Source organism: Pavona decussata, unplaced genomic scaffold, assembly GCF_977016875.1.
Source record: "Pavona decussata unplaced genomic scaffold, jaPavDecu1.1 SCAFFOLD_470, whole genome shotgun sequence".
NCBI classification, from domain to species: domain Eukaryota; kingdom Metazoa; phylum Cnidaria; class Anthozoa; order Scleractinia; family Agariciidae; genus Pavona; species Pavona decussata.
In genome coordinates, this window is record NW_028145808.1 from 217,914 (window position 1) to 287,496 (window position 69,583).

The window sequence follows — 69,583 nt, forward strand, 5'->3', positions numbered from 1 at the left end:
ACCCCCACGAGGCAAACTGACCGTGAGGATCGAGTGTAGCAGCAAAGCCAGAACCCTGATTATATTATCAAGCAAAAAGTTTGAACATTGCAGTTGAAAAGCAGTTAGTTAGACATACTTGACAAGGTGGCTTTATTTATCTATGAAAAGGGAACATGGGGTGCTTAAAACTGGTAAAGAGTTGTCCATAGATGACGTATTCTCTCATCCCAAGAGTTTTTTGGGCAAAATAAAACACAAAATGTGATAATCCAAATTATGTTAATAAAAACAACATCATAACATCAACTTGCATGTAGCATAAAATTCAACTTGTTGTAGCGCATATTTCATTTGCCATATGTTTCCAATTGCTAAAATTCTGCCTTTTAAGCTTTGGGTAACATTAATAAATTTCATGACCTTTCTTTTCGATTAGCAACCAGATTAGTATCCTTTTCTAACATGCCATCTTCTCCTGACAAGTATTAGTTTAATATTTTTTCCGTTATTTCTTGTTAATATTTTAAGGTAAGTTGTTGATTTCACTTTGATGAGCTCAAAATGCAGTTAAACAAATGTCATAGATCAAGAAATTCATTGACCATGGCACAAGTCAATGGAATATTTTGGAATTCCAATTCGATTTAGATAGTGTCCTCTGAATGTAGTGCTCTGCGCTAAATACATTGACACTTAAATAAAGTGATTAATTTTTTAATTAATTTAATTTAATACTTTAAATTTTAAAGGTTGTTGTTTAGGCTGTGTTCTTTCATGCTGTGTTAGAATCATCAAAACCAGAAGGGGTATAGAGTGGTAAAATCCAAGTCTTGTCAAGACGCCAAAACCCTCATTTAAAATCCAAGACCTAGACTGAATTTTTTTTCAAATTCAAGCCTGAGAAACCAGGATTTAAAGATCCAAGCGTGAGATGTCGTGTTCTGGAAATAAATACGAGTGCAAGACTTTTCAGCACTTTGTGTCTCAAACTAGAAATTATTTCTTGATCATTCGGAACCAGCTGGATTCGTATTAAAGTTAACATGCATCTTTTTATCAGAGCCAGGTTAGTTACTTTTGAAGTAACACCATGCCTGTTGTAGTTTTGAAGGTCACAAGCTCATTTAGCTTCACTTATAGCCACACTTATAGCTTAATTTATTGTGTTCTAGACAACCCAGCAGGCATAAAACGGCAATTTATCAGGAGAATTTATCCAAACCATGTTTTCTACAGTAGCGAAAGCAACGTTGAGCCATTTATTGTGGTCATTCGTTGTGACAGTCTTAGTGTTGTTGCTTTATGGTGGTTGACATTCAGAACAAAATAATATTTCACTTCGCTTAAGAGTGAGTTGCAAGAGTAGGCTCAAATTTCAAAATACAAGATTCCGAAACACACTTTATTTCTTACAGACTCAAGATTCTGAGGACAGACGTGGAAAATTTGCAGAGATCCATTATTTTTCAAGGACCATTCTACACCCCTACCTGAGAGGAAGTAGAAAAAAAAAGAAAGGAAAAAGGAAGCGTTTGAACCAAAAACCTCAAGAAAAACTTTGAATGCAAAGAATCGCTGCTTGCGCTAAGCACTTTTGCACCCAAAAAAAATTTGACCCAAAATCATCACTAGCCTTAAATAGAATATTAGATGAGAGACAAAAATTATCTGGCTGCACTTCTTCTGTATAAGCTAATTAAGATAAGTGTAGCAACACAACATTTTCAGACTAAATATAACTATAGCATTCTGTGTGGGGAGTCATAATTGCAATAAAAACTTGCAGATGCAAAACTTGAGCACAGATGTTAAGGTGGCCGAAATACAGTTTTTTAGTGTACAGGTGTTAGAAGACGTTATTTGGAAACTATGTATTTCTCGACGCCCAAAATTGGTATGGTGTAAGACCAACTAAGAAAAAATGTATTTTTGTACGTCTTGTTGAGCTAAGGACCGTTTCCATGGCAACGCAGCGAACTATTAAACCTCCGTAAATAGTAGATTTCCTTTATTTTTAGAAAATGTACTCATTAGATTTTTTCCATTTTTGTATCCAGAACAACTCACAAAACACTGACATAGTTGCACTATTTTCATGTAATTTTGACAGAGAGATCTCCTGCAAATATTGATTTTGCATTTTAATGTTTTGTGAAGATACCCTCTGTTAGATTTAGGTTTCTCTTTGTAGGCGAGTTACGCTTTTAGGGAACTATTTTCATGCCAAATTTCAGGGAATTCTAATGAGCGGTTCCTTAGAAAACAGTTCATTTCCACGAAAACAACCAGTCGCAATTTTTTGGTCAAATGCGCATGCGTGGCTTTATTTGGGTGTCATGGCAAAGATGAAAGGCATGTAAAAGGTCTTGGTGAATGTTTCTTTTGCTCGGAAAGAAAAGAAAAAGAGTCCAGAAACAAGAAACTTTGTTATTAAGGATCAAAACTTAACTTTATTATCCATTTCATGTGAAATTGAGGGATCACTTTATCGACCGCCGTATTTGCGTACCACAACCCTAGCGCGCGCTGAATAGCATCACTTACAGAATCTGTAAAGCGCGCGCAAACTGTGTTCAGCCACCTTAAATACTTTTTTGTTCTATCCTCGGTTTCAGTTAGTGCAGCATGACAAAAAGCAAGGAATTATATTTCTTATACCACTGATCAAGACATCAAGTTAAAGGTTCATTAAATGATGAGAAAAAAGTCAATTTACAGGTAGCTAAATTCCTAAAGCATCTGTGGTAGTAATCAGACAATATATAGGCTAGATGCAGAATACCCTGCCACTACTCTAAAACACCTACAAGGTACGGCTATGCAGCTACACAAGCTGCGTAGCCACTTCAATCAACCTAAAAAGATCACAGAGGGAAGGGGTGGTCCCGCTCACTGTTAAGCCGTGTAGCCGCTTAGCGACTTCAGCCAAACAAGATAGGGGTTAATATCTCGTTCACTGCGAAGCCGTGTAGCCAATCCTCAGCTGCCAAACCTTAACCCGGCCTTAAAAATGTCTATTCTTTTAAGTGCGGTCTACGAGTGACTGCACATCTGCGTATCCAGCTTTTTAGGGGTATAGCTTGATATGACAGGGTATTCTGCAGTAACTTCAATAAATTAAAGCTAAGTTTATTGGGTAAAACATTTGCTACATTGTATATGGAAGTCTTATAAGCTTAATTTATTATGTGGACAGAAGACAACACTGTATAGAGACTTCATACTGTATTTCCACATACGTTAAAATTAAACTATCAGTGCGTTGTCATCAAAAGTAGTCCTCTCAAACTTACCAGCTGTCACCTTCACGTAACGGCTTTTTCCTGAGTTCTGTTATCTCTCTCTTCTGTGTTTTAGTGTCAGGAAGTGGGTTCTTGTTTGACTTTCATATCGTGGGGGACTGGGTACGAGTCTGTGTATTTAACAATCCGCCACGCAGAATTCTGGGTCATGTCAACAAACATGGCCGCGGGTCACGAAAGTTCGTGCGTTGACCTGGACGAAAATGAAATTTACGGTGCGAAATTAACGAAAGACGTCGATTTTTTAAGTAAAGCAGAAGCGATAAGATGGTTAAAGTGCAGGGGATCCAGAAACTTGAGCGACCTCACTTTGAAAGAGTCAAAAGCCAAGTAAGTCTTTAAAGGGCTTCGCAACTTTGTTTCATTGTTTATACATCGACGATTATGCACGCAATGTTTACATTTCAATTTGACAAGGTTTTTTCGTATTTATCATCAAAAGAATTCAGATGTACATCAAATATGGTTGGGATAAGAGGCTGTTGGTGGACCCAGAGGGTAAAGTGTCTGAACAAAAAAGAAAACAAAGTCAAAGCGACGCTGAAATTCTGACGCAAACATTGCTCGATGGCGAGGGAATCCCCGTGGACAAGTGGACGACCTCGTTGAAAGGCATCCCTAGCCTAACTCATGCAGCTGTTGAAGATTTTTTCAAACAAACAAACGACAAAAGGCATGTAACGGAGGGCTATGCGTTTTCAAAGACTAAAAAATTCGAGACTTCTGGAAAACAAATGAGAATTAATTTGCTGCCAGGACATGACATGTTTTTGCTGGAGGGACACACCAGGCCGGCCATGAAGCAAGCGAAGGGGATTTCAAAGGGAAAAGGGATTTATTCTTGCTCGATTCTATTCAACAAGGAGACAGGCAGAATTGTCGCAGCTAAGGACAAGTCATGTGCTGCTGGCAAGCGCGGCTTCTGTAAACACATATAAACATAGCGGCTCTGGCGTATATAAAGCTGGTAGAAGCAAAAATGTCTGGAGCGAAAGACCTACCGAAGCCTGTTAGCTGCACCGATGTACGCCAGCAGTGGGGAGTACCGTCAATGAAAGCTCATCAAGACCCGGAAAAAGAAGTGATGAAGCGAAAGCCATTACAAGAGATTGTATTTGAGAAGCATGTCCTCAGTCGAGATAATGCAGGAGGCAGAAAACGCAAATTACCTGCCGAAGTAAATATCCTTTACAGCTTTTATTTTTTTATTTATTTATTTATAAACTTCGCCAGAGGAGAAAAAAAAACAAAATGAAAAACTTCTGACAGGAGAGAACTCACAGAACGATATGTTCCAATAACGAGGCTCCTTGTATAAATAAAATCACATCATAATAATTAATTAACAATTAACAATTAATAATAACTAATTAACTAATTAACAACACATTTTAACTAATAATACAGGTAACGGTCTGCTTTGATGACATTTTATGCAGACACTTTTGAACGTTTGAGGTACTGCGGGATCGTACACATTTAAAGTCAAATCTAGGTAGTATGCCCTCAAATTAGTTTTAAATACATCTATAGATTTTGTATTGTCCCTCAAGAAGTCTGGAAGTGTGTTAAATGCTCTTGAGGCTCTTGAGTAAAAACTGTTCTGGAACGTGACAGTCTTAGCTTTAGGTATATCTAGTAATATACTCTTAGTTGGAGCAGAACGCCTGGTAACTCTAATAGGTTGAAATATCTTAAAATTGGTGTCAGAACTATTAACAATAGATTTATAAGTGTAGACTAGATCCAAGTATTCATGCCAATAGCAGAGAGGGATAAGGCCTGTGAGTGTTAGTCTGTTTTTATACGAGATACCAGTCCTGTAGGGTAGTGAGAGTATATATTTAGTTGCACGTCGTTGTATTCTCTCGATAATTTCGATCAGTTTGACTGACTGCGGGGCCCATACTTGTGAACTGTACGAGAGGTTGCTCATCACTAAGGCTGTATACAGTGCTTTGCGAGCAGATTGATTTTTGACCTCAAGTGTCGACCTACGAATAAAACCCAGCATCCTATTAGCGTTAGAGGCAGCCGCTAGTACTTGACTGTTCCATTTCAAGTCCTTACATACTAATATCCCGAGATCCTTTTGAGCATCAGTACGTTTGACTGGTGTATTTTGAAGTAAGTAAGGTGTTTCCACTAGATTGACACTCACGGCCCAGAGGCGAACCGGAAGTAGACCAACAATGTGTTGACATGCTGCGCGAGGAACTAACCAGATCAAAATATCAGCGCTTTGTTTCCAAATCCCTCTTCCTCCGTTCTGAAGAGAAGTCCAGTCCTGGCCCATCATCTGATCCATCATCTGACATTCACAAAGAAAACAGCACATCCGAGCCGAGAATACAAGCGTTTCCACAGCAGCGATCAGAGAGCTGGTTCCGTGATCGAATCGGGAAAGTGACATCTTCAAAAGCACCGGCATTGATTGGACTGTATGGGAAAAAAAATTTGTGGAAACTTGGAGCTGTGTTATCAACAAAAAACAAGAGCCACCCAAAAACTTCCAAAATTTCCAAAGAGGAATTAAATTTGAATCCTCGGCTGTTAATTGTTTCAAGACCGATAGTGGTGCAAATGTGATGGAATGTGGGATGTTCCCACTTGAATCGGACAGCCGGTTTGGTGCATCACCAGATGGGACATTTCAGGGGGAGTCGTGCAAGAGATTGATCGATGTGAAGAATGGGAACAACATCAAACTATCTGGACTGTGTTTACTTGAAGTAAAGACCCGTGCTGAAGGATGTGAAGAGCCACTGGAGTCGATCAGCGGCACCCACGTGTGTCAAGTTCATCTACAGCAAGTGTGTGCCAAAGGAAATCATGGAATCCTCCAGTCATTTGTTCCCGAATTAAACAAATCTAGGTATTTCTTAATTAAAAATAATACCAGTTTTGTTAATGTTTTTATCCGAGTTTGCTGTGCAATTCTGGACAACAAGCCCTTATCAAGATCTGATGTTAAATGTGATGGCAATCAGTATGCAAAAATTGAAGAGCTGGCCGGACAAGTCCCAGACTTTGAAAACTTGTTAGTCCTCCGGCAATGGGCAAATGCTTTGGCCAAAGGCTGCCGTGAAGTCAAGTTTGTGTGAGAGTACATTAATATTCATAATATTAGTAAAAATAGAGCTGTAACCAAGATAAAACATATTGGATTAAAGAGCGTTCTCTGGTTAAAGAGATTAAAAACATGAGTTTTTGGCTATCAGTCTAAAGGCTATAGACTGATAGCCGAAAGCTCATGTTTTTAATCTTTTTAACCAGAGAACGCTTTTTAATCCAATATTCATAATATTAAAATACAAGGCTGAAGGGGCAGATCCATGAATTATGTGAATTTTGGGTGGTGCATGATGCTGACAAATCTTGACAACATGGCAATATTAGGAAACAGTTGCTGATTTTTATTTCTTTCTTATGTCATATTATGGTTCAGCTAACCAAATCAATGTTTCTATATTGTTATACACATAAATTTATAAATATATATCTTGATTAATGATTCAATTTAAGATATATCATTATAAATTTAAAAAGAAATTATTATTGGTCATGAAATACTTATAAATAAATTTATTTAAAATAAATAATTACATAATTTATCATTACCATTACAACCAGTACTTGCTTATATATTTATATGAAAAGTATTAAGAAAATGCCCATATCAAGGGCTGTAAGCTTTACATTTAGTGTGAGTGGGACAGGAAAAAGCTGTATAATGGCTGGCCCTGTAAGCTAGAGATTCATGTGGTTATGCGACGCTACAGATTCATGACTGTATGCGATGTTAGAGATTCATGTGACTGTATACGATGCTCTGAGAGATTCGTATAACTGTATGTGATGCTAGAGATTCAAATGACAATGCGCAATGTTAGAGATTCATTTTTTCACATGATTGTATGCAATGCTAGAGATTCTTGCAGCTGCAGGTGATGCTAGAGATTCATACATGTATGACTGTATGTGAATTACTAGGGATTCTTACAGCTGCATGCAATGAGATTGAAAGTTAACTCAGGTCAGGCCATGCAGACAGGAAAATATCTGGTTCTCAGTCACAGTCCACAGACCTTGCTGCACTTGATCCATACATACGCCATGACCATTATTAGCCAAATATTTTCTCAACCAGACCAAATCCACTCAATCAAAAAGTACATATATTATCTTAATTACACAGAAAAAAATATTGGTCTTATATAATATTTACAAATAATTTAATAAATTTGATTATGAAAATTACGGGTAGAATCATAGAGAGTCCTAAAGTGTGACGTCACAAATACTAGAATTTTTGAAATTATGGGATTTTTTCATATGATTGGAAAGAGCGTGATGAAAAATGCCTACTTGCCAAAAATCAGCATCTTATTGCGTTTTGGGGTCGATATATTTAGCTCTGTTATGCCCTGATGACTCCATACAAATCCTTCTAATTTTGCCTTAGATCCAAACGTTTGGAACTGAGGCAAAATTAGAAGAATTTTGTATGGAGTCATCGCGGCATAACAGAGCTAATATGTCGACCCCAAATTGCAATAAGATGCTGATTTTTGGCAAGTAGGCATTTTTCATCACGCTCTTTCCAACCATATGAAAAAAATCCCATAACTTCATAAATTTAGTTTTTATGACGTCATCACTTTAGGACTCCATTTACAATGTGTCGATGTCCTCATGACACCATCATCAGATCAAAATATAATGTTCAACAGATAACAAGAACATTAATGTTCAAGTTCAAGTTCAAGTCCCTTGGGGCTAGGTGAAGAGTTTTGCTTTTATGCTAATATTCAAAGTGACTCAATAAAAGCAAAACTCTTCACCCAGCCTCAAGGGACTTGAACTTGAACTTGAACATTAATATTTTTGTTATCTGTTGAACATTATATTTTGACCTGATGATGGTGTCATGAGGACACCGAAACATTGTAAATATGATTCTACATGTAATTTTCATAATCAAATCGAACACTTTATCATGCTTGATAATTTAATAAATGATGCAGATAATTATTATCTTGAAAATAAATATTTATTGCTCTTATATGCATATTTAAATATTTATAAATAATTTAATAAAATAATTATGGAGAATGCTCAATTTTAACATCAGTATTTTGGCTAATATCCTTCTCCCATTAAAACCTTTTTATAACAATCTCAAATTGAGAAAATAATGTAGGGTTTCTTTGGTACAAGATTGTGTGCAAATATGGGATTGGCACAGCATTAAGTACAATGTTTGAATTTGAGAATTTTGTTATAGTTTTGATGAAATTAAAAATACTTAAAAGAGACCCTGCCAGGGTAAAATATTCCAACAAGCAACATGGTCCAAATTAAGCGACAGCAAAGCCGGAAACGAAATTGTGACAATGAACAATTACTGTCTTCCAATTTCCATCGGCGACACAATGCATTGATAAAAGACCATGACAGGGACACAAGACATATTTTTAAATTTCAAACAAGTGACACATGACCCCCCTCCCCACCCCCCCTATAGGGTCTCCTTAAAACTAATTTGAAAATAATTCTTAATTACTCTTCTTTTGAATCAGCATCAACTAACTCCCCATCATCCCTAATAAGAGGTGGCAAGAACGCAGTCAGCCAGCAGCAGACCTTCCACAATTTGGATATCAGGTGGAGATATCGAAGTGGGATGTTCCCTTGCAAGATTTTGAAAACTTTGACCCTCCTAATCCCTCTCTCCACATGGACCCTTATGTTAACGTGGACAAAACGTAGTTAGCGAATTATGACATGTATGAAAAGAATTTATGACTAAGGAACTTGCGGTAGCTTCGCACACGCCCAAACGGAAGCGTAAACTAGTATGTTTAGCTCAACTTTAATTAAGTAATTTAGTTTTACCTGAGATCTGTATTGGACACGTTTACTGTATTTGACTGCTCACCCGTTACACAGTTTCATGGTTATCCCGATCAAGAAAGATTAAGAAAACTCGCCATAGAAGTAAGTTTGTGAACATTGTTTTTTACTGTCTTATCAATTATTTCAGTTTTGCTAGTTCAGAATCTGTAAGCCTTTGAACAATGAGAACATTGAGGAATCGACCGCATGGCCCGATAATTGTTACAGCCTTATTTCAGCTATTTTCGCTTCGCTTGTTTTGCTTGTTACGTTTTTCTTATCAATTGATTTAGTTAAGTAAATTATACTGTACAATTTGATTTCAGATCGAATAAAACACTGTTATAATTATACGGTTTGCGAGTATTCTTCGGAAACGGATCGTCTTGGTTTTCTTGCGAAACACCTTACTAGAGAGTTCTTCCTGTTGCGCACATCCTCGTCAATGGAAAATTGCTGTTTTCCCTCCAACTTAACCGGAGTTTCCACTCTGACACCAAAGTTGTCCAGAATATGCTGAACAAGAAACCCCTTGTCAGCAAGCCACCTATCTCCCTGGTGTGCATGGGACAAAATACCGCTATCAGACAGGATTTCTTCGTCAGATTTGCTGCCAGGATATATGTCTGAAACGAAGACTGGCAGCATTAGCGGTGAAATTGCAATCAGACCTTTTCCGGTGTTATGGCCTTTGTACTCCGACCAGGTAGCACTTTGCTGGGTTACTTGCGATGGTTTCTCAATGAAAAGTTCCGTACAGTCGATAATCAAATATACGTCCTCGTAATCAGGTTTAAAACACCTTGGTAGATTCTTTCTCATTGTTTCCCGATCCGTTGCGAAGCAAAGTTTCCCTAGAAAGTCAGACATTCGATCAATCCAGGTTGAGAAAATTTCGGAGACTTCCTGCTGTGAGATAAAGAAGCGATCAGCCAGGTAGCCTGTTCCAGGCTCCTAGAGAGATGCGCGAAGGAGAGTGCGAGGGGATGAAAACGAGGGAGGAATGGGGGAGAGAAAAAGAGGGAAAGAAGAGGAGCCTGTAATCATTTTCTTAAACACCTCATGCCGGTATACCAGCTCCTGGTATACCCTTTGATTGGTCAGTTTTGACAGTTCACACATCACACGAAAGATATCGCGAAAGAATCTGAAAGAGTCAAAATGGCGAGTGTATCACACGCGCGTGGTTTTGATGAGTTTAAAATGCAGTTTTAGAGAATTGTCTTCGAGATTTTCCGCAAGTTAAAGTACTCAGGAAGGAGCAAATAGCTCTCGAAAGCGAGAGACAACAATGATAAGCTTTGAAAGACGAGGATCTGTTACACCCATATCCGTGATAAACAAACATCCTGCGGCAATTTAAATCTTCCCGCAGCGATATACGATAGCATAAGCATGAATTCACGAGTAAAGAAATCCAAGGATCCTGTGTCTTCACAGATAAAATTTATTTAGCGCTACCTGGAATCTTGCAGTTAATCCGAGCCGATAAACTTTAACAAATGATCAAAAGGGAAGAATCTCTGATACAAAAGGAAAATCGCTTAAAGACATGCTTGTAAAAGGAAAACTAAAAAGGCTTTTATCAAAACAACGGACACACAGAGGGAATCGTGCAGGTCTGTTAACCCCATTTTAACTTTAAACGTGCCATAAATTCTGGCCAGGGTCCTCGCACAAGTGAGGCAAAAAAAAGCTGGAAAGCTCTTCGTTTCTTAAAAGCTTGCGAAGTCACAACCAAGCGAAGACACAATATCAGCCAACACTAGAGTCTCGTCGCTCGATAACGTCGCGTTAATGAGTTCCTTATTTCGAACGGCGTTGAACAAGGACACCCGGGGAACTTTCGTTCCAAGACACGTCAAATTTTTTGGCAAAATCTACAGGATTTCGATTTTGAGGGTTGAAATCCCAAACCCGGAGGACCTTTCGATGTCCGCGACATCGAAGCGATGTATGGACAACCGCGAGAAATCGAGAACTCGCGCGAGTAATCGAAACCCATGAAAATGAAAAGTTTGACATTTTGACATGTTGACACATTTTGGAAAAAGTGGGCGGCATGAGGTGTTTAAGAAAATGATTACAGGCTCCTCTTCTTTCCCTCTTTTTCTCTCCCCCATTCCCCCCCTCGTTTTCGTCCCCTCGCACTCTCCTTCGCGCATCTCTCTAGGAGCCCCCTCGTTTTCGTCCCCTCGCACTCTCCTTCGCGCATCTCTCTAGGAGCCTGGAACAGGCTATCAGCCAGGTCTTTCTCCAGCAATCCCAAGCGCAATCTTGTCATGGTCAAAAACAACTCGTCTATGGCACACAGCTGTCGAGGTCTTCCTCTCGAGACAACATAAGAAGGATCTTTTGAAACATTTGAATAGTCATTGTAGTAATTGAGGGAGAAGCCAGGTCTTGGTTTAAGGAAATTATACAAAGCAAGAAATGTCTGGTAATCAGGTAGTCCCGTATAGAATCGCATGTCCGAGTCGGAAGCCATAAACCGACGAACTCCGAACCTCTCCATTTCTCTTCGCTCTTCCAGCTGTCTTATTCGCTCCAACAAACCATCAATTTTTTTCTGACATCCACATTTCCTTTCTTCAGCTTCCATTACAGGCATTTGCACTTGAAGAGACTCGGATGCTTGCGTCTTGTCACTCTTTGCTTCGATCAGAGACTTCTGCGTAAGATTTTCGCTGGACTGGACTACCGGAATGTTGCCATTGCTCTGCCCAAGTTCCTTTTGCGCTGGCGCTTTCTTCAACAGAAGACACGATATATCTACTGACCAGACTATCTGGTCTGTTTTTAAGTCACGTCTTGGAAATATGGAAGGGATATTATTACAACCATACTTGTGACCGTCACGAAAGTGTGCGCTGCAAACACGATCACTCGCCCTCCACTTGTAGCATTTCGTTCTCAAATTTATAGCAGAAACCAGTTGGGAAACTATAAAAAGTAAGTGTCTTGTGAATCCAACTTTTGTGGGGGCAACCCCCAACAGCGCACTTGTAAGGCATTCAGTTTCGTGATAATACACCTTACATTTTGTCACAAATTTGAACGATCACGAAATCTTTGTTTTCATCGATTTGGTCGATCTACCCAGAATTCTGCGCGAGGCGCCATCTTTTTCCGTACGGCGGATTGTGACCCTCAACGCGAAAACAGGGCTTATGAAAATTTCACGGTAAGGCTATTTCACGGTCAATGCCCGTGAAATGGAGTAAAATCATCAGATTTATCGCGAATTTCCTTTAAAGCAGAGTGAACACGGCGTGAAAAATAGTGATGCCCCCCGTGAAATTAGTCACGCCGTTAAAAAATGGACCACGCTATAAAACTTATTCATGTCGTGAAATAAACTTCACGCCGTGAAAATATAATAGACTCCACGCCATGAAGTAAATTTCACGCTGTGAATGTTATTGATGTCTACGAAAATTGATAATAACCATGCTGCAAAATTAGATAACAATGACCTGAACCAGGTTGAGTCTGCGATGTTCGCATTGTCCTGCGGTATTCCCCATGGAAATGTACCAAAGCAAAGCAAATGGCGCGCTCGATGTCTCGTGCTTCGATCGCGTGAATTCTGCCGAAATAAAGCATCATAGCCTTAGAAATGTTCAAAAGAGGAACGGTAATGGAGTAGATTTTCAAGTGTCTGGGACAATTTGAAATAAAATCTCAGGTTTTCATTGTGTAAAGTGTAATTTACTTGTCTTTCCGCTCCCGTCATTGTTAACTAAGATATGCCTGGCTAATTTCTTAAACTAGTAATAGTTTTCACTAGAGCTGCCCCCGCTTTTGAAGATCTGTTTAACACCTGTATATGGTTTTTACTGGATATAAATACTGTGCATACGAATTTAAAAAAAGAAACGTTTGAATATTTATTGAAGTTAACATCCATGTAACTGGTTAGCATATTTATCTGTAAATTTGACATTGAAATCTATTACAGTCATACAGTTTTGTTTTGTGAAACAGCAACGCATTGTATGTATAATTACCTGCAATATATTATCCATAAATCAGTTGATATAAATGTATTTCAATTGTAAAGTTAATATTCTGTGTAACAGGAATGTATTGTACGTTAAAAATTTGAGTAATTGTTGGGAAAAATCACTATAATAACCATAACAACAACAATAACTAAACTTGCAACAATGTATAAATCTATCAAAATATAATCATCTGCAGTATATTTATGTATAAATCAGGCAATATAAATCTATTTCAATTGCTGCTCGAAGATGTGAACTCGTGGTTTGAAAGGCTGCTAAAGATGGCGAAAGGTGTGAAGTCGTGGTTGCAAGACCTTGACACACTGCAAGAAGATGGCAAAACGCGATGGTTGAAATGCGATTCTATTCAGTGCTGTTGAATGCTTTTAAATTCAAATAAATCACTGAACTGCAAAATACTCCCCCTAAAACGCTGCTCGAAGATTTGAACTCGTGGTTTGAAAGGCTGCTAAAGATGCAGAAGATGGCGAAACGTGACTTCGTGGTTGCAAGACCTTGACACGCTGTTAGAAGATGGCAAAATGCGAACTCGTGGTTGAAATACTACTAAATGATGGCGAAATGCGAACTCGTGGTTGCAAGACCTTGAAACACTGCTAGAAAGAACTCGAAATGCTGCTACAGGACGAGGATACGCAAACTCTTGCTCGCAAGATCGTCAAACCCTGCTCGAAGACCTCGCTCGTGGTTGCAAGATGACGCTACCCGACAGCACCTTGCGCGCTTGCTGAAATATTACCCGAGACGACACTGCGCGCCTAGTTTGATCAAATCGAGATTTTTTTCGCATACAAACAAATTTACTTACAGTACTTACTTTCTTACATTTTGGAATTCCTTATATGTATACACGCGGGGAATCCTAGGGTGCCTCCTCGGGTTTTGGCCTCTGGGCCAAAACCCTGCGGGGGCAATAACAATGACCGAGGCTGAATGGAGGTGGACAGCGATTCCTGTTGTCTGCGGATGCTGCCAAGAAATATATAGTCCAGATTCGAATAAAATGGCGGTAAACACAGAGAGTTGGAGTCATCTTTTTTCGAAGAGCTTTTCAGCGTATTCTGGGTACGTTGCGAGCCTGGAGGAGGCAGTCAAAGTTATAAAAGAGTACGAAGTCAGTACAACTGCCACATTTACTGCAAAGTACCAGACGAAAGGTTTTGGAAATACTCCACTGGTCCCACTGGGTAAGCTAAGAATATTAAACATCTCTTTCAGAAGTTGTGACCCTCCATACGAAAACATCAAACCCAAAGCCGGGCTTCCAAAGGGTTTCTGAGACATGAACACCCCCCCCCCCCCCCCCACCCCAAAAGCGCTTTTTTCGATAAGTTTGTTCGTATGGAGGGTCACATTTATTCGGTGCTCATTAATCTTTGGTCACAAAAGATGTGGGGTGTAGTATCAAGGGGTAGAGGGGGTGGGAGGGGGGGGACAGGGGCTATAGCTTTACACCTGAAAAGGCTAGGGGGATAAGCAGCGTGGGAGGAAGCAATATAATGTTAGCTAAAATGTTATAAATATTTTTTTTCTTAATGCAGGGAAGGGTTTCAAGTTGGAATGCACTCCTCTAGGAATCCTATTATTGCATTTCTTCAAATTAAATCAAATTGGCTGTTGAGAATTTCCAATCAAATAAGTTACTCATTTTATTTTGAGTTACCCATTTGATTTTTGACGGCTAATGTATAGGTATCTACAAATGGTAACAAATATTCATCAAATGGGAGCTAGGTAGGGATACTTTTTTCTGATTTTGGGACCATACATTGTATGGAATATAATTAAATGAAAGTTGCATAAACTGTAAAGGAAAGGTAATAATATTGGGGACAACCCCTCCCCCCCCCCCCATCAGTATATTGAACATTCCCTAACTATGCAAGGCTTGTGGAAGTTTTAAACAACAAATGGTACCAATCAGTATGTCATTGTTACAATAACAAATGAAAACATACGCTGGTTTTATTACTCTAAATGACTTCTATTCATATGTATCATACTGTACTCTCAACAAGTCCTTTATAATAACCATTTTTAAATCACTGGAGCTGAAGTACTCCTTATAAAAAATTTTATTGACTACCCATCCACCACCCCTCCCCCCCCCTCCCCAGTTTTGTGCTTTTATATAATAAAAGTAGAGTTCAATAAAGTCAATATGGCAAATTAAAATGAGAGAAAAAACAGAGACTATCTGTTATAAAATAAGTGAAAGCTAGATCAAAAACAACTTGCATTCCCTTCATGTTTTTGTCTCTTTATTATAATATATTTTCCTTTTTATGTTATATTTTCAGTATGTTAAATGTTTCACTGTAAGTGATTTATTGTCACTTCTAGGTCATGCTGATGAATCAAATGTGTCAAAAAAGCTCAACCATCGTGTCTTCTGGAAAGATACACAAGCCACAAAGGGAGTCAATCTTGAATTTGATGGAATCCCGTTCATCATCTTGGGGCACAAACTCCTGGAGTGCCAAAATGGTCCTGATCGCAACAGAGCACTGAAAGAAAGACAAGCAGATAGCATAAAGGTAAATACACTAGTTATAAGATAATGTGGGCCTTCGAATACAGCTTAACCTGCAACATTCACTCTTGTCAGGCTGGCGAGGGAGAACATGACTATAGCGCTAAAAAGCGAAGATACATGGTCCAGAACACAAAAAAATGCAACTGTACAGCACAAATTCACATGAGGGAGATAATTGCTTATCCTGGCTACAAGGTAAGGATTGACTATTAAGGAAACATGTTTAACATGATATTGGCAACAGATTGGCAAATCATTCTTAGGTTATTCTTAAGGAAAAACAAAGAAATAAGCAAAGTGCTTAATGTAAATTAACCTTAAAAGTTTCTTTAAGTCATAATTAATTGCTTTATGGTAAAACCTAACACTTTTCCTTAAGTGGGATATGATTGCCAATGGGACCCTTTGATCGGTCAAGGGGCATGCTAAACCACAAATGTTTGAAAATTGAGATCATGAAATAAGCTATTTACAAATTTCATTTGGATTTCTCACAGATCACAACAGAGACAAAGGCAAAGAAGGATGCAGCTTCAAAAAGCCTCAGAAAGGATTTAAACAAAGGAGATGGCTATGGAGAAAGGCGGATTTACATCTCTCTACCCCAGCCAGATGATCACAAGAATCATCCGCTTGGCCAGGTTTGTAAATGTCAATGAGTGCAGACCTAGCTACCCATTATTGACAGCTATTGTGCTACATTATATATTAAAACATTATAAATTGTCTTTTTAGCATGCTGGATTAATGCAACGCATTGATGCCAGAGTTATAGACAAGATAACTGAATTGGTGAAGGAGGGTGTCACTAATGTGGCGGAGATGGAGCGGCACCTTCAAATCTATGTGAAAAGGGAGCTCTTTGCAGGCATGCCTGCACCTGACCCGGGTAACAGGCGCTTCTTTCCAAGTCACATTGACATATACAACAATATGTACAGGACTTCAGTTTAGATGCGCCACTCCAAAATTGATCAAGAGAACCTTGTTCTTAAGATTGCGGAATGGAAAATTGAATCCCCCCAAGACATGTTCTTTCTACGCCCAAGCACCAAGGAACAGTCTGCTGAGCATGGCAAGGTACACCAAGATGGCACACCAGTGGACAAAGAAGACAACATTTTGTGGCAGGCTGCAGGACATGACAGTAACTCTACGGCTGGGGACCTCCTTTTTGTACACCAGACAGCCTGGCAGAGAAACCTTTTACAAAAATATGGCAATGAGATCTGCCTTCTTGATGCCACCTACAAAACGTGTCGCTATGCTCTGCCCCTCTTTTTCCTTTGTGTCAAAACTAATGTTGACTACTGTGTGGTTGGGTCATTTGTTGTACAGAGGGAGACCAAGAATGCTATTACTGAAGCCCTTCAAGTGCTACACAACTGGAATCCACTATGGTCCCCCAAATTCTTCATGACTGATTTCAGCGATCCAGAAATCAGGGCAATTGAGGATGTATTCCAAGGTGGGTTTAGCAAATAGGTTAAGTTTACTTTTCACATAGATGGTAGCTTTGTCTAACGAGTTGACTCATTAAACTGTCAATTCCCCATGGTAAACAGTGACAGCATTAGCGGTAATAACAGAGGATGAGGCCAACAAACATCAATTAATGAATCAATCCTTCAATTAGCCAGTCTAAAATAAAGAAACAAGCATGAACATTGAAACAAAAAAGGTACAGTATTATAGGAAGTCATAAGGCATATCAGGGACGGGAAACCCACCCCATGGAAGGCCAAGGGTTTAACGCATATAAGATAATTTATGTAATTATACAACAGATAAGTTTTTTTTCTTTGGTAGGGATGACTTTTTGTGCAAAACCAGCCAATTTCCCAATTAATAATAATTGGATTATCCTGTCTTGCATCTGAATTGCTTGGTTTGTACATAGTTAGTCCCCTCTACTAACTATGGTTTGTATAAACTGATTTGTTATTATGTTGCCCTATAACAGAGTGTACTGTTTACATCTGTGACTTTCATCGTCTCCAAGCTTGGCAACGATGGCTCAACACCAGCAGTCATGGGTTGGTACGGTCCAAGGAGGAAGTTCTGTCCCTCCTGAGACAAATTGGCAAAGCTCCCACAGAGGATGCATACAATAAAGCTCTGAAAACACTGAAGGACAGTTGTTTCTGGAAAGAAAGCAAGGACTTACGCAATTGGTTTGAAAAGAAGTGGCTTACTGAGACCAAGGTGCATAAACATTCAGACCATTTGATACATTTCTCTTGCAGGATGCAATGACCAGGGAAGTTTTCCTGTTTCCCCCTTCCCACTCTGAAGCCACGGGTGCATTATGACAACAAACTGTATTGCTGATGATATTTAATTGGCAAATTATTGCACCTTTCAATAACGTGGAATCTTAAATTAAAATTACTGATGGTTGCGTTTTTCCCTGCCATCAATCATCGTAACGGAAGCTTTAGAAACAAAGTAGCGGGTTCAAAAGGTCGCATTCGTGCACAGTAATTGGTGGATTTTGATCCATTTCGTTTGATTGATGGCACCGAAAAATACAACCATCGGCAGTGATTTGAATTTCGGATTCCGCATGTTGTTGAAAGGCGCAGTAATAAAAATTAATAATCCTGGTGTGGTGTTTTAATCAAATTTCAAACATTTTACTCAGTTGTACAGTTGTGCAAGCGGTAAAGTACTAGGCCGAGAACATGATGTGATTAGTTCGGGAGTTGGTGACCACATTGAAAGGATCCCAATGATAACATATTGCATAGAGCCTACACGAGAGAATTGAATCTACATTTTTTGTATTTGTTTCATTTGAACTACAGAGATGGGTATGGGCTTACAGAAAGGACAGATTCAACGTTGAGATCAACACTAACAATGGGATTGAAAGACAGAACAGATCCTTCAAGGATGACTTTCTGTCAAAACAACGAGATACAAGCCTATCTGGGATGGTGTCAGTACTGGTTACGCAGTTTCTTCCAAACAGTTACTGGAAGTAAGTACATTAATTTTATATTAGTAGTCAAACCTTGAAGTGAAATGCATGTTATACTTCAAACAGACATGCTGAAATTGAGATAATGCATCTCTTGCCCTACTTAAAAATGATTTAACCAACATTTGCACAGACCAAACACCGTTGTAAAATTATGAGAAAAAAGAAAATAAAAAAAAAAGCATAACATTAGCTACATGTAGATTCTTGCTTGCAAGCCTATTGAGAGGTGCAAAATGACAACCACATACCTAAACTGACTATATTTATTTAGTATATCTAATTCCATAAAGTTGAAACACAGTAACTTGACAAATTGAACTGTGCAAAAAGAAGAGGGAAGTTGGGCGTGCTGTGCTTGTAAGCTTAATTAATGCAATATTTGAAGTGCCACTCTAGAATGTCAAGAATAAGGCGCATGCTGTTGTCGTTGAGGGGTGTTATAATTTTGGCCCCTTATTAAAGTAAGGTGTGGGATTTCTTTGAAGGCAGCACAATCAAGTAATATTGCATTATACTCTCATCCACAGGTATCTCCATCTAAATCAACGTTTCAATGGAAACTTCAAATTATACAATGACAAGCTTCCAAAGTGGCTCTATGATCGTCCACGTAGTTTTGTAAACCACTGTCGTCTGCGCCTTGATAGCTCGCGCTACATAGCAAAGGACGCTATTCAAATGGTCAACAGCAACGACACATTTTTAGTACGTGGTGAAAGTAACCAGTCCTCATACAAGGTCTACTTTGGTGACGACAACAACATGCCCATGTGTGCCATCTTTAATCATTTTCCTTCTACACACAGCTGGGATTCCCTATCATCCATCTACAGGCTGAGTCCTTATTTCTGTCTTGATCATGATGCCTCAAACATGGTCCAGAGACCCCAGGAAACACCAAAGCCCATTCAGCAAGCCAAAACACCAAGCAATGAGGAGTGGGCGGATGGAGAAGACAATCATCCCTCAAATGATCTGAAGGAGGTGAAAACTCAACAGGAAAGTTGCCTGCAAGTAAAGAAGAGGGCATTGGAATGCAGGGAATTGCTTGCTCAACTAAGGGATTTGACGTACCTTTGTGAAAAGGAGGAAGCCCTTAACGGCCTAAGAAATGCATTACAAAATAACCTCACTGAGCTGCGCCCGCATGTACCATCAGACATCGGGCTATTTGTAGAGCGCAACCCACAGAGGAAATTTAAGGCCATCAAGAGAGCACCAATGACACAACTGCAATATGCAGATCTGCCTCCTCGAAAGAAAGGAAAAATGCCTAACCACAGTGGTTCAAACACCATAAAAAGAAAATCAAGGCCCAGAAGAAAACAAGGTCAACCATCCAAGCCACCAACAGCTGCATTCCCTGGCCCGCCAAATCCACAGTCACCAGCTCAGACAGTTACAGAACCAAACCAGGCTCCACCATCCAAGCCACCAACAGCTGCATTCACCGGCCCACCAAATCCACAGTCACCAGCTCAGACAGTTACAGAACCAAACCAGGCTCCACCATCTAAGCCACCAACAGCTGCATTCCCTGGCCCGCCAAATCCACAGTCACCAGCTTAGACAGTTACAAAACCAAACCAGGCTCCACCATCCAAGCCACCAACAGCTGCATTCCCTGGCCCGCCAAATCCACAGTCACCAGCTCAGACAGTTACAGAACCAAACCAGGCTCCACCATCCAAGCCACCAACAGCTGCATTCCCTGGCCCGCCAAATCCACAGTCACCAGCTCAGACAGTTACAGAACCAGTACCAGACATATCAAGTAAAGTCACAGTACCCTCATCTAATCCAGACGTCCTGACGTCCAAACGTCAACAAATTCAGCCAAAGACAGGGGAATCCGCCAAGCATCAAGCACCCTATAGAGTTGTTAAAGGCACAATGTGTCAACAGAGTAATGAATTTAAAGAACTGAACAGGGGCAAGCAATGTACAAGCAATTGCTTAACATTCCTTCTCCATCATGAAACAACTTCTCATGAGAAAGGGTCTGAAGTTATGATAGATGCTGTGCTCAGAGCTGGGGATCGAGTACACACAGCATTAAGTGATGCAGTAGGTCACCCTGGGGACAGGCTGTCATTTGAGGAAGTGCAAACAGCAATTAACCATGTGGGAGAGAGCACCTCCGTAATCTTCCCTCAGGGTATCCTCAGTGGTGATGTTTTCTCCAAGGCAAGGAATCCACCATATATGACGCTAGAAGAAGGATTTGCAACTGCAGCCAACAGTGGGGCTTTACAGCTGAGAATTCTGGAGTACACCATAGCAATTAAAAAGTTACCTGATGGCTGCTTTCTCCTATTTGATCCGCATGCCAGAAATGCAAGGGGATTCGTAGATGGAAATGGGCATGCAACAATCATGACATTCCTGAGCTTGGATTCCGCTGTCAACTACATTAGGAAGTTTGTAAGGCAAAAGGGCTTGGAGACTGAAACACCAAACTCAGACGTTAGTCTGTCTTTAGCAGAACACTCATTCGAAATGATGCCAATATCGACAAGAAATAAAGGGCAACAGACTAGCTGCGTGTCAAGGTTGATCAAGAGAACAGCACCAGCTCAAGAACCAAAGAATTCTGCAAGGTTTAAAAGGTAAGAAAGTCCAAATGTTTGTATTATTTTAATACTCCTGTTTTATACTAGCAAACAGAAATATGACTTGAAGAAATAAGCCTAAAAAATCTTTATACTTTTAGCAGCAGTTTAAAAGCTAGGAATCAGAGGAAAACTCATGTTGAGATGGTTCCTGTTGAGACAGCAGGCTGTAAGGTGAGGCTAAGAAAAAGGCAATGCCCAAATTCTCCATACTAGATATTTAGCATTTTATAACCAAAACAATTATATAATAACTAAATTTTTATTGCAGTGTTATCTTCATCTCAATACTTTCAAAGAGAAGAAATGTCTAGATAACCCTGAGTTTAAATAGTAGAGTGGGCACTTATTATATTTATGTATTATATTTTGCTAGCACTGCTAGCAATTAAAACAATTGTATCAATTTCAGTTTCAGAAGTGTGGAACAGTCAACTCACAACAGTCAATTCCAACTACAGTTGCTGAGCAATTAGGCAACATTAGGCTGACCAATGAAGATTTACACCGTTTACAGGATAAAAAATGGCTTAATGACCAGGTGACGTATTATAATCATACCTACATAATAAACATCTTAAATGTTATAACATTTATGACATAATTATTATACTCACCAGTGACTACTAATGGCAGTTTCCTGCCCTTCAGTGGTCACAATTATTCCATCTTCTCTCAGTTAACTGCATCTCATTCTGCTTTTGAACAGATTTGAACAGAACAGTATGTTGGTCATTCACCCACTTATTTCAAATTTATATAACATTGTGCTGAATAAAGCAAAAAAACTACCTCAAATAGTAGAACCAGCCATAATGTAATGATCACTCACATGTAACAAGTCTAACAACCTTAAATAGCATAGTGCAACTGGACTCTCTTTAGGAAAAGGAGTTAGAAATTTATACCAGTAAAAGAAGCGACATGTCTGCTACCTACTAACTGATCTGAGTCTCATAATACAGCTATGTTAGACTGTAAACAGCATTATGGTATGTACACTATGAGAGCAAAGGACAAAAGATGCTTCCTTTGTCACTGTAACACAATCTAAATTTGTGTTGCATTTTGTGTTGCAGATCATCAATTTGTACATGGAGCTTATCAATCAGAGATCAAAAGAGGTATAATCTAGGATAAGACTCCAATCTCAGCCAATCTGGTAGTCCGGTACCATTTAATTTTAAGCAATGTATCAAGAATATTCTTACTAATTATTTTCATTATAAATTATTATGGAAATTATATATATTTTTTTATGTTGAGGTTGCCTGCTGTAATTGATTATATATTTTCTTAGTTTTCAGGCCTACCTAAAGTTCTATGCATGAACTCATTTTTCTATGATACATTATCTCACCGTGGAGCAAAGTGGGTTGGAAGATGGACTAAAAAGGTACATATTACCAAAATTAATCTTCATTAATAGTATTGTATATAGTCACATCTTCATTTCATAAATATATTATATGAAATGAAGATGTGACTATCGCAGTAATAATAACTAATAGTACATGAATTTTATAAATCACTTCTCTCTCTTCACTAAGATCAACATATTTGAGTACAACAAGATCTTCATGCCAGTGCATCTTCCCAATCATTGGGCACTCGGGGTACGTATGTGTCAGCTACATAAAAATTAATTGATTAGCAATGCTAAAAATCCTCAGACATTTAAAATAAATTATTAATATCTGCCTGGAACAGGTAATCCAATGTGTTCTGTAAATGGTGTGGAACTAATTGACCTACCAGTTGGTGTATCACAGGATTTATTTAATGTGACACCTCAATATGAATGCACTGGCTATGTTCATTACATCATGGAATACTAAACATAGACATCATATAGTTGATTATTTTATTTCATAGTTAATTATTCCAGTTCAAAAAATCCATTTACTCTGATGGAGATTTAGTATAAGCTAGAATTTATTTCTGTTTATTGCTTTATTAGGTTGTCGATTTCACTATGAAGAAAATCTCCTACTGCGATTCTGGAAAATCCTCGGTTGATGAAACCTTCTTCAGCAATGTCAGGTACATTTCAGTTTCATACTTTCCCATAACTTATTTTATCATCATTATCATTATTGTTCTGTTCTCTCCTTGTGGAGAGTTAAGGGCCATTTTCATAACAGATTATAGGAATAACTTTTTCCCTTTACTGATAAATTATGTAGCAGAGCTGACAAAATTCTAAGTAAATATTTTAACACAAACTAGGTGCTTTCTAAAGCAAGAAGGTGCCCGGAGAAGGGAACCATTTGATGAAGAACATTGGTGCAATTAAATTGCAAAGGTAATAACCAATCATTACTGCATTACTGAGTGTGGTGTGGAAACCCTAAGTGCAAATTAATTTTAGTTTCAGTTAAGAAAGTGACAGAACAAGTTAATTTTGGTATACTGGTAGAACTACATGTTACTGATGTTTCATTAATCCCTTTTATAAAGGTACCAAAACAAGAAAATAACTATGATTGTGGAATGTTCGTATGCATGGTGAGTTCCAAGAAACAAATAAATTTAGGTTCATTAACTTTACTTGTCTATTGTACCTAAGCTCGATTTTTCTGCCAATTGTATATAGAATAGTGGGAAGCAGAGCAGCACTGCTGGGATTGACGAGTTATTGATTAGTTATATGATATTCTGATTAGAAACTTTCTGATTCAGTTAGTTAGCATAAAAAGTAAATAATATTAATATTTGAACTTTCAGTTTGCAGAAAACCTAAGCAGGGGGGATATAATCACCATTAACCAGGCACGTGTCATTCTTAATTTAATGCTGTTTCTATGGGCCACTTATTTCCTTAGTTTAAAAAGAAACATTCATTTGTCTTTTTGTTTTTCAGAATGACATCCCAGCTATGAGAATAAAACTTAGCCAGCAGCTGCGGCTACGCACATTTCTGTGATTGTGCAAGGACAAGACAGTGAAAAAGTTCTCTAAGCAGTGCACAGGTCTACTGTGGCTAATTATATAAGAACACTTGATCCATGAAGGCTGCAGAGAAGCTCAGTGTTACATCGAATGATCGATATTAATTTTATCTCACATTTTAAAAAACTCCAACTATTCGGCATATGCCAATAGCTATAATTTCTAGACGAAATTCAGAAAAATTCAGGTTAGAAGTTATTATTGTGTAAACGTTCTTTAAATGTCAATCAAATGTGCCTATCATTTTAAATTAGGAACCCTTTGTTTTGACCGTTTTGACAGCATATAGGCCCCTGGTTATATTTCATACCAATAGGAAGAATAAACTTGACAACGTTCTTATAATGAGCTGTATTTACCTTTTTTGAGCAGGCTAGAGTCATTGTTATTTAAGAAAGGCACGTTTGGACTGTAGCCAGGTCCACGGTCCGAAATCGGGAAATATACGTTTGTAGCGAAAGTGCCGTTTTTAAAACACACAGTTTCAATAATAATTCGTTATTGAGACTTACCGTCCTTAATTCCGTTCTCGCCGGAGTCTTTCAGTCCAAATGGGCATTAAATGCAGAGCAAAATCCGCTAAATAAAGTATGGAATTCGAAGGTACATCGTAGCGCCATATTTGCTTTGCTTTGGTACATTTCCATGGGTAATACCGCAGGACAATGCGAACATCGCAGACTCAACCTGGTTCAGGTCAAAATTAATGGACCGCGCCATAAAACAACAAATTCTTGCCGTGAAATAAAATCAACGCCGGCGTGAACAAAGAACCAGTTTTCTTATTGTTTACACAATTTCTGGGGCCCTTTGATGGTGACTCGTGCACTTCGATAATGTTTGAAGAGATGCTAGTTCTGAGATACTACGTCTGCCAACAACCGCGTCCCAATTTTATACCCCGGCTGATAGGCGCGATAAAGCCTGGTTCTCACTTGCGACATAACGACATAAACATAACGACATAAGAAGGACGTTATGCCGTTATGTTAGCAGTGTGAACATGTAAACATAATGACATATTGGCAAAATAACGACATCGACATAACGACATAAGGAAAAAACTGATCTTTTCTTTATGTCGTCCATGTCGTTATGTCGTTATGTTGCTGTCAAACAAGTGTGAACAACTTCGACATAACGACACAACAAACCACCAATCAGAGCTAGAGCGGCAAAAATTGTCGAACCCAGTTCGCCACCAGCACTATTTTTTATATGGCGGCTACTGCGGAGTTGGGAGATATGACGGAGCAACCCTGGTGCGCCTCGTTTAGATGAGGAGGAACTTGCTGAAGCGGTTCGAACTTATCCAATATTGTATGATAAAAGACGTGTACATGCTCTTCTAGCTTCTTCCTGAAATACTGGACGCACCCACTCATTTCTTCTAGCTTTTTTTCCCTTTGTTGTCGTCGACGACTCCTTCGTCGAAGAAACAAATTAAATCATCTCAAAGGCAACAAGTGTTTGTTCCGCCATTTTTAAAGTATTCTTTTCACCTAACCTTAAGTCTTTATGTTGGTGTTCACATTACCGACACCGACATAAGCGATTATGTCGTGATGTCATTATGTTGCTATGTCGTTATGTCGCAAGTGTGAACCAGGCTTAAACACGAAGACGCGCTATAAAAGGGAAAGCGGTGCCCCCAAATTCAGCCCTATCCCCTATTGAGCAAATTATCCAAAATGGCGGCCAACGGCCACTGCAATGGATGGAGGGTCCTCATAGCATGTCATAGAAAACGTAGTTTAGCTGTTGAATAAATGAATAAAAGTGAAAGCTAACTAGTTTTAATTATCTAATTCTGTTCTTTCTACCATTAATCGACTATAAAATTGCAGCTTGGCCCGCAAGAGTTCGGCTAATCGACCAAGGGGCGCGCGATGTCTTGGATTTTCAAAATTCGCGCCGAGCGACATCGGTCTTCTGTTCCAATCCCCGTGTATTCCTCGACTTTTCGAGCCTTCAGTTTCCTTACAGTCTAGCTAGCGGTTTTTAGATAAACGAAATGCGGCGCTGTGAGTAAAATTATCCGTGACAATGAGCTGCAAAACAAAGCAAATTTAGCAATGACGCGAAAATTGCGATGTTGTTGTGCAACGGTTTCTACAAATCTTGCTGCACTTTGGCATTTTTTGTAGTGATCGTTGTTCAACAACGCTTAGGATCTAATTATCGTGTTGCTTTCCTTCTTCATGGCTGAAGAAAATAGTCAGTCCAGGCGTCGCCTTAAATTTTCGTTCAATGTGGAACTCCCCCGTGAACAAGAAAGCAGGTATTTCGGTATAAAAGATCGCATCAAGATGGCAAGAAGCGCTCTGAATTTGAGCAAAGCAACCTCCAGGACCCAGAATGCGGATTTGTTTGAAGCAATGTTGTTAGCTTTTGAAGAAAAGATGCAGCAACGTATCGAAACTCTGGCAAGTTTGACAAGATCGAGTCTTAGCTCGCCATCTGTCGGTAACCAAAGTTCCTCTTCCCTTTCGTCATCTAGCGAACACCCGGCTCCAATGCCCATTGCTACGTCCACTCCGAGATCGCGGACGTCTCTGCCATTTAATTCTCCTGTTCAACCTCCGCAAGCAACTTCAGAGTGTTTAGAGTCCTCCTCCTCTCAGCCTCTTCGACCTCGAAAATTTCAAATTTCCACCGAAGCAACAGAAGGTGATCAGATATACCTGTGCAGTGAAGGAGCTCTGCGAAAGTTATTTTCATTTTTCGCTACGGATTTGTTGGCGAAATGTTGCTTCTGTGGTAATTTATTGCAGTCTGATTCCATATCATTCAATAGGCAGGGTCATGCAGTCTCCATCAATATATTTTGTATGTGTGGTGATTCCATAAAGTGGTTATCATCTCCTATAATGGGGGGATCTACACCAAAATACTATGTGAATATGAGGTAGGATGATTTTAATTTTTGTATAATGTTTGTATTTGTATTATTCAATTTCTGAAGTATATTAGGCTAGTTTGTAGACAGCATAAATAAGCTTACTGTTTGAAAACTACACATTTCTTTTATAGAATGATTCATGGGATATTGTCTACTGGGTTGACAGAAACTCAGTATTCCAGTGTCTGTGAAGCCGCCAATATTGATTCAGAGGGTGAAAAAACTTTTGATACAGGTTAGACACTTTATTTGCTTTGGTTATTACATGAAATGACCATCTCACCTATGCAGGTGCATCTGACTTGTCCTTAGCAACCATGTGCCTATAGGTACCACATACCTTTCTTGGTATATTACTTCCTGATACTCCTGTTGTTTTGCTCTTGAGGTTTGACTGTATCACAATAAACTGTTTATCTGTTATGCTGTTTATATTGGGACAAATCTTACTACTCGTTTAATAAAATTCTCAAAATTTATAGTTTTGAAGAAGCTCCAGTACATGACTGTGGTAAAGAGGGTTTGTGAAGAGTCAATGCATGCTGCTCAAGAGGAGATCAAGAATAGCCCTGGTTATTTTGCTAATGGAGAGGTAGCAATTTATTTTTGTTCAACAGTTGCAATTTTCCTTGTTTCTTGTTTCATTGCCTTTGGGTGTGGTAACTTGTAAGAGAAGAGGTTGTGGACTGACATGACACTAACCATTCTGTTTTGTAGTGTGTGATCACGGATGCCAGGTATGATTCCTCTCGGTCAGCAGCGCATACAACTGTGTCAGCTCTCTCATTTTCATAAGCTGCGTTCATTGCATAATTCATTATTTATCTGGCATTCGTTCAATCCTTGTCATATGTCTCTTCACTTATAATAGTTATTATATGTTTGGTAGGACCAAAAAAGTTGTTGGTGTTTTGAACTGGAGTCGGGCCAGTGAGACGTCAGCAGTAAGCCGTGAGGTTCCCATGACAAAGGAACTTTTGACATTCCTCACAGAGACACAAGGTATATTAATTCATGGAACTATCATTACCAAGATGGAATAAAATATGGTGCAATATTAGTACATCAGCCTAAATTGTTATGTATGTTTTGTTTTCTATAGGGTTTCACGTTTCTGAAGTTGCTCACGACTTTGTCCTCCAGCTGAAGAACTGGATAATAACTAAAGGAATACTAAACTCTTTTGATTCTTGGCATGGTATGCTTTTCAGATCAATTGCTATATGCAGTTAGATAATTATGCTTTCACTAGTTACCCGTTGTATTGCTCTATGATCAAACAAACATTTCTATATTGACAGGTGCAAAATCAGTGACTATGGCAATAAAGAAAGTTGCATCGGGTCCACAGAGAGATGAGGGGACATTTCTCAGGCTACCGATAAACCAACCAATGGAATAATGAATTTTGTCAGGCTGTTGACAACATTATCGCAAGATGTTGATTTCATGCAAATGACCACAGAACACGTTCTTAGTTGACCTGAAAGTTGACCTGGAAGTTGACCCAGTTCAAACGGCGAATTTAACATTAGCCGATAATTGTAACGTTTGTGCGAAGTTGGGCATTCTATACGTTATTGCTAAGGGTATTCCCATGCATAGTAGCCTGAATTTAAAGTCAAGATACCCTTAAAAATTGTTTGCGTGATTAAACAACGGGAGTCAACAGCTGAAATGTCGCCATTACGCACTTTAATTACTACAGACTGTCAACATACAACAACATGTTGGCGGTCTAGTCAAGGCCTTGGCAATCATAGAAACGTTCAAAGCAGTAAAACACGAAACAATGGGGAAAAAGTCTTGCTAAAACAGAAAGATAGGCTATCCGAATGTGCTATTTTTCAGCAAAACGTATGACACTTATCCGATAACTTATAAATGACAGAAATATTAAAGTGCGTGAAGCTTCTCGACTGCTGTTGCATGCTACGAAAACAAATTTAATTAGATGATCCTTCAAACAAACGCGCTGTAACTTGCCCGCAGTTTATATAATAAAATATTTTTACACAGCATTGCTTTGCATTAAAGCTAGCAGTAACTAATATAGCCCGCTTCCGTTTCCTTTTAGCCAAGCGTGGCAAGCGCGCGAGGGCATTGGGCAACAAGGAGCAAAAACAGCAGGAGCAGGGGGGAGGGGCGGGGAAGGAAAGGTTCCGCCCCTCCCCCCCGCTCCTACTGTTTTTGCTCCTTTTGCCCAGCTTGCCCCGCTTGGATAAAAGGAAACGGAAACGACTGCTACGCAGGCTATAACTAATACTTCAGATTTATGTTTACTTGGGCATTTTGTTTAACTCGCCGCGATACGTAACCGGATCCTAATAAATTATTTTCATTATTTTTCACTCCAAGCGAATTATTTCACTCTGACGCCATTGAAAAGTTAGCGTAAACATAGCGTGAAATTTCCACTTCACGGTGTGAAGTTTCAAATACACGCGCCGTGGGCGTGAAAAAAAATTCATTATTCACCTCCGAGCAGCCGAAGAGAGACAAGATGGCTTCCCGTTTCGCCGCGGTTACTTAAGAGGAAATCATTTCGATAAACGAGGCGGCTGTTAAAAAAAATAAATAAATGGCAACAAAGTTTGGTTTGCCGGCATTAAATGGCAAGTTATTTAATCTTTTCAACCTCATATTCTAAGGCGAAAAATGAAAATACAATCCCTTGTTTACGAAAAAAATTGCAATGAAAACAATGAAACATCTAATATTGTTCAGCATGGTTTCAACAACAAGACGAATTTCACAGTAAAATTGAAGAAATGACACTGTAGGAACTAAACAAGTGTCTCCAAAAGTTTTATTTGTCTGCAAGAAAGCGAGACGGAACCGTTCTACAATGAGAAATCGCTTACCCCGTGGCGCGCGAGATTTTAAAATTTCATACTATTTGTCGGTACTTGCAATTGTCAGAAATAAAATAATTTTTTGGTCCGCTAGTAATTCAGCTTGTGTGGTATATACTAAAACAATTATTCACCTCAGTGTCGGCGAAATTGATGGATATTTACCTCGCCGCTTCGCGGCTCGGTAAATATCCATCACTATTCACCTCCACTTCGGTGAATAATTGTGACCCTCCACGCGAAAAGAGGGCTTATGGATTTCACTCCAAAAAGGTAGTACTTGACTAATCACCTCCGAGCTAGCCAATCAGCGCGCGCGAAAAGTACTATTCACTTGTGTAGGATATGGGACATAACACTCCCACAGCCAGAAAGAGCACACCGAGAAGAATCCTCAAGTTTGGTGGGATTTGGGCCAATATTGAACGAGATGCAGCCATTCAAAAACTTTAATAAATTTACTAAGAAATGTATGGATAGCCGGACGCGACGGACAATTTGTCCGGGGTCCGTATGTATTTCATAGTAAAAATTGGAGTTTTTGAATGGCTGTATTTCGTCTAATATTGGCTTGATTAACACCAAACTCGAGGATTTTGTAAATTTCAGTGTGCTCTTTCTGGCTATGTGGGTGTTGTGTCCCATATCCCATAATACACAGACTCATACCAAGTCCCCCACGATATGAAAGTCGGCAATGTTGAACCTTTTCCTGGGAAGGAGCTTGGGAACGAGCGCGGATATCAGGCCGGGGAGACCCGGGGACAGGCTGCGTCACTGCAAAGCCTTGGCGCGGCTTTGCTCAGCGGGGCTCTTTCAGGATGGAAAACTCACATCCCCATTCCGCTGTTAAAGACAGTTGTGCACATTAAAGGGGAAGTGAGGGAAGGAAATTGGGGGAAACCTCTGGTGCCTAGGGCAAAACTGGTCTAAATCATAAAGTTCTTTGAATTCCTCGTCAGTTCTTGGCTCATCCCACGCATGCCGTCATTATTCAAGGTCTTGAAATTTTTTCGGAAACGGTTCTGAATAGTAGGAAGAACTTTATCGAGTGACGTTCCGAGACTAAAACAAGCCTTTGCCACAAAAACAAGACAACAACCGTTTACGATGCAATATTAAAATTATTGTGTAAACTGCCTCATGTATCCGTCAAATCTAAGAACGTCAGCCTCCACCCCGGCGGGGGGGGGGGGGGGGAGAGGGGAGGTGCAATTCCCCGGTTGACAGTTTTACGGTCAAATGTTTCACCGGTTAGGGCTTTAAAAAGTGTAAATTCCCCACCCTCTACAATGTAGATAGATTGAAGCAGCCACTTAACTCTTTAAATACCAGGTGTGTGGTATTTTTTTTTCAATGACTTTTTGGCAATAAATAGTCTGAGCAACTTAATTTCTCCATAAATGGAGATGAAATAAAAATATCTGCGGTCTTAAGAAACTGTGGGCTCAGGCTAAATTGTCACGTGATGCAAGTGACGGTTGTTGTTTGTTTCGAGCGAGTGCACGAGCACGAATGTGGTAAAATCATCGCTTTATAAGTGTTTTTCGAGCCATAAACCTCTGCAGAAACCCCCATTCTGGCATCATTAAGCTGGAATGTGGGTAGAGGCAATCCTCTGAAAGAAAACAGAGGTGAGAGGTGATTTCATGCTGACTGAGTCGCCAAACATGCTATGTAGCAGACATGGAGGCCCACGACTGAAGTTGCCTCTCTGGCCGTTTTGTGGATGGATTCCAGGACCTGCCAAGGCAATTTGGGCGAGTTTGGAGTAGTAAAATATTCAATGGATTCGAAATTTTGTTGGTGGTACTGGGTAGCTCGAAACTTTGAAATGGAAAGAGCAGGAGTTCTACGCTCGCGCTATGGCTGAATTACCCAGAATTCTTTTCGGGCGTAAACGAGGCAACGTGAGATACGCAAGACTGGGGCTGAAGTATAGCCCTCGGAAAGCGTTGAGAGGAAAACTTCCAGTCAGGTACCAAGGTCTGACCTTGAGGTTTGCTGTAAATATAGAATTTTCATTTTTGAACAAATTATTTGGATTAAAAATTGACGATAAATAAGTGTAATTTTTAATGTTATTATTTGGCCGAACAATTGGCATTTAGGACTTTGTTGCGAAACGAACGATGATATGCAGCGAAAATCGGAGCCGTAGTCGGTTTGCTGGGTTTGATGATGGAAATATACATCAGCTGGTGTCATTCACACATTATCATGACGTTGTAGCTTAAGTTAAACAAGGAGCAATTCATAGAAGCAAGCAAGAACGGTGTTTTCGTCACATTTATGTGTTGTTGGGATGAAAAGGGTTGATGGAAATTTTCGTGCATTTCAGACCTTTAAAGATACCAAAATTTCTCTTTCTGTTATCGTTATGGTCGGCAAATTCGTTAGAAATAGAGAGATTTAGCATCGCGTTTACGGCAAACGGCAAACGCCAGGCTGAAATTTTCTCTTTGATGAAAAACAATGAAGCTTTTTTGGTTTAAGCCTATCGCCACCCAGTCGGCGACAGCTATCGAGCAAACACGAAAAAGAGAGAAGTGAGTACGAGAAACACTAGTTTATGCATTTTAGAAAAAACAGCGGCTTGACGTTTCCCGTTTGGCGTTAGCCGTAAACGCGAAGCTAAATCTCTCAAATATCTACAAGAGAAAGACTGTCCGCTCTTTCTTTTTGACTGTTTAATATTTTCAGGCTGTTAAATCGCTCTTGTGTCATTGTTGATTGAAGTCCATGCCGGAGTTTCAATTTTCAGGCAGTGAAGAACGATCTTTCACCAGATGCACTTATTGCTAGATTTTAATACCAATAAAAGTTTGCATACTGAAAATAACTTCTTTATCATTTTTCTTTCTGGGATAGGTAACTCTTTGATTTTAACTACGATGTCGTCAAAACACAAAAAAAACACCTTCCTTGAGAAGTACTTTAAAAAATTTCAGCTGGGCAGTTAACATTCGCCAACATTGACATCATTAGCGTAAGATATTTCAATAAACTGTAGCTCTCTGGAGTTGTCCTGCGAGTTGAGAGCCTTAACTAAAAGAGACTCCATCTTTGCATATGCAGCAACGCCTGGTTGATCAAAATACTACTCAATAGCATTGACCATGAAGTCAATAGATTCAAAGTATATATGCCTGTAATAGTCTCGCTTCGTCGCAGGATACGTTGGTTACTCGTTGCGTCTACTAGTTCGTCGACTTCGCTTATGGTCATTGTAATTTTTGTCCGTTACGAACTGATTAGATTTCTTCTGAAACGTTTTTGCTATTTTAGTTTATTTTTAGTTTTGACAGCACAAAAGTGGGTGGAGGCCAAAACCACCCCCCCCCCCCCCCAGCCACTCCCACTGCGCGGTCCCTATGTTACCAATCTTCGACGAATTTTTGGAACACTTGAAGTTGGCCTTTTTCACCCAACAATGAAACATTTTTCAAGCGTTATTTTCCCGAGCGAAACAGAGAGGGGACAAAGTTGAAATCAGTAACTTCTCGTGTCGAGGTCATTGACATGGACTGATACTGAATGGCGTGGAACACTCCAACTCTTTGGAGTTGGCACCTGCTTTGCCCAAAAAACTCTTCGATATCCACAGAATCTGGAATGGTTATACCTATGTTGCACTTTAAAGCGAATTTAAAACAACATACAGAAGTGGAAGTTCAGTGTAATCAATATTTATTTTTGTGATACCAAAATAAAGAAATAAATATTTTTACCTTCTTACAGAACCAAGCGTTTATTGTTAATTTTATTGGGTGCAGAAAGTTCCGGGATGGAAAACATAACGTCAAGTATAATAAAAGGCAAATCAAATCCCTGGGGGTGTGCCTGGGAGGGATGGTAGCTAAGAATCAACTGAATAATTAATTATTAATCAAACATCCGATGGGTCGGCCATATTGGTGTCTCGTTAGACCATGGACTAATTAATGAATTACTGGCGGCGCTATAGAGCGGTTGTCAATTGAGTTTCGAAAGTAATTTCGCGTTTGCTTTGGTTTTGCATTATGCTCTGTGATTAGTTAACAAAACTCGCGCCACTTTCTCAACCAATGGGAATCCAAACCAAAACTAATTGTGTTTTCCCCGTACGCGTTTTCCCACGCTTGGTGCCAGTTGCATGTATTTGCTTCGAATTCTGATTGGCTAGTTGTGTTGTTTGCATCTGTTGCGATTCGCCAGAGTAATGACTTTGGTTTTGGTTTTACGACACTCAATTCGGAACCGCTCTTTAGACAAAAAATAATCTTCTAGTGCCATATTTCGGTGCCTAGATTGTAACGCAGCGCTACTTGTTGTATAGCGTGAGTGAGAGAGCGTAACGGCTAGGTAACGTGAGTACTTTCACTGGAACTCACATTATACCGATTTTGGGGAAAACCACAGTAGAACTATCAAATGAATGATCCGTTCCTATATCCAGTGAACATCACGGCAGTCGAATGCTAGCTCTAAAATACTCAAGGTCTAAATGTGTAATATATAAATACAAACCCTACGGCGTAAATGTCACTACTTTTTGATAATAACAGCAATTAGAACCTTTTTACAAGACTTTTGAAAAACTGCACATGAGAAATTAACAGCCGACGACATCATATTCACCGACTGAAAGAACAATAGATTGCATTCAATGTCCATCAGAAACAAACAAATAAAAGAATTCACATGTTACACCGCAACCTCGTTCCCAGGGTCTCTCTTCTTCCCGCCCCAGCGAGAGAGAGAGAGACCCTGGGTGAAGCTGGTCACGTGGCACCCAAAATCTGGGTGCTTGACACAATTAGCCGTTAGGGAGGGGTAGTAAAGTATGTAGTTGTTGCTTTCTCAGAAGGACGGAGAAGCCAGCTACGAACTTTACGACAACAAGCGATTTTGCAACCAAGCATTTTTACATCGCACACCCACTTGAGACCTGGAAGAGGTTCATGTTTCTTCCACTCAGGTAGAGTGTTGTTAATCCAAAAGAATTATTTTAAAAACAGTCGTTTCGGGACGCCAGAGGGAAACCGACAGACGATGGGGGACGCTTGAGTCAAAACCTAAACAGGCATGGTGATTAGAACAGAAGTATCGTTGGCTTTACGCCTTTTAACAGAGCTCCAAATGGGGTGAAATGGGAAAGAAGATCAATTTTAGTATTGCCGAATGGAACACCAAGAATTTTCGGCAATAGAATGTGAGCAGGCGAAGTGCTCAGAAATACCAACGGACTGAAGCAAGCCGCGTGTGAATATAATTCAAAGGTACTTTTCATCTTAGTTTATTCCCTATGTCCTTGACTTAAAGACGTAGTTGAACGGAAAATATTGAGCTCAGAGCGCTGATTGTGATCGAAAACAATGTATTTATTCACAGGAAATCGGTGACCAAATATATATTCAATATTGTGCTTCGCAAATTACATGTAAATAAACAGAATACTGAACAAGAAGAATGTATTTGTATTTTCTTGGGTGATGAATTATTATGAACTAAATTTCATTTTATAGAGCAAAAGATGTGCACATTACCTCAGTTTAAGCTCGAATAAATGCTATTTCTGGTACAATTCATGGAATCAGTTCCAACTAGTGTAGAGTTGTAGAGTTTATGATCAACCTCTGCTTCATTGACCGTTTGAAATTCCCTAGATTGTACTTAATATACGATTTTTGCAGACGGCATGAAACTGCACCAAATCTCTCGCATTTTGCTTGCTTAAAATCGCACCCGCTTGAAAATCTCTGATCGACTCTTGCGAATAAAATAATTGAGCGAGTATACCCCGACTGGGGAGAAGTTTGTCGTGTGCTGTCACGTGACCAGGTTCAACCAGGGTCTCTCTCTCTCTCGCTGGGGCGGGAAGAAGAGAGACCCTGGGAACGAGGTTGGTTACACCGTCGCACGAAACAAGGCTTGGTAGGTGATTGGCTTAAAAGGTTACAAGATAAACTAATCTGGATTAAATCAATTACCAACGCATCTGTCAATTCCTTCAGCTAGGGCCTACCTCCCCGGGCATTAGTGGGGTATTTTCTCACATTGTCCGTCCAGGGCGTCTGGTTAGACAATGCCCCCATGATTTCAATCCACGCCTCTGTAGCTTTGATAGCTTTAATTTCACTGAAACGTTCATCGGCAAATTAGCTTTGTTCACGGAGGACATAAATGAGATGGCAGATCCACAGAATTATAATGGTGACTGCGACAATACTGAGAAATAGGACTTATCCGAAACAGAGGTTTGTATGAATTATTATAGCTTTCATTAGAATGAAGGTAAGCCTAGAAACGACGAAATCAAATTCTTTTTAACTGTACCGCGGGGAATTTGAACATCTCGTTTGTTCCCGCCGTCGGGCATTAGTCAGATTCTTTCAAAAATACTAATGCCCGAGGATTTGTCCGGAGGTGGGATAAGCACTCCAGGAAGGAGCTTGTTACTTGGAGCGTACAGCTCTTATACCGAGCCTATGCAACGGCGTTTTCACAGATCGGTCCATTTTTAGATACACGTGGAAATACTATTTCCAGAGAAAATTGAAAGTGCGACTTTTATTACCGGGGTCACTTAAAACTGGCCAATCAGATCACAGTATGATACGAACAGTGCATAATTCCAAAATTTTGGGTTTTAACTGTTATTTTTCGTCTACTCGTAATTAGTGCAATCGGCTTTGATTGAAATTTATTGTTCTTTTCCTGATATCTGATTGGCCAGTTTTGTTTAAGGGACCCCGGCAACAGCAGTCGCACTGTAAATTCCGGTTCACATGAGAAACATGCAAAGCTTGAGACTGGTTTTAAGGCTCCCGTGGGAGACTGGATTTGTGGGAACTTCAATCTAAAAATAGATAGGTCTGGAAAAAAAAAAAGCCATAACACCACGCTCCGCCTAATGGGCTCCTACTTCAGGAAAATGTCATTTTACGGGTCGAGTAGCGTGCAAAGAAGCACAGTTGACGGTAAACGGCGATTTATTGCAGCATTTTAAAGGAAACCAACTCAAAACCACAACCACAATTATGTATAACCAACGACCTGGCTCACCGCGACCGTAATCAGAAATACAATGAAACAGATCCGTCTATCACTTTGGTTGAATAACGAAATATTCTCTTTACGACGATGATGCGACAACAATTACATAAACAAATCAGTATAAACTATCTAAAAAGGCTAAACGAGTCTCAATTAGTAATCTTGATAATTCCATGGTAATTGTAAATCCACTGAGAGGCTAACGTTCCCTAACATGAAATGTGTGTGTTCCCTCTTGAATCAACTCAATCCATTTTGCTCTACAAAAACGATTACAAATAAATTAATCCTCGCTTTATGTCCCCTCGCGTATTTTCGTCCATTACTAAAACTAATCTAAAAGAATAAAAAAGCGTACTTACATATTGGTCCCGCTTGAGCCAAAGGTTAAGAACACGAAACGAAGAAACTAGACAATACGAAATCATATGATGCTCTGGCAAAAAAAGGACGCTAACCACTTTTTTCGTGGTGATGCTAAAAGGTCCTAAAACCCGATTAAAATGAAGATTGATATTGTAACTATGATTGTAACTAAGGTAAAAAAACATGAAATCAAAACTTATCAAATCGTTCTGATGTCCTTAACAAAATTTATTTCTATAAATTTGCAGTGTTTAGAGGTCCCTAAAATGCGACTTCCTTTCACGGGTGGTGTGTAACTACTTGGTACTTCACAAGTAACCTTTTAGAGTCATATAATATCCCCCGGACAGTTGATTAGATTTCCTTAAATAGTTTTCTTCTTATTTTAGCGGAATGTCCCTTGTATGGAGGATCACATTTTGCAAAACAAAATTACCATTCTTGTATCAACAGAGAAAATTCTAACAAAATTGTATCTTGGACTGATAGTGATAGTCAAACATACTGTCTCCTTTCCACACAATAGCAATCATGACGTGGTATTAAACTGCTCAAGGTCATCAATAATTTCCTCCATATTTGGTCTGAGATTAGGATCCCTTTCAAGGCAACGTCGCGCTAGACTTTGAAACACGTGGCTCGATATACGTGCAACTTGTTCTTTGCGCCTCTCAGGATCTGGCATTTCCCGGATGCACATTTCACAAAGAAGGACTCCAAAGCTGTAAACATCAATCTGAAATATCAACGGCAACCATTATCCAAGACTTATCGCCAAAATTAGGGACGTTATATTTCACCAAAGTTGGACAAATCTTCCTGATATGCGACTACAATCATGCCGGAAAGATACTTGGTAAAGCTAATCACTTTCTCGTACCTTATAATATAATTTCCCCTTTCTGTCAACACTCCACTTCCCCCTTACTATTATTGCAACGATAAAATATCGAGTTGGGGACGGGAGAGAAGGGGCAGGGGTCCCAGAATAAGTCTTAGATGGATTTGACTTCTTAGAATAAATGAAACATTCAGTTATCAGCTGCAAGCTGCCTCAACCAGATTGAGCGTCGTTTGTTACTTTTGATGATCTTCTATCGACGCCGCTGACTGAGGAGAAGACAGGATAATAAAGGATGGCTTGTAAAGGAACTGTGGTATTGCCTCGGTGGTAGAGTCATGACCAGCTACAATGGCCGGTTCAACAAACATCTTAGAGGCAACGACCGTACAATCTTGCAACACGGTCTACAAAATAACTAAGTAATGCTAATGGCGGAAATTTTCATGATCACAGTCAGTTATGAGGGTCTTAAGACGACGCTTCCAAACATTTAACGGAATTTTACTCAATCTAGATCCACCTCCTTGAACCTGTTATTTCAGACTCACTTTAACCTGATCAAAACCATTCTGGATCCACTTCTGATATTACCAATAGAATACGTATAATACGTAAAAATATTTCAATATACACGTATTAATATGTCAAAAAATTTTGAGAACTTTTTGTGTTGGCTCAAGGATGAGTATCAAAGCATCACCAAAGAAAGATTAATGGTCAAAACTCTACTCTTACTAATTACTGCCTCTGTAAACGTAATTAATTCCAATGACGTCAGGACTAACCTTAGTTGTTTGTTTTATGGAAAGTGCTTCCGGTGCGCTGTAAATAGGGGCCCCAGGAGCAATCGTTTTAGAGTGCTGTGTGAAATTCACAGTACCGTAATCTGATACTTTGCCTCTCCATTGGTCCTTCTGTCGCCATAGCAACACATTAGCGCTGCTAATGTCACGGTGAATGATGGAAGGTTTCCTCGGTTTCTCCTTGTGCAAGTAATTCAGTGCTAGAGCTACATCTAGACAGATAACGGAGACTTCTGTATCGGTGAGATGCCGTTCGTCTATCAACGCTCGTAAACTTGTTTCCATGAGCTCGGTGACAAACAAAGGGTTTCCCTCATCATTTGTTGCTCCAATGAATTGCAATAAGCAAGGATGGCGGCATCTTGAAGCCATGTTCATTTCTCTTAAGAATTTATTTCTATTACAAGGCGAGAGAATAGATTCATAAAGTTGCTTCACGGCTACAGCACAGCGGTGATATTTCCCTTCAACAACTTTCCCCCACCCTCCTTGTCCAAGTTGTTTTCCACCAATTTCAATTTCGCTCCGGTCTATGATCCAGTCAGCTGAGCAGACCGAATTATTTGCTGAATTTTCTTCTTCGTCGTTCGCTCCTGGCAGGCGAAGTACGTGTTGCTCTTCCACTCTTAACTGGTGATGTTCCCCTTCTTCTCGCAAGTCGGTTAGACGTTGTTCCATGATTGTCATTTCTCGCTCGTTTATTGTCAACTGATTTTGCAGACGGCTGACACGTTGCTGTTCTGCTCTTAACATTCTTTGTAAAGTCGCCACGTTTGTGTCTTTTTCTCCTAATTGTTCGCGCAACTCAATCATTTGCTGTTCCACCGTTCTCATTTGTTGCTCGTTTGTTGTCAACTGTCTTCGTAGATCAGCGATTCGTTGGTGTTCGGCCCTAGCCTCTCCTTGTGCAGTCACCAGGCTTGCGTCTTTTTCTTCTAACTGTTCGCGCAAGTCAGTCAATTGTTGTTCCCCTTTTCTTATTTCTTCGTCCTTACTCCGCAGCTCGCTTTGCAGATCAATGACTTGTCGTCGTCCTGTTTCTATTTCCTCTTGTAAAGTTGCGTCTTTTTCTTCTAACTGTTCGCGCAACTCAATCATTTGCTGTTCCATCGTTCTCATTTCTTGCTCGTTTGTTGTCAACTGTCTTTGTAGATCAGTGACTCGTTGGTGTTCTGCCCTAGCCTCTCCTTGTGCAGTCACCAGGTTTGCGTCTTTTTCTTCTAACTTTTCGTGCAAGTCAGTCAATTGTTGTTCCCCTTTTCTTATTTCTTCGTCCTTACTCCGCAGCTCGCTTTGCAGATCAATGACTTGTCGTCGTCCTGTTTCTATTTCCTCTTGTAAAGTTGCGTCTTTTTCTTCTAACTGTTCGCGCAACTCAATCATTTGCTGTTCCATCGTTCTCATTTCTTGCTCGTTTGTTGTCAACTGTCTTTGTAGATCAGTGACTCGTTGGTGTTCTGCCCTAGCCTCTCCTTGTGCAGTCACCAGGTTTGCGTCTTTTTCTTCTAACTTTTCGTGCAAGTCAGTCAATTGTTGTTCCCCTTTTCTTATTTCTTCGTCCTTACTCCGCAGCTCGCTTTGCAGATCAATGACTTGTTGTCGTCCTGTTTCTATTTCATCTGGTAAAGTTGCGTCTTTTTCTTCTAACTGTTCGCGCAAGTCATTAATTTCCAGTTCCATCGCTCTTATTTGTTGCTCGTTTGTTCTTAACTTGTTTTGGAGATCGCGGACCCTTTGCTGCTTCCTTTGCAATATTTCCCCTTGTCTGGAAAAATTAGTCGATTGTTCTCTTGTCATTCTTATTTCTTCTTCCTTTGCGCTCAACTGATTTTGCAGATCAGTAAGTTGTTGCTGTCTTGTAGCTATCTCCTTCTGTAAAGTTGCCATATTTCCGTCCTTCTCAAGGATTTGACCTCGCGTGTAACTCAGTTGTTCTGACATTGTACTCATTTCTTGTTCGTTGGCTCTCAACTCACCCTGCAGGTCAATGATACGTTGTCGGTCCACATTTACCTGCTCCTTTAAAGCCATTTCTTGAATGCACTTTTCTTCTAGTTGTTTTTGCAAGTCAGTCAATTGTTCCTCCAACTCTTGCAGTTCCTTTTCTTGTCCAGCAATCTCTTCTTTCTTGCTTCCTGAGGGTTTTCGCAAAAAATCTTCGCCTTTGTTATCTTTCAATGGTTCTTTTAAGCAAACCTTCCCTTCATTTGGTAGTCCGCCAATATTGCGAACCAAGTTTTGTTGTCGTCTCGTCTTCTGTGAGGGCGATTCTTTTGTTTTCGTTTGAAGCTTTGCCTTTCTTCTTGCGTTGCTAACTTTTGTATTCAGCTGTTGGTGCAACAATTGGTCAGTGTTCTTTCCTTCTTTGCCCTTTGATTGTGCACGACTATAAGCTGCTTCTTTCTTTTTCAGTTGCTTCCATGAACACGCTCTATCTCCTTTGACACCCCTGTTATGCTTCATACCTTGTCAACAAAAGAAATGAAATTAGTAATTACAGTAGTACTACAACAATGAGATTGCGAATGAAAAAACGGACTAAATGCGATGGTCATTCACTTAGTCACAAATGATATTGCAGCTACTATTTTTTACAATGGTTCTCCGAAGAGCCGCCGGTAACATTATCCAATGGAAAAGCCACTATTTTTGAGGATAAAATGCACTGTAACGAATGCAACTTCCCTGATGAATAGTGATTTATCTTATGTATCCATTTATCCTTTCTTTGAACAACTAGGGCCTGATTATCACCCTCTTGACCTGCGGCCTTTAACAACTCAAGGAAAACTCAATAAGCCAGAAACACGGGACGGGGAAGCCCTGGGAACGAGGTTCAATGTTGTTGAGATTTCTCATGGAGTCATGGCCAACAAGTCTTATACAGCCAAATTAACTTCAAAATACAGACGGCAGACTGATCTTAATGCTGGGGCTGGCGAACTTGATAGAAATAAACAACAAGGCTAGAATAACTAAAATATTTCCACCCCACCCCCCCCCCCCCCCTTAAAAACGTTTGCTCGTACGCTAGATGACATTGTATATATGTTTGATTAATTACTGTGTATTTTGCGATATTGTCAATGAACTTTCTAGGGATAATTTTGGAGTCGAGCTAGTCGACATGCAAGGCATAGACACTCTCTCACAAATGGATGCTCGAGTGGGTTCAAACAGTGACGTTTTTCACCAGCAATGCACGTTTTCCACAGAAAATAATCAAATCCTTGCTGACGTCATTGTTTACATTTTTCCTCATTAGCATACGACTTAACTCATAGAAGCCGTGGCCGTATATAAGAACTAAATGCAAAAGTTGAAAGAGTTGATTAAGTTGAGCAATTTGTGCAACTTTCAGCTCTTTGCAAGCAATATTGAAAGAAATATCAGCCATAAAAAACTGCAAAATTGCTGGGTCACAAAAAAGTTAATGAGCCATACAATCTCTGTAAAATTTCGAATTTTTAGAAGGGAAATTCTCCGAAACCATTACATATATTGGGCTCAAATTTTATGAAAACTGAAACTGTTATGCCCTTTCAATATTCAGAGTTTTCATTTTATTATTTTCATCAGATAGTGATAAGCATATGATAATGAGGCAAAAAGTGTAAACAATGATTCGCCTATAGAGGCCCTAGGGGTCTTGTGCCGTTTATAAAAGGCGCATTTTTCTCGTATCAAGAAAGCTGAAGGTCGTAAATTTACGGCTCATGCAGATATGCCACTTGTGTGACTTCAATTGTCAACATTTAGATATTTACCTCCAGCTTCTGATTCTCTTTTAGCTCTTTTAGTTCCTTCTTGTTTCTCCTGACCTTTGTGACAATCATTCTTAAGATGACCATCCTGCAAATAAAGAACTTTTTCAATTTCGAGGATTCCGGTAATGTTTCTGCTACTGATACAGCCTAATATCGCGCCCTTGACCACATCTCTCACAATTCAGAAAACTAAAAGAAGATACGATCTGGGTGTACTGTAAAGCGCATTTGATCACCTCGTCATGAAATTATGAGCTATACAAATTTGTAAATTTAATTTAATTGTTTAATTTAAGATTTGATCGCCCCATCATTGAAAAAACATTTTTCTTTTCTGCATTCCCTCCTTTTAGCCTGATTGGAAGATTTCTAGTGAAGAGTCAAGCAAAAAAGGTACATTGAAATTTTGCTAGTACGTTTATAGGCAAACCTACCAAACCTGGTACCTACTGTTGATTAAACCAGCAAAAGGCTATTACCACTTTCGGGATGTCATCAGCGACACCCACTAGGAAAAAGGTGAACCTGTTAGCCTGTCATTTATGCGGTGACCTAACAAGAACAGAAGGTTTTCTGAAAACGCGACCAATGCTATCTTGCAATCCTGTTGTCAATTATCTTAGAAACGATACATTGGACACATTAGAAAATGGCTTTTAATTAAAATTTATATTCTCAGAGACAAGATAATCCAGTGCGGCCAAGTGTAGGTGTAGCTGTAGAATTCTTAACAATCCTGTGCGAGTATGGATGAGTTTCAGCAGTACAAAACTTATCGATATGTATACTTTGGCTGCAATATTAGATAGGCCTGACTCAGTATATGCAACTTTTGGTGACCACCCTAACGTCAAATTATTTATGAATGGTATCGTCCAAAACAGTCCCCACCACCACCTCGTTGTAACAAGGTTAGATAACTTAACATACAGAGATCTATAACAAGTCACCGATTCGACGGTACTTTCATTGTAGCAAAAACAAAATCTACACGCTGTACCAAAATGACTTTATATCCCTCTCGTTTCCTTCAGGCGGCAAATGTTGAGAGCTGTCGGCACGTATTAGGGAGAATTTTTCCCCATAACGACAAGAAAGTCGAAGAAAACCTTGCAAGTGATGCATTGGTTGTGTACTTTTGAGTGAACGGGCAACAGGTAGCCAATTATAGCACAGGAATTCGTTCATTTTTGCCCGCTCGCGGAGCTCTCTGTTTAAGATGGAAAGTTCTCTTACGGCCTACGAACTCGTAGCAATAACGACTCCCTTCGATTTCTAGTTTCCCGTTCTAAGAAAACATCAAATTCTGGATGAGCTCACTTGGAACTACAACTCAATTTCATAACACTGTTATCAAGTGTTGCCCTCTAGTTGAATAATAATTTGGGTCGTTTTACAATAGCTCTCGGTGAAATAGACAAACTTGGCAAATCTTGTTATCAATCAATCAATCAATCAATCAATCAATCAATCAATCAATCAATCAATCAATCAATCAATCAATCAATCAATCAGTCAATCAATCAATCAACCAATCAATCAATCAACCAATCGTTATTGTTTATACAATACATTACAATACATTAAGTTTTCTAACTTAAAGGATAAATGCAATAAAAGTTTTAAAGTTAAATTTTCCCTGAGTCAAATGGGCAAAAAAAATATATTTTCCCATTGAATGAAATTTTAAAATGGTTTAAATTGGGCCGCTGTCTAATCTCTAAGGGGATCCTGTTCCATAGCGTAGTCTCCCTTTTGCAGATTCACTTCTTGGTCTGGGGATATAACAATTTGACTGGGAGTTTCTAAGATTGTAGGAATGTACACTTGAAACAGTCGACACAAGTACGGTGGGGAAAGATTATTAAGGACTTTGTACACAACAACAGCAACCTGTTTTAATCTTTTCAAATCTAAGTTTCCCAACCAAGTTCATCCAACAGATCACTTGAATGGTTGACATAACTAGAAAAGGTAACAATTCTAGCAGCTGTATTCTGTAACTTTTGGAGTTTGTCAGATAAACCCCTCCCAATATTGCCCCATACAGGACTACAGTAACTTTAATTACTGTTTTAAAATTATTATTTTAAAAAATAGCGCATTGCAAGTGCACTGCACATATTTTGTCTAGTTTCTTTCCGGCCTTGGTCGCTGAAGCACTGTGAAAATTCCAGTTCCTAGTCTGTTGTCTTAAAACTGCCATTGTTTTCGAGTTTTCATAGGATACCTGTCATTTAACTGCGTGGTTGTGTAGGTTTATTTGGGTTTTCCTAGCTGAGTAGTAGACGGAATACTGAAAGTTCTGACACGGTTGGTTAACCCTGAAACATTTCTGCAAAACCAGAGTCATCGTACTTCGAACATTCGAGCTCATAGGCTCATAGGTTATATGTTGTTCACCTATGAGTTGAATTGTTCGTTGTTGCCCGAGTAATGCAGTTGTGGACAGTTAAGTGTCTCAATTGTAAATAGTTGAAGTTTGTTAGAGAGATGCAGTTGTAGAGGAGCAGCTGTTGTTACTATCAGTTTAGAAAGCCAAGTAAAGAAAATAAGCGAGTGTCCAACAGAACACTGAGCTCTTTTCAAGGGCTGTTCCATTTCTTTACTTGTCCTCCTTTTACATTAAAATTGGTTTGTTGCTTCTAAATTTATGTTCAGTGTCAAAAATTTTCAAATTAAAATTATGGTTACATCTTAGAGATATAAATCCCTTAAAATTCCCCATTGAGTTCGATCAATGATCCAGTTACTGATATCATCTATCAAATTGGTTGCACTAACAATTCAAATCGCACATCATCGTAGACACAATCACATACTAACTAAAAGAAGTGCGTTAGTTTGTGATTAAACAATGATTTCCGTCCGTGACGCTGTTTTGGCATTTAAATTTGACTGGATGCGCCCCTCGCTATCTCAGCGTTTGGTTCATGGTCTTTCATGACTGCAATCGAGATCATCTCCACGTACATCCAACGTACAACCAATAATACGCAAGCAGCACCAAACTTTGCTACTTTTGGCCTTTTTTTGGGAACAGGTTGCCGGCTGTAATCGGTCAATGTTCATGGCGGATCTAAAATGATCGTCGTTTATAACAATAACATTTTTAAAATTTTTTTATTGGTTTATAAAGAAATGGCTTATAGCATTACGTACATTTACACAGACGTTAACTGCATGTAATTAGAGAGGTTAAGCACCACGTTTACGGCAAACGGCAGAAATGACCACGTGACCATGTTTATCCTTCATTTGCCGCTCGCTGTTTTCAGTTTCTCAGAAAAATTGAGTGTTTTTGCGTTAGAATTGAAGGCCAGAATTATCTTGTTCTATTTTCATCTACGTACTCATATTTTCAAGAAAACATAAACGCGAATCTCACGTTTGCCGTTTGCCGTAAACGTGGTGCTTAACCTCTCTATTGACGAACACAATTTACATTCATTAGTTGTAAATAAAGGTTTCATCGCTTACATAAACACACAAACACGAATAAATGTTTATCACACCTACTAGTATTTAAATCATATCTAGAACACAAGTTTACCATCGATGAAAAGTTTATCCGGTTCAGTCTGAGACTTCCTCACTGACACCGCCTTCAGGCGGGACAATCTGGAGTTGGTCAAATGCACCACGGTGCAAATTATGTGGGATTTTTTCGCTTCTTGGCGAAAAAAGCTTATTCTTCCAATAAAAGCTTATTCACACCAAATTAAGCCTCGGATAAGTCCTATTTCTCAGTATTGTGGTAATGGCCATTCGTTCTGCATATATACCATCTCAATTATTTCCTTCTCAGACGAAGTTGTCCGTTAATCAAAATTTATTCTCTTTGTTGGTGAACTGAATAGACGCTATTATGAGGCGCAAACCGTCAGACCTTCAAATACCCACGGATAGACTAACGCCTGCAATGTCAGTGGAAAAACGGCCGGCTAATGCCCGCGAGGTCATGGCACAGCTGAAATTGAGTCTTGACTGATGCATAAGCTATACTGATTGTTAGAAAGTAAGCCTATTTTTTTTAATAGAAAAAATTGTTGGAAATTAACATCCGCCTTTTCTTTGGAAGCTTCAGTTTCTTGGTTCCCCCTCCCCGCCCCCCCCCCCCCCCAATCACTGTATAGAAACATCTTTAAGTTTAGTTTTTGCGACAGTGGTTTGAGTAAAAATAAAACGCAGGCAATGTCTTAAAACAACTAACAATGACAAGTGTTCATTTGACTACCGCCTAGAAAGCTATGCCCCTAACGCTTCTCGTTACAATGTCACTAATAGATCAAAACATTCAGGAGAAAGAAATGATCACCAGAGATTACAGTTCAGGATGTTGAAACAAATTCTCCCAAATAGAAGCATATAAAACGAACGTAGCCGTAAAGCGAGGAGAATATGAATTTTTATTTTGGAGTCTCAAGTTTCTTCGCGCAAAGTTTGGGGCGTGTGATCGACACGATAACTAGTTACAATAAAAAGAAGGAAAAGGAGAAAAAAGCCAAAATGATGGATGTTACTAGAAGTGGCGCGTCGCCACATCTGGAAACGGGCGTTTAATAACTACTACTACTACAGTGGAACCAGGTTAATACGGACGCCAAACGGACACGGAAAAGGTTTGGTATTATTTAGATTATCCGCTGTCCGTAATATAATAAGCGGGCTCTTAGAGTAAACGTCAAGGGGAAATGTTTTATTGATACAAAGACACAAGCATACAATCTAAAAGCAACAGAACGTTGTTTAAAGTTCTAACTACCGTTTATTGGTATGGAAATAAAAAAGAATGGTACATGGATTGAAACATAGGTGTACAAAAAACCAAATAACACTGGCTTACTGTTGCATTTCCAAATCCACACGGATAATCACTACAAAGATTGTTTGCTGAAAACAATGATCCATCACGGACATGCCCTATCTTCTACAATTGAAGCTTTCAATAAAGAATGCGATAGATTACGCGCCATGTTTGTTCGTCTTCAATATCCGGTCGCCTACATAAATTCCGCCATTAGCAACTTTTTTCGTGACTTTGCTGTACACTGACATTTTCAGTTTGTAGTTCAGTCAGATGAACGGAATATCAGGCAACTTTACGTACAGTGTGCGTAAAGCAAGGTTAACTTTGTATATGAGCAGGTCACTCGGGTCAAAGAAAAGTGTCAGTTGTTCATATTCAGCGGGCTTAGATAAGAAAAAATATATGAGCTGTTGGTCGGTACCAACACAACTGTCTGTAATTAGCGGGTGTCCGTAAAGTGGATTCCATTGTACATGGCTGGCTCCGCGAGTGGACAAACCCTACGCTGTGTTTGGCTACCCGAGCGGGCAAGATGAAGCTGTCTTGTCTATTCAGGATTACTCGGAAAAAAACTCCGAGGCGTAGTAGAAAAACGCGAAAAACAAAATAAAGTAAATAAGAACTTGGCCAAATATCCGTTTGCATTCCAGCTGTTGTGTTGTTTGCCTGAATATAACTCTTCACTACGAACAGTCCCTCAGCTGCGCCGGTTCTGAAGTCGAATAAAACTGAAGATAGCGCAAGTGTCTGCACAAAAGGAATGAAACAAACAAAACAACAGCAGCAACAAAGACTAGACTGACTTTTTGAACGTCCGTTTTCATGTCTGCTAGAGAGCAGTGGCTAGTACTTTTCATTCAACGACATTAAAGTCATTGCACTGGAGCTCATAAATTCAAATAATGATATTAAAGCTGTCCAAAGAAGGATATTTGATTTGAAGACTCAAAATACTTGAAAATTGTGGGTACCGTACCACTTTTAACGGGTCCGTCCCATTTTCTCTTGTAAACGGGCCTTAGTTCCGATGAACTTCCCTGATAGAGTACCCAGCTAAGTTGGACGAAGTGCTTACAATACAATACAAACTTTATTGACACTACCCAAGGGGCTCCTTTTTAATTGTCATTTAAAAAAACCCATGAAGTTACAATTCGATGATGAAGACCTCTGTCCAGTCTTAGTTTTAAATAAAGGAATGCGTAAAGGTTGTGAATAGCGAGTCACACGCCCACTTATTTACTACGAGCGATAAGAGGTGGGGGGCAGAGCCCGTCATACACCGAAAGGCCAAGAAAGCGTCTTGCAAAAAAAAAAACGGCCGCCATTTGACTGGTAGTTATCGTAGATCTTTCAGGACGGGAGAGACGCGATCAAACTTCGTGGTGCTGCTGATTATACGATGGTTCAGCAGAATCCAAACGGGCCAACAACAAATGATGGTGGTTCAGAGAATTGAACTCTGTAGTTTAAGTTAAAGTGCCATGTGAACCCATGAAACTTACAACCTTCATCTAACCCTATTGAGTTAATTCTCTAATCCACCAATTGTGTCCTTAGTGCTAGCGGCACAACATTCATTTCTACCCTTCATAGTCACATCGCTGCAATTACAACCATAATCACTGAACCCACGACTCCTTCTTCTGAACAATTAAAGAATTTGCCTTAAGCTAAGGGATTAATTACTGTTATTATAACTTGACACGATTAGTTTGGGCCAAACTTGACATGCAAGACGAAACGGTTTTGAGGATGTGGTCGGCGAAAGGAAGGTTTGCATCGAATGCGACACCTTGGTCTTTAACAGCTTAATAGTAATAATATAATAATAAGAGCATTTTATTATAAAAACGTCGCACATAAAGAGAATTGCGTAATTATGTACATTACAAAAGAATAAACCTGGTAAAATTACAGCTTGTCAACTTGATCGGGACTGGGCATTACATATTAAAATTATTTTAAATCTACATTTTTACATTTTCAAATTACTCCAAATTTACGGCCTACAATTTCGATATGATAAAAGTTCACCACAAATAATCAATAATGTTGGAAAATATCCAGCTAGAGACCATGAGCTTTAAAACAAATGCGAGAGAAGAAACCTTTCTTAAAGCGCTCTGTTTTACACTTCATCAGCGATGGTCTATCATTAAAGCGTAGGGAGCGCGCCTGAGTCAGTGGCATAAGATGGTGAAGGCGTCACCCGGGATCCTTAATCTTTTCAAAGGTTTTCGCACACAAGAAATCCCGTCGTGCACACAGAGTCGTGCAGCCAGACAGCTTTAAAGCGTCTTCGTAGTGGGAGGCAGGAAAGATGATGCGTAACGCGCGTTTTTGAACTCTCTCGATTCTTTCTGAGAGCTAGACAGAAAGAGAGGAATGCCACACAGGGCAACAGTACTCCAGTACCGACCTAATTAGTGCAATGTAAACTCGAAGGAGATCGTGTGGAGGTGCACCACTGCCCTTTAGCACTCGTAATATATGCAGTCGTTTGGAAGTCTTGCCTACTATTTCGTTGACATGTGAATCCCATTTTAGGTTACTTTGAATAGTGACTCCCAAAACTTTGTGGGCTTCGGACCCCAGCGTTAACAGAGAGCCGTTGAGAGGTACTCTGACCGAGCTTGACGCATTGCCTCCGCTCCGTTAGAAAACTACATATCCATGGAATTATAGAGCGACGTACGCACAACTCTATAAGCTTTGTGATCACTATAGTATGGTTAATCCTGTCAAAGGTCTTGCTGAAATCCAAGAAACAAGCCCTTAGATAGCAGCTAGGGTTCTCTAGCTCAGAGAGCTAATTGTGAATTAGGTCGAGTAGGCAATAGGTGGTGGAAGATCCTTCGAGGCTGCCAAATTGGCGAGCATCAATATACTCACCAACATCCTCGATCATCCAGGTAACCACAAAGTCTTCCAGGACTTTGGATAGAATAGGTGTTAGGGAAATAGGTCGGATATCCCCTTCATTTTGAGGCTGCTATACCTTCGGGATGGGCCTTACGTTAGATTCCTTCCAAATATTCGGGACGACTCCAGCAGAGAGAGATGAATTAAAAATAGTTGTAACTGGTTCAGATAATTCATAAGCGAACTCTTTGATAATTCGAGGTGGTATGTTGTCAGGACCCATGGTCTTATTGGGCTGTACGCTCAGACGATTTTTACCAACTTCATGAGGGTGCACCAAAGGCTCTCTCTCATTCGGTGGTAAATATGCTGCGAGAGATGACATGTCTAGTGGTGGAATGTCACGCGCCACATTTGCAAAGTAGTGATTCAAACACGCTGCAAGTTTACTCTCCGACAGTACCGGCACACCGTCGCGTTCAAGAGTGAACTGAGAGGAGCTTCTAGAGCGCCCAGACATTGCGTTGACTGTTCGCCACCACGGCCGGACATCATCCTTGCGTGTATTCCGCACTTTTCCTGCATAGAAGTTCTTCTTTCCTTCGCTGATCGCCTTCTGGACCTTCCACCTGTAAATGCGCCACATTTGAGTGTTACTACAATGGAATGCCTGCTGACGCTTTTTTATTAGTTCTTTGATGTGTGCAGTTATCCACGGCTTGTCGGTAGGATGGAACCTGACCGTCTTGGTGGGAAAGAAGTGATCAAGGGCAGTGTTAACACCTATCGTGAAGGAGGTCGCAAGGTTGTCTGTCGAAGGACTAGGACCGAGCCCTTGGAACCAAGAGTTCCGGCTGGCCCACAGCCCTAACCTATCTAAACCGGACTCAGGATAACGACGCACAATGCGCTTAGCACATATGTTACTCCTATCGTTATAATTATATTTAGGAGTCCACATAATTGATTTATGATCAGAAGACCCAAGAGGAGTAAAAATGTCGGGTGACTCGTAAAAGCTGTGTAAGTTCGTTATTACGTAGTCCAGGATAGAAACGCGTCTCGTTGGACGGTTCACAACCTGTTTAAGATCGCTACCCCTAACTAAATCAGCTATGTTTAGATGGTTGAAATCGCCTAGTATGATAACTCCACAATCAGGATATCTGGATCTTATTGAGTCAGAGGATGCCATGAGATATTCACACAGATCTCTTTGCTCTTGCACGCTCTTGTCAGGTGGACTATACACAACGCACACAGCTATAGCTGACACTGGCCGCGGTAAACGCGGTGGTCGAAACATTTACACTTGTAAATGCGCTTTTACGCTTGCGAAGGCTCGAGATCATTCCCAACAAGGACAAGTACGTTCACGCAACTGCTTTATTCAACAAGTGAATCAGTTACTGCTGTTTGCAAGGATATATTGTTAATTAGCAATTTTGCAATGACTACGGAAGTTATTCTAAATAGGTCTTATCACGGTTTTCGACGCCATTTTGACGAGTAGGCAAACATGCTTGAAACAACAGTGTTTGTATGGAAATCCGATGTTAAATAATTTTCATAAAACATCGTTTCTGAAAAATTCATGAATTGGAAACTTTTGGCACTAGGAAAAAGACTTGAAGAAAACAAATTGGAGGGATGTAGCTGTACCAGGAAGCGTCCAGTCGTGTTTTGAACTTTCCATACATTTGTCTGTAAAGCGAACCAGCCGTGAACCGCTACTAAAAATAGTTCGCGGGAAAAAAATGCAGGGAAATGTATGGAAAGTTCACAACACGACTGGACGCTTTCAGGCACTGCTGCATCCCTCCAATTTTTTTCTTAAAATCCTTTTCCTAATGCCAAAAGTTTCCAATTCATGAATTGTTCAGAAGCGATGTTTTATGAAAGTTATTTGACATCGGATTTCCATACAAACACTGTTATTTCAAGCCTGTTTGCCTACTCGTCAAAATGGCGTCGAAAACCGTGATAAGGCCTATTAAAACAAACAATACTGGTGGCATGAGTAAAAGTAAGCGATCCCGGCCGCCGTTTTATTTCAGTGGTGCACAAGTCCTCACCAGGGATCAATTCAATAAACCATTTACACTTGTCTAGTAGACATTGTAGTTTGGACCGTTGGTATGACACGCCCACACAAAAGAGAAACTCGATGAAAAGCTCAAAAACGAGATCCGAATCGTTAAAGACAAATAATGTTTATTTGACTCCTTTGTTGAGTGAGTGTACAATAACATAGTCTCCCTCGCAGCCGTTCTGTGTCTCGTCACAGAACGGCTGCGAGGGAGACTAACAATAACAAGACCAAGACTGTTAATTCCAAGTGTAAATGATTCATTAAATTGGCCCAAAGACCACCAAGGATGAAACGAGGAACACTTCGCAAGACAAAATGGCTGGTGAGTAAGCGTGTAGATTCCAGCTTACGGCAATCTCCTCCCCAGAGCCCGCGCGCGTTGTGGGTCAGCCGAGGCCACACGCCACGAGCTCTGGGATTAAAGCTCTGGGCCAGGCATGCTCTGGGCATACGTTCGGCGCCTCTCGGAATAGTCCGATCACTAGAAACTCTGACAAACTCTAAAAGAGGTGTGTTATAAAACATGGGTTATTAAAGAGATTAAAAAAAGTTCAAAGATTCCGTTTCCCAATGTAAACCAATGTTTATCTACATCCAATCTTGAACTAACGTTTTGCTACAACTCTAAAATTATTTACTGTAAATATATGTAAATAGCTTTGATGTGTTCCTCTGAATTCTAATATCAAACAGTTATAGCAAAAGAATCTATTTAATAACATTCAACTCTATCTTTGTCTCCTTCAAAAGGATTTGGGCGTTGAATGCAGAATTGATGAAATATGATTCCAACGACACAGAAAATGATGCAATTTCTTTATCGATTCTTCTCAAACTCATTAATGGTTATTGAAGAGAAAACAAATGATTCACTACCGCGAAGGAGGTCATAAAATTTGGTGAACACTTTTGCTTTAAATTTCTGCAAGAATTATTAATGGCTTGAGAAGTTTTATCAAACACTTGAAAATGTTTCATCCGATTTCCATACACCGCAAACATGTCGGCTGCGCCTCGTTTTTCCAACCCACTTCTCGGTGTTTGATATCAGTTACATAAAACGAGCGGACGCTGAATGTGCACAGCCTTCCTGATTGGTGGCCAAGTGTGAACACATACGGATCACAACCTCACGAACTCTTCAAAAACAACGGTATATGGGGGCCACAAACCTCACATAAAAATGACACAACTATTAGCCTATCAGAATAAGCTTGAATACTGTTACTCCGCAAAAGGTTAAATCGCAGCCGGAGTAAACAACAGAAAACAAGCTCCTTAGAAATTTGGATCGTTATCACCGGCAGAGTAAACTGATAGCCAAATAAAAATTAAAAAGTCTTGCACCTGTAACAGGTTCAGTTTCATGCTTAGAATATTTCCATGGTCCTTTGAAAAGAGAACCGTTCACAACGTCCTTGGTTTCACTTTTCCAGTCTAGGAATTCCTGATAGGACTGAAGGCGCTTCACAATCGGTTGAGCTCGCGTTTCCTCAGTTTGTTGTCTGGATCTTGTCCAACCTTTCTATCTTTCTCGTTTTTTGTTTTGTTGTCGTTGATGTTTCTTCTACTTAAATTAATTTAGTCTAGCTCAGTCAGTTGCATTGAATGCAACTTGTTTTGAAATGTCCTTCCTCTGTATCAGACAAACATTAACTGAGGAATCGAATTCACAATAACAGTAAGAAGGTACGCAAGTAAGAAAGAAAGTATAAACTAAGTAACTGGCTAGCTCATTGTAGCTAACAAGCCGGCCAGCTGGCTAGGAAACAAGAAGGCAAGCAATTAAGTAAGCGTGACAAGAAAAACCTATGTAATTTTAACCTTGGCCCTAATAAACAGAGAAGAGAAACGAAAAATCAAAAGAAAAAAATAGAAAAAAAAAACAAACAAACAAAAAAAAAAAAAAATAAATAAATAAATAACTAGTTCACCGATTATAAAACTCGCAACCTTAAATATAAGAATGTTCCAATAAAAAAAACTACCTATACGAACTACATAAACTACTAAAATCGTTTTACATACTACTCTTACTCAGTTTAGTCAATTGCACGCTACTAATCTTTTTGAATATGAATATATGAAACATCATATATTGAACTGTGGATGAAAGATTAAATAGAAGAAAGATCCTCGCAGTTAGTACGCAACTTAAGCAGTTGCGAAAAGAAAGCTTGAAAAAAAATTAGGCTTGAACGGGATTAACTGCTTAAGTTGCGTACTAACTGCGAGGATCTTTTTCGATTTAAAATCATCTTTTTATTGGTTTGGGTACGACTACAACTTGTTGTGAAATGTCCTAAATCTAAAACCCCTGCAGAATAATGAAAAATAGTACAAAATAGAAATACGGTCATTGATAAAAAGAACCAGTACGTAACATAGATAAAACAGCTAACAACTATTTATAAAACATATTCCTCCTACACGAGCTACATTAACGACTAAAAGCCTCCAAAAAGCTATTCTACCTCCATTTTGTCAGCTTTAGTCTACCTCCACATTATTTCCAAACACTTTGGCTACAATTGCCTTTAAATGTCCTAAATCTGTATCAGATAAACATTCTGTGACTTATAAGAAAACATACTAGACATATCCATAGCTTATAAAAATTGCTACCTAAAAGCTACTGTTTTTACATGAGTAAAATGCAAACTATTAAAAACGGTAAAAGATATTTTCCTATTAACTATTCACAAATAATTGGAAACAGAGATTGAAGAGACTTACATGCCATTTCATATTTAATTATAATGTTTCAGTAAACTGCTCCAGTTCCTCAATAATCTCTTCCATATTTGGTCTCTGTGCAGGTTCTGCCTGCAGGCACCTCCGTACCAGGCCTCTAAGCACACGGTTCGGCACCATTAAGAGTTGCTCTTCCCGCCTTCCAGGGTCTGGTATTTCCCGGATGCACATTTCGCAGAGAAGGACACCAAAGCTGTAAACATCAACCTATAAAAACAAAGAATAACCTTATTATGAGTATTGCACTACTAATACATCTGTAGTCAATTTCTAAAAAAAATATATAATAATAATATTTATTTATTTCTATGGCGCAAATTCAACTATACAATTTTCAAATGCGCCTCACATATATGAGCTGCGTATCATACTAATGAATAATAACAATAGAAAAATCAAATCCAAATTTACGTATAAAATTAAACTAACTTTTACCTCACACTAATGCTACTTGTCATTGAAAGGAAGTAAAAGCGTTGTGCGGTAAAAATTTTGAGGCTGTCAAATACCCCGGGGAAGACTAATACCCAGGGCCTCGGCAAGGACAATGAGGGAAATGCCCCCACTAATGCCCCGGAGGGAGTGGCGCTGATAGAATAGGCCATTTCCGAGTTGCTTTGAACCTCATAGCGGGACTAAGAGCAAATCCTTTAATGTGAAAATTAGTTTTGTTTGCACATGAATGAAAACTAATTTTCATAATAAAAACTATACACGAAGACTGGCTTTCATAATGAGGTTCAAAGCAACTTGAAAATGATTTATTAACTGATGTACAGGTATAATTAGGGCTTTTAAAAAACGTAGAACAAAAAAATCTACGAAACCTGAAATAAAAAAAACGGCCTTTGTTGTGAAATAAAATAGGTTTTGGCTTATCAACGGGCGTAAAAAAGCAGTTAGTGTTGTGCCCTTCTCAGAAGTTAAGCAAGCATTGGCCTATGAAACCGTGCAGGAGATATTTGATATATTACTTTAAAGCAAAGTATAGGCGATTTGAAGTTCATACATTCAAGACTAAGGCAATTTTACAAGCGCAAACATATTTCGATTTCGTGGCACTTTAAGAAGGTTTGCGAAGAAATATGTAATATCGGCAGGATTTTCTTAATTTTGGATGAGTAAATGTGATGTCTGCCAATTAGTGCATGATGTAGAAGTATATCCTCAGTATTATCGACTAAACCCAGACAGGTAGGTAGAGTCAAAGGAAAGTCTTGCGGCTTAACCTTATGCTGTATCAACCAGTATTGTACGTTTTGCTAAAAATTTTGAAAATCACATTCCCACAAGAGATAGATCAGGGTTTCTGTGTTTTGTTCACAGAAGGTACAGACATCCGTTAAAGAAATACCTATTTTATTGAGGTAACCGTGCGTGGCAATTCTTCTGTGAAGGAATTTAAATTGAAAAGTTAGAAGTTTAGTTTCTCTAGTGCAATAAAAGCGCAGAATATATGACTCATCCCATTTTATCGAATTTTCGTAATTTCCGCAGTCAGTTATCCATTTTCTCTGGCTTTTAGCTGGTGTTGAAGTGATTTCTTTAACGATTAATTTACATGCTTCTTTGCAAAAGCAATTTTTTTAAAAATCTCCGACCCGGTTTTAGAGGCCAATGCCTGTTACAGATCTTGCGACCACGGAATGTTTCGTAGAGTATAATGGTTATGCATGTAATTCACGTTCACAAGCCACGGTCAATTTGCACTTAAGGTCTTGTAAAGCGTTCAACTTTTGTTTTATCCAAGTTTTAAAGTAATACATAGGTTTGGGTAGTTTGCTCTAAAACTGAGCGCGACAAGGTCAAAAAGATTTAGTGTTAAATAGAGTTACCCACATGACATTTGGCCTAATCCGCGACCCATCGGATTAAAACAATCTTGGGGCACTGCAACCATTCTCCAACAATCTTTAAGAATCTAAAAGAAAACACTTAATATAACTCAATACATTCTACTGACCATGGCTGTTTGACTCGAAGAAAGTGCTTCAGGCGCGCTATAAATTGGAGCTCCAGGAGCCACTGTCATAGTCTGCTGAATGAAATTAGCAGTGCCGTAATCTGATACTTTAGCTCTCCACTGGTCACCCTGTCGCCATAGCAACACGTTAGCACTACTGACATCCCGGTGAATAATAGGAGAGGGCTTCTTCTGATGAAGATAGTTAAGTGCTAGGACTACATCCAGAGAAATGACATTGATTTCTGTTTCAGAGAGTTCACGCTGTTCTAACAACGCTCGTAAACTTGTTTCCATGAGCTCGGTGACAAACAAAGGGTTTCCCTCGTCATTTGTTGCTCCAATGAATTGCAACAAGCAAGGATGACGGCATCTTGAAGCAATATTCATTTCTCTCTCAAACAAACGTTTGTTATGAGGAGATAAAATTAACTCATGAATCTGTTTCACCGCTATACTACAGCCGCAGTATGTTCCCTCGTTAACGCTTCCCCAACCTCCCTTCCCAAGGCACTTGTCTGTCACTTGAATTTCATGGCGGGAAATGACCCAATCACATGTTTCTTGTTGACGCTGTTGGCTCAATGTTTGCCGAGCTGCTGTAAGACTCAGCTCTAGCTCATTCAACTCTTGTTCTTTTACCCTCAGCTGCCTCTCTAAGGTGGAAACGCGTTGGTGTAAGTTAGCCACTTCTTCATCTTTCTCTCTAATTTGCCCCTCACATATTCCCAGCCGCTCCTCCATCTCTATCCGTTCTCTTTGTGAGTTTTCTTGTTGTTGTTCTTTTTCTCTCAGCTGCTCAAGTAAGCTGGCCTCTCTCAAGTCTTTCTCTTGCAATTGTCCTTGGCAATTTGTCAGCCGCTGTTCCATCTCTGTCCGTTCTCTTTGTGAGTTTTCTTGTTGTTGTTCTTTTTCTTTCAGCTGCTCATGTAGGCTGGCCTCTCTCAAGTCTTTCTCTTGCAATTGTTCTTGCCAATTTGTCAGCCGCTCCTCCATCTCTGTAAGTCGTCTCTGTGAGTTTTCCTGTTGTTGTTCCTTTTCTCTCAGCTGCTCAAGTAAACTTGCCTCTCTCAAGTCTCTCTCCCGCAACTGTTCTTGCCAATTTCCCAATTTTCTTTGTAGGATGTCTGTTTGTTGCTCTGTCTGGCTTAGCTGTGGGATCAAGTTAGCTTCACGTTCTTCCTTTTTTTGCGATTGCTCTTGTAAAGAATGCAGCTTTGGTTGTCTTTCCCCATCATTGCTTGGTAAGGTTTCTGAGCAATTGAAAAATATGAACTCATGAGATTTTTTTTTTCGCAGTTTCGGTGAGGTATTTCCTTTGTCAAGAGTTACTAATCTAAATTGGCTTTAAAAGGAACAACAGTTAACTAAAAAAAAAAAAAAAAAGAACCAACAACAGCTCATAAAAATCTGGACGTTCTATTTTCAAACAAAACTTGGTGAACAGATCATCCAAGCCATGAGACCCTTACATTTGAAGAATTTTACACGAGAATACAACAAAAAAAATCAATATTGTGCGCTTTTGAATAAATGAAGAGGAGAATAACCCCCCCCCCCCCCAAAGGAAAAATCCTTCTACTTGTCAGCTGACCCATGCTGTGATGCTGACAAGACGCGCCAAGGATAACTGGGTCACAACATAGATTTTCTTTTTAAACAAAGTAAACTAGAAATACGTGACTCGCAAAACCTTTACTCGTATTGTAGCATCAAATGAGGTGATTTAAAGGTTTCTGAACATAGCAACTATTTTGATGAGCATGGTCTTTTCGAGGTTCCACAGGCTAGTTTAATTTGCGGTTGAAAATCTATTTCTGACGAGACGAAATGTACAACGTGCGTGAAGCGCTGTCGAGTTCGATGAATTTATTTCCCACGGAAACATATTTTACGGCGGTCTTAAAACGTGTAATTTCTTCAATGCAATCTTTCACATGGTAATAATGGGGTTGACAGGCCTGCGCGACTCTCACGTGCGTGTTGTAGCCTTAATCAGAGTTTTGCCCTCACTAGTATATCTTTAAGGGAACGCCCTTTCCTGTATGAAATGAGCGCTTTTCCCGTGTAAATTTCTTTGAGCGCTGGATTTTGTTCTATTAAATGTCATTTATCGAGTAGTATTTGTTTTAAGTTTGGCACTGATGGTTGGTATCGGGTAACAAAAGGCAAGATTCGTTTGTTTTCTTTTTCGTTTTGAAGGAGAGCTCGCCCTCTGTCTTCAGAGTTTACTTCTGAGTGTCTTTTTAATGAAGTTTCCTGGGTAGCCTCTCTCGAGAAGTTTCGCTTTGAAGTTGTTTATGCTCTCCTCAAATTGTGTTTTAGAGGAGTTTGTTCTTAGCAGTCTAAGGGCCTCTCCTACGACAAATCCTCTTTTGACACCAGTGGGGTGACATGAAGAGAAGTGCGTGTATTGGAAAGTTTCAGTGGGCTTGAAGTGAGTACGCACGTCAAGCACTGCTTCTCTATTGAATCTTTCGCCTTTGTATATTTTCGTATCCAAGAAGGTTGTTTCTGTATCTGATATTTCAGCCGTAAATCTAATTGTGGGATGGTGACTGTTTGCTTGCTCAATGAACTGTGTTATTTCCTCTCTGGTTGTGTTCCAGATGGAGATAATGTCATTTATATAACGTTTCCAGACGAGCGGTTTTGTAGCGCTTTGGTTGAGAATTTCAGTTTCAATTTTCGCCATGAAGATATTGGCGAAAGCGACTGCCATTTTCGTGCAAATAGTCTTTCCCTTTAAATTGGAAAGAGTTTTCCGTTAGAATCAATCTTAGCGCTATTTCGAGTAGATTGGTAGGTATGGGAGGTTTGTTTTCATAGTAGGCGACAAAAGCCTTGCATATTGTTTGAATTCCCTCCTCTTGTGGTATGTTAGTGTATAAGCTCGTCACATCCATTGAGACAAGAAATGCGCCCATGGGCACTTTTGTTCTTTCTATGAAGTTAATAAAGTCTGTAGTATCCTTTAAGTAGGATACCTGTTGCTTTGCTATAGGTTGAATTAGTTTGTCAACAAATGATGATAGTCTCTCTGTTGGGCCTTCACACCCTGATATTATTGGCCTACCAACTGGTATAGGCTTGTGTATTTTCGTTAGGGTGTAAAAGATCGGAGTGCAAGGCGTGCTCGGTAATTCACAAAGCCATTTTTGGGTCATGTCATCTATGTGGTTTCCGCGGTGGAGCTCACTGATTAGTTGTTGGACTCTGCGGTTTGTGTCTTTTATCATCGGTTTTTCTAGAGGTCTGTAGTGTTCTATGTTATCTAGTTGGATTTGACCTTCGTTAATTTTGCCTTGCAAGTTCATGACCACAGTAGTAGTGCCTTTGTCCGCTTTTTTGAGATTTATTTCGTGATTCCGGTTTAAAGCTACGAGAGCCTTACGTTCCGCGGGCAGCAAATTGTTTTTAGGTTTTGTCAGTTTGGTTTCTGCAAGTGGTACTTTAACCTCTTCAAGATAAGTTTCAAGGGCGACTGACCTTTGTAAAGGTGGGTTCCATGTTGATTTAAAATGGTATGGATGAGGTTCTTTTTCGTCGCCGTGGTATATGTAGCGTAATCGCATTCTTCTTGCGAATTGTTCAAAGTCACGCAAGAGTTGCCGCTTCATGTGCATTTCTTTTGTAACTGGGGTTGGAATAAATTTCAGCCCTTTTGAGATAAGGTTGATCTCATCGTTTGTGAGTTCTTTGTTAGAGAGGTTTTTTATGTGTTTTTTGTTAGCCTCTAAGCGCTCATGGAGTTGTTTCTTGTGTTTTGTTTGTTTTCGTTCCTTGCGCTTTCTGCTGGATAAATTAGCCCTTTGCAGTTTCCGTTTGACCCTTCCTGAGGTATTTGAGTCAGAGAGTAGGCATGTGTACTTTACAACATGTTTATTTGTAATGCCTTGCAGTGTTTACATAACTTTGCTAAAGCTTTCAAATTTGTCTTGGATACTATCAGCTAGTTTTTGTACATTTTCAAGTGTAACATCAAGGTTACTAGCTGTTGATTTTGGTTTTCTCACTTCTTTTGTCTCATTTACATGTACATCAGTGCTAAAATGTTTTTTTTGAGGATTTCGGTCTCTTTCCTCGTTTGATTACTACTCTTGAGCGATTGCTTTCGCGATGATGGAAGTTCAGTAAGGCTTGTGCGAACTGCTGTTCCGCGTTTTTGCGGATTCTTTTAACGTCCGACTTAAAATCGTCGTCAGCCTTTGTGTGGGCTCTGGCCCTGTACTGCAGAGTCTGAGGGCAAGTTCCTCTTTCGCTGTGTCGTTTGAGTGATTTAATCGCTTGCTCAGAGTTTGCTATCTTTTCCTCAGGGCTGAGGGTTTCACGGTGGTGGCGTTTTCTGTTGAAACGTTGTGGCTCCTCTCGTATTCTGCAGTTTTGGCGGGCTTTTCCCACTTCTGGAGTTCTTTGACTGCACTCTACTTCGCATTCCGATTCCTCGAGAAGTGCTTCTTCATCATCGCTTGTCAGCTCCATTTGCTCGTCTGTGTTGGCATTCTCATTGCTCTGGCCTTAGGCTGCTAGGAGTCCTTCGGCCGTTATTATCTTCTGCGACATTTCAAATGATGGTCAGGCAAGACCGCGGTTTCGATCCTAATCTTGTGGATCTCTTCAGTTGCCGATTACTTAGAAATGATAGAGATGAGTTCTCGGTATCATTTCAAAATACGCGCTCTTTTTTCGAAATTTTTATATCCACGCTTTGGATCGAAAATTCTGCAATTCCATTGGCTCATTGGTTTTAGCCAATCCGGTAGCTGCGATTTCGATCAACGGTAGGGCTAAGCTTGACGCTGTGTTTTCTATGATGGCTTAAACGTTTAGTTTTGTACATGAACTGACAATTCTTATACGGATAAGTGATTCCGTGGAATCATGTATATGTTTTGCAGCTTATAGCTCACTATTGAGGCTGTACATTGCTGTGTAGACCGAGAAAAATGCGTTTTTCGTCTTTGGTTTTGCGGAGTTCATGTACATTGTGTCTTACCGCAGAGGTTGAACTTTCACGAAATGAAACGGGGCCTGTCTGATAGCAATCAACATGGTAATAATGGGGTTGACAGGCCTGCGTGATTCTCACGTGCGTCAGAGTTTTGCCCTCACTAGTATATCTTTAAGGGAACGCCCTTTCCTGTATGAAATGAGCGATTTTCTCGTGTAAATTTGAGCGCTGGATTTTGTTCTATTAAATGCCATTTATCGAGTAGTATTTGTTTTAAGTTTGGCACTGATGGTTGATATTGGGTAACAAAAGGCAATCTCCAGACCCCTAAGGTCTTGTGCTCATTTTCACCTCCTTCCGTTCCACAGGGTCCAGACAACGAGGTTGCATACGTCTCACCCTCTTCCAAAACAGATTTTGCTGGCACCTCAGAACTGCCCTCAGACTCATTTATCAACCTCAACAGCTCACTAGAATTTGACATCCACTTCCGAAGGTTAAAACTGCCTTCCTTCATCCGGGACTTGGCCTTGCCATAGAACTCAAACCCATCCAACACACCATCCCCTCCAGTGTTCAAGTCGTCAACATACAGAGACTGAAGCATCTTGGCCACAAATTCTGGGTTGACCTCCCTGTAACTCGAGATATAATGCTTAAGTTTTCCATTAAGTAGGAAGGGGCTCGCGTTCACACCAAAGACGACCCTGGCAAATCGCTTCACAATCAGGCTGGGGTTCTCCTTAGATATGTCGTCAATCCATAGAAAACGCAGGACATTTTCTCAGAACAAACTCTTCAGAAACAAAATTTGAAGAACACATCACTCTATTCAAACAGAGATTACGCAACAGAGGTTACACCGATAACCTTAGAGATAAGACTCTCTCAGAAGTCAATTTCAGCGAAAGATTGTCGGCACTACAAAACAAACAAAAAAAGCGCAAAAACATTTTGCCGTTTGTTACGGAATATCGCACATCTGTGCCTAACCTAAAAACCATTCTGATGAGTAAACAGCATTTGATAGAAAACCAGCCTCTGCTAAGAGAGATCTACAAAGATCCTCCCCTACTTTCGTACAGAAAAGGGAGAATTTTGAAAGACGTACTCGTAAGAGCAAAGCTTTGAAGGTCATGTACTTCTTATCTCGACCAATAGGAGTCGTGTTTGGCCTGTCTTCATTATTTGACCATCAAGAAAATCAAAAACGATTTGTTTTACACTTATATATTTTTCATTTATATCTAATCATCAACAAAAATACAGAAAAGGGCATGCATTTAGTAATCCAAGAACGTTTCTCATCAAACATCTGATATGTTACAATTTTTTGCGAATATCCCGTATCCCTGAAACTACTTCTCAATATCCTGTATCCCAATAACTTTTTCCTCAAATATCCCGTATCCCGGTATTTTTTCCCGCGAATATCCCGTATCACGAAAACCCCTAATAGGGTCTCATAAACTTACACCAAGTGTTCAAGTTTGGAACGAGGCGAATAAACATGCACCAAGTGATCAAGTTTAGAACGAAGCGTGAAAATTCACACCAAAGGAAGCAATGGAAAACTAAAAATTACTGACCTTGCAGTGAATACAATGATTCGCGTAAATAAAAATCTGATAGAAAATAAAATGTTGTTTACATGTCAAACATGCCATTTGAAAACGACTAACATCCAGTAAAACATTTGAAATGCGTATGTTATTCGAGTATTCGTAACTTAGGCTGAGCTTCAATGCTGTTTTGCCCTGCTGAAAAAAATGTAATCAGAAGATTGCACGATTGGAATTAAATACGCTGTCTCCGCGATTTCGGCGCGGCTGGCTTCGAGAGCTCTGAATCATAGCTAAACATGAATAATTCTTCTACAAATACAGTCCTTGTATGCATTATTTGCTTTTCGCATGAGGTAGTGTTCAAATTATAGTGTAAGTACGTAGCTTGAGTGCCTATGTTTTGTATTTAAAAATGAACAAAGTTGGAAATGATCAACGCAGATAAGCTTATACGTAATCAACAACACAACTTTCAAGAATTTCCCTTCACTTTTACCTCCAGGATATACCTGATGCTGAAATTGCAAATATGTTGCGTTCTGAAATTAAAAGAGATGCAGTTTAGAAAATATAAACAAAGTAAAAACATTCCGCAAAATCAGGGGCATTCAAAACGACAAAAAATACTCACCTTAATTTCTCTCCCTTGCTCTGTTCGCAAAGCAGTGCGTTGCATTGTGGTGCCCACAAAATTAACCACAATACCTTGTTCCTTTGATCTTTACGCGACCACAATCCTTTGAAATTTGCAAGAACGCACTCGCAAGGCCCCATAATTGTATTTCTGTGCCGATTAGAGTTGCCGCCTTGCTCGGTCGCTTCAGGCTCCCTCGCTGCGGCACCAATAAACACTGCGTCACAAAACGTAAACTGGAAACCAGTTCACATATTACAAGAGGGAGAAAGGAAATTTGTCACCAGCTAATTCTTTGTCTTGGAGAGAATTTTTTAACTACTGATTTTACTCATACATACAAGAAAGGTAACGCTTTAAATTGAGCATAGAATGAATATTGAATAATTTATATACCTTGAAATGAACAACTGTCAGTCACGCAAAACAAACACTGCTATAGCACATCGTGGAAAAGAAAAATAGCTCAAGAGGTTTCATTTAAAATACCAATAAAAGGATAGATCTTCTCTAAAATGTGGCTAATTGGCCAGAAATATTTACCTAGTGATTATTGTATTTCTAAAAGAGTTCTGATCAGAAATGTGTCTATCGGTCTGACGGCTTTTTGTTTAGTTTCGATTGAAATCCGTGAATATTAGAGATATCGTGGAGCTCTTTACGGCACGCAGCGTAAAGTGCCCACAAATTTTATTCCATACATTAGAGATTGGTGTTAGTGCTTTTGAGTTAAAATAGACTTGACCCTTAGTCAGGTCCCACTTTTCTGAAAATAGGCTTTAACTACATGCATGTCACGTTTAATGCATTCTGAAGTTTAGGAGGAGGTATATTGAAAAAATTGTAACTCAGTCAAACTTTTAACAGAAAACAAAAGTTAACCCTTTAAATTGTTATTGACAAATGGAAATTCAATGTGTTTTAGCAAGGAACGGCGTTTTGACAGGACCGGCAATGTACAGATGAATTGTAGAGTCCCCGAAGGTAAATTGGCTAGTTTTGAGGTGACCTTGTAAACCGTCTCGCCAACAAAGCATTGAGCTCAGTAAATGTGATGTTTGTTTATGAGATCAATCAATAATCAGCGAAATTGGTGAAAAGTCGAAATTTGCCTAATCCATTCTAACGCGGACAGCCTCTTAAAGGTGTAAAATCGTTGCGAATACTACATTTTCGCTAGAAGTCAGACACTGCATAGCTAAAAAGACGAATTCAAGTCAGCTAAAATCAGATGTTTAGAAAAAGGACTACGACATGAGTACTTCAATGTTTCAGCTTTTCATTATTTTGTAGATTAGCAAGATACTTTTAGTCGCCGCAACAACTATTTCATAAATCTTTGTAATAAAGTATCATTTTGCGGCAATACCCAACCGTGTACATGCAAAAATTGACATGTAAACGAAAGTTACCACTCTTTACCATAAATGAGGCTTTAAAGACAATTCAAAAACTGATAACCCAGTTACCAGAATATTCTGAAATGACGACCTATAATCAAGCAAAGTCTGAGTACCGACACCTATGTTGCACTGATTACTCTAGTAACCAAAGAACAACTCATAAGGCCTGTGGAAAAGAAGGTTAAATTTTGCTCAACCCTTAGAAGTGTTCAACATACGTACCTGATCTGTTGCTTTCATAATCTTTTTTGTCAATGCAGCCATCATGAGGAATTTTATTGAATATACTCGGCTTTACGGTAGTAAATGGACTATATGCAGGCGTTTTCTTGAAATGTTGCTCATCAAAGTTTGATTTGGTTGGACTGTCCGTTCTTTCATCATCACGCATGACAACAATCTCATCATTACGATCAGAGGGCTTTAAACTCTTTATCTCGTCCAATAATTGTTGCTGCCGTTCTATGAATTCATTGGGATCAATTTCGCTGCTTTCTCCAGCTGCCTTGATAACACTGGCTGCGTCTTCAACTGACATTGCTCTTCTCACCCCTTTTGACGATAAACCACCTACAACAGAACACACAGCTATTCGATGAGTACACTGTAAAAAGCTCTTTAGCAAATCACAGTAACAGCCACAAACACGTTACATGTATTTAACATGATTAAGCAAAATCCGTCGACAATAAGGCAAACGTGTTTTTAACAAAATCATTTAATTCGCATATACAAAGAACTACATAAAAGAATATAACATCACATTTATTCCATTGCGCATATGCCACATATCGACATTCAAAGCCTAGCAGTGTGCAGGATGTTTGTGCCATGAACCAAGTTAAATGGCCTAACCTCCTCCGAGTCTCCTGAAGCTCAGTGATAGAGCATCCAAACTGTTAATCGGAAGGTCATAGTAATCGGAACTAGTAAAACTAAACTAGTAATCGGAAAGTCATAGGTTCGACTCCTGTTGGGAGAACTCAGATTTCCTTTTTCCAAGAAGAAAATTTATTCTAAATTTTAAATTTCAGATATTTTTATTGTAATTAATCTTTTCTTTTTTTGTATATTGTACATGATTCAGTCGTACGACTGCGAGGTATGATGTCTAATAAACAATTTAGTGGAGAAACCCAGAAATCCAACATGGCCGCCATCGGGCAATCATGATGTAATTAAGACGTCATATGACGTCATAGATTCACGTTGTGAACCTCAAAGGAAACATCTTTGGACGTGCTATCTATCCTCTGAGTCTCACCGTCACAGCTTTAGCTTTACTTGCAAAGTTTTGGAGGAAGACGGGGTTGGGGGAGGGGGGCGCAATCCATCCCCCCTCCGGCCCAGAAGACAAAAAAAGCTCGGTGTCGATAAGGTTAAGTAGAGGTGCAGTGTAACATGAGTAGGAATACACCGGAAGTGGCTATGACCCTTGAGGTAGCCTTGACCCACTGTGAAGCTATATTCTTGGCTACAGATTAAAGTTAACGTCGAACCCAAGCGCTGTATGTTCTATTCGTCTCGGAGATTTTATTTGCTGTAACAGATCTCAGTTCCTCTCCACAGTCAACGTGTGCTCTCGCCCAGAGCAGCCAGCTCTTCTGTATACAACATAGCATTTCGACTATGTAGATTCTCTGTAGGTTCTTTTGACAACATATCAACTTCTGGTTTGTGACTTGTTCCATGCCTACAAGCTATCACAACTTCACCAGCTAACGGAGTTCTGATATTCTCATACATCCCAGGATCAGCAGGCATTCCTGTTGAGAGCAGGTTATCCACTGTTTATCCTTTTTCTATAAGATATTTCTGTTGCATTTATTTGAGTAAGCTCATTCTGTTTCAAAATGCAAGTGAGGCTTGTAAGTAAGAGATAATCATCACAACACATTATTTTAATTTTATAGTAAATCTGCGCATGCCAGAAAACCAGTGACAGATCTGGTAAAATCGACAAAAAGCCACAAGAAAGAATACAAGGTTTCTAAAGAGGTCTTGCTGAGGGAAAAAATGGTAGGAATATAGTCAATGTTACATGCGTCACTGCGTCTTTATGAATGTCTGTATGTATTGGATGGTTGGAGGCATAAAGGCCCGGTAGGTGCTTGCCAAATTTTAGGAGGATTTTTGGCTTTTATCAAAGATACAACCTCATTCAGAGGAAATAATGGGCCTGGGTTCCTCGCATGAACTGTCATAGGTTATAAAATTTTGCCAAAAACGAGGGCAATCCAAAGAAAACAGACAAAAAAATCCCAATTTGTTTCCTATTCCTCTTTGGACTGTACTTGTTTCTGGCATGTGGACTGTAACTGTTCATTCAAGAAAGTAAAATCTACTTACATGTAGAGATGCATTATTGCACACACTGTTGATATCAGCCTATTATGAAAGCAAGCGTAGATACAGGAGAACATTCCTGTTCCATTTCCACCTTCCTCACTATGATAACTATCTCTGTGCTTATCATTTTGTTTTACTTGTAATTATTTGACAGAAGCTTTTCAATTTTTTGCAAATGACAGTGGGGAACACTAGGGAAATATTTGCTTAAAGAAATACTAGAAATAGGTGACTCGCAAAACCTCGCGAAGCTTGGGCTGGGTGGACAGTTGATTTGAAGTGAAGGAATGGGCTAGGGCAGCTAGAAAATATCAATTCTCGTTCTTTATGATAGTGATCGAGAGGATAGTATGCCCTTTGAATAACCCCACCCTTGTACAAGTGGTTTGACCACACCCACGCTTTGTGATCTCATCCACACAGACGCTGGGAGTCAGACACTGTAATTAGCCGCACGTTAGGGATGCACCATTAGAAATGTGAAGGAGGGGAGGGGGGCTGCAAAAACAGGGGAAAAATTGTGCAAAAGGAAAATGTAGAAAAAAGAATCCTGCAATGCAAAGGAAAGAGAAAAAAGGATTTCAGGGTTGGTTAAAAAAATGTGGTTCCCCTGCTGGTTGTGAAAAAATTATAAACCTTTCTAGAAAGTCCTCCCCCAAGCCCCCCTTGAATTTGTAATGGTAAATCCCTGACCAGAAGGTTCTATAAATTGCCTTGATCTCCTTGGTCATGCTTCCAAACCTCTGTTAATTGGTTACTCTGGGGAATAGGCAACTGATTGCTTAATCAAGAATACGGGGACGAATTTATCTTCATGGAATTGAGAAGTAGTCACTCAATAGAGTGTAAGCATTTAACAGAAGGGCAACTAATAGATACTATGTGCATGGTTACGTGTTACCCTGCGCAACAGCTCCCTTTTTACCCAACCCTTTCACTACCAGAAGTGAGCAGCATTATTTAAAATCTCCTTATAAAAAATATACTGTCAAGCAGACAGGTAATAAGAATTAAGGAAATGAAAACAATAAGGGGATAGTGTTTTGCTACGACACCAAACTCTCAGGAAAAGCCAACAATGAATGGAATATTAATTACTTAGGAGAATTAGCTTTCAGATGTTGGTAGTGCAAGGGTTGGTCAAAGTGTACAATACTTGGCAAATGATATTGAAAGGGAGGGGTTCACATTTCAGCGCATCTGCATGAATCTAACTGTTTTTTTTCTTTCTTATAAACTTTATGGTCTTTAAAAACCTACTCACATCTACTTCAGTAATCACATTTTATAGTACTAGTCCAAGCACAATAACTGATGACCAAAATT

General features: G+C 39.5%; 9 protein-coding genes and 1 pseudogene across 15 annotated transcripts in view; 3 read left to right on the top strand and 7 right to left on the bottom strand.

Annotated features, from left to right (window-relative positions):
* Positions 1-3,364, bottom strand: part of LOC146450258 (uncharacterized) — a 19,544-nt gene extending 16,180 nt beyond the window's left edge. For both annotated transcript variants that reach the window (XM_085100578.1, XM_085100576.1), the window contains exon 1: positions 3,276-3,364. The gene's annotated coding sequence lies outside the window, so the exon portion shown is untranslated. The remainder of the gene's footprint in view (positions 1-3,275) is intronic.
* Positions 3,365-4,498: 1,134 nt separating this feature from the next.
* Positions 4,499-5,697, bottom strand: LOC146450260 (uncharacterized). Its single transcript, XM_085100568.1, has one exon. The coding sequence runs from the start codon at positions 5,695-5,697 to the stop codon at positions 4,663-4,665; it is 1,035 nt and encodes a 344-aa protein (XP_084956694.1). The 3' UTR covers positions 4,499-4,662.
* A 3,833-nt stretch (positions 5,698-9,530) lies between these two features.
* LOC146450261 (uncharacterized) lies at positions 9,531-12,918 on the bottom strand. Its single transcript, XM_085100569.1, has 3 exons — positions 12,898-12,918; positions 11,410-11,931; positions 9,531-10,136 (listed from the first exon to the last, which is right to left on the bottom strand). The coding sequence occupies exons 1-3, from the start codon at positions 12,916-12,918 to the stop codon at positions 9,531-9,533; spliced, it is 1,149 nt and encodes a 382-aa protein (XP_084956695.1).
* Positions 12,919-14,620: 1,702 nt separating this feature from the next.
* On the top strand, positions 14,621-24,641 carry LOC146450262 (calcium-responsive transcription factor-like). 5 transcript variants are annotated; one of them, XM_085100581.1, is made up of 4 exons: positions 14,621-15,747; positions 15,819-15,941; positions 16,244-16,387; positions 16,482-16,700. In XM_085100581.1, the coding sequence occupies exons 1-4, from the start codon at positions 15,496-15,498 to the stop codon at positions 16,698-16,700; spliced, it is 738 nt and encodes a 245-aa protein (XP_084956707.1). In that variant the 5' UTR covers positions 14,621-15,495. The 5 variants fall into 5 exon arrangements, 2 of the variants coding, with proteins under 2 accessions (XP_084956707.1, XP_084956708.1); XM_085100582.1 differs by lacking the exon at positions 15,819-15,941 and having other exon boundaries at positions 14,628-15,747; XR_014860346.1 differs by lacking the exons at positions 15,819-15,941; positions 16,244-16,387; positions 16,482-16,700 and adding exons at positions 23,574-23,649; positions 23,805-24,641 and having other exon boundaries at positions 15,603-15,747.
* LOC146450263 (uncharacterized) lies at positions 16,701-22,489 on the top strand. Its single transcript, XM_085100567.1, has 8 exons — positions 16,701-17,214; positions 17,710-17,951; positions 18,554-18,729; positions 19,260-20,298; positions 20,377-21,341; positions 21,446-21,518; positions 21,757-21,885; positions 22,424-22,489. Exons 1-8 carry the CDS (start codon positions 16,701-16,703, stop codon positions 22,472-22,474), a joined length of 3,189 nt encoding a protein of 1,062 aa, XP_084956693.1. The 3' UTR covers positions 22,475-22,489.
* Positions 24,642-26,531: 1,890 nt separating the features above from the next.
* LOC146450264 (uncharacterized) lies at positions 26,532-29,110 on the top strand. The gene is made up of 7 exons (XM_085100579.1): positions 26,532-27,204; positions 27,330-27,433; positions 27,681-27,790; positions 27,916-27,989; positions 28,088-28,200; positions 28,301-28,396; positions 28,500-29,110. The coding sequence occupies exons 1-7, from the start codon at positions 26,606-26,608 to the stop codon at positions 28,598-28,600; spliced, it is 1,197 nt and encodes a 398-aa protein (XP_084956705.1). The 5' UTR covers positions 26,532-26,605; the 3' UTR covers positions 28,601-29,110.
* Positions 29,111-36,893: 7,783 nt separating this feature from the next.
* On the bottom strand, positions 36,894-43,157 carry LOC146450265 (uncharacterized). The gene is made up of 3 exons (XM_085100571.1): positions 42,872-43,157; positions 39,087-41,569; positions 36,894-38,193 (listed from the first exon to the last, which is right to left on the bottom strand). Exons 2-3 carry the CDS (start codon positions 41,565-41,567, stop codon positions 37,987-37,989), a joined length of 2,688 nt encoding a protein of 895 aa, XP_084956697.1. The 5' UTR covers positions 41,568-41,569; positions 42,872-43,157; the 3' UTR covers positions 36,894-37,986.
* Positions 43,158-48,266: 5,109 nt separating this feature from the next.
* On the bottom strand, positions 48,267-66,474 carry LOC146450266 (uncharacterized). 2 transcript variants are annotated; one of them, XM_085100575.1, is made up of 4 exons: positions 66,131-66,474; positions 57,356-58,608; positions 55,375-55,599; positions 48,267-48,428 (listed from the first exon to the last, which is right to left on the bottom strand). In XM_085100575.1, the coding sequence occupies exons 1-3, from the start codon at positions 66,444-66,446 to the stop codon at positions 55,393-55,395; spliced, it is 1,776 nt and encodes a 591-aa protein (XP_084956701.1). In that variant the 5' UTR covers positions 66,447-66,474; the 3' UTR covers positions 48,267-48,428; positions 55,375-55,392. The 2 variants fall into 2 exon arrangements, with proteins under 2 accessions (XP_084956701.1, XP_084956700.1); XM_085100574.1 differs by lacking the exon at positions 48,267-48,428 and having other exon boundaries at positions 55,327-55,599.
* On the bottom strand, positions 50,677-51,852 carry LOC146450267 (uncharacterized). The gene has a single exon (XM_085100570.1). It carries the CDS (start codon positions 51,850-51,852, stop codon positions 50,677-50,679), a length of 1,176 nt encoding a protein of 391 aa, XP_084956696.1.
* Positions 59,298-60,930, bottom strand: LOC146450268 (uncharacterized; annotated as a pseudogene).
* Positions 66,475-69,583: the final 3,109 nt, after the last annotated feature.

Excerpts from the sequence above, each read along its gene's own strand:
- LOC146450264 (XM_085100579.1), top strand. The coding sequence starts at position 26,606 with ATGGCAAGAAGCGCTCTGAATTTGAGCAAAGCAACCTCCAGGACCCAG. Across the intron at positions 27,434-27,680 it reads TGAAAAAACTTTTGATACAG|TTTTGAAGAAGCTCCAGTAC; the intron begins GTTAGACACTTT and ends CAAAATTTATAG. Across the intron at positions 27,791-27,915 it reads GTTATTTTGCTAATGGAGAG|TGTGTGATCACGGATGCCAG; the intron begins GTAGCAATTTAT and ends TCTGTTTTGTAG.
- LOC146450261 (XM_085100569.1), bottom strand. The coding sequence starts at position 12,918 with ATGACGGGAGCGGAAAGACAA. Across the intron at positions 11,932-12,897 it reads TGACGGGAGCGGAAAGACAA|AAAGCGCCAGCGCAAAAGGA; the intron begins GTAAATTACACT and ends CTTCTGTTGAAG. Across the intron at positions 10,137-11,409 it reads TGGCTGATAGCCTGTTCCAG|GAGCCTGGAACAGGCTACCT; the intron begins GCTCCTAGAGAG and ends GCATCTCTCTAG.
- LOC146450265 (XM_085100571.1), bottom strand. The coding sequence starts at position 41,567 with ATGAAGCATAACAGGGGTGTCAAAGGAGATAGAGCGTGTTCATGGAAG. Across the intron at positions 38,194-39,086 it reads CCATAAAACAAACAACTAAG|ATTGATGTTTACAGCTTTGG; the intron begins GTTAGTCCTGAC and ends TTGATATTTCAG.
- LOC146450266 (XM_085100575.1), bottom strand. The coding sequence starts at position 66,446 with ATGTCAGTTGAAGACGCAGCCAGTGTTATCAAGGCAGCTGGAGAAAGC. Across the intron at positions 58,609-66,130 it reads TTATGAAAGCAACAGATCAG|AAACCTTACCAAGCAATGAT; the intron begins GTACGTATGTTG and ends TCAATTGCTCAG. Across the intron at positions 55,600-57,355 it reads CTTCGAGTCAAACAGCCATG|GTTGATGTTTACAGCTTTGG; the intron begins GTCAGTAGAATG and ends TTGTTTTTATAG.
- LOC146450263 (XM_085100567.1), top strand. The coding sequence starts at position 16,701 with ATGCGCCACTCCAAAATTGATCAAGAGAACCTTGTTCTTAAGATTGCG. Across the intron at positions 17,215-17,709 it reads AATTGAGGATGTATTCCAAG|AGTGTACTGTTTACATCTGT; the intron begins GTGGGTTTAGCA and ends GCCCTATAACAG. Across the intron at positions 21,342-21,445 it reads AATTCTGCAAGGTTTAAAAG|CAGCAGTTTAAAAGCTAGGA; the intron begins GTAAGAAAGTCC and ends TTATACTTTTAG.
- LOC146450262 (XM_085100581.1), top strand. The coding sequence starts at position 15,496 with ATGTTATATTTTCAGTATGTTAAATGTTTCACTGTAAGTGATTTATTG. Across the intron at positions 15,942-16,243 it reads TTGCTTATCCTGGCTACAAG|ATCACAACAGAGACAAAGGC; the intron begins GTAAGGATTGAC and ends GATTTCTCACAG. Across the intron at positions 16,388-16,481 it reads AGAATCATCCGCTTGGCCAG|CATGCTGGATTAATGCAACG; the intron begins GTTTGTAAATGT and ends TTGTCTTTTTAG.
- LOC146450267 (XM_085100570.1), bottom strand. The coding sequence starts at position 51,852 with ATGTTTCGACCACCGCGTTTACCGCGGCCAGTGTCAGCTATAGCTGTG.
- LOC146450260 (XM_085100568.1), bottom strand. The coding sequence starts at position 5,697 with ATGTCACTTTCCCGATTCGATCACGGAACCAGCTCTCTGATCGCTGCT.